At 49.0% G+C, this 69,659-nt stretch overlaps 1 protein-coding gene, 2 long non-coding RNA genes and 3 other non-coding genes across 8 annotated transcripts; 4 read left to right on the forward strand and 2 right to left on the reverse strand.

The window, feature by feature from the left end:
• Window positions 1–5,978: 5,978 nt before the first annotated feature.
• On the reverse strand, window positions 5,979–24,690 carry LOC130458294 (uncharacterized). Its single transcript, XR_008917422.1, has 2 exons — window positions 20,536–24,690; window positions 5,979–7,235 (listed from the first exon to the last, which is right to left on the reverse strand). It is a non-coding gene; the product is annotated as an uncharacterized LOC130458294 (long non-coding RNA).
• A 6-nt stretch (window positions 24,691–24,696) lies between these two features.
• LOC130458293 (uncharacterized) lies at window positions 24,697–32,714 on the forward strand. 2 transcript variants are annotated; one of them, XR_008917421.1, is made up of 2 exons: window positions 24,697–24,961; window positions 25,713–32,714. It is a non-coding gene; the product is annotated as an uncharacterized LOC130458293 (long non-coding RNA). The 2 variants fall into 2 exon arrangements; XR_008917420.1 differs by having other exon boundaries at window positions 31,046–32,714.
• MIR23A (microRNA mir-23a) lies at window positions 31,094–31,166 on the forward strand. The gene has a single exon (NR_032238.1). It is a non-coding gene; the product is annotated as a microRNA mir-23a (primary transcript).
• On the forward strand, window positions 31,263–31,348 carry MIR27A (microRNA mir-27a). The gene has a single exon (NR_032239.1). It is a non-coding gene; the product is annotated as a microRNA mir-27a (primary transcript).
• Window positions 31,412–31,484, forward strand: MIR24-2 (microRNA mir-24-2). Its single transcript, NR_032240.1, has one exon. It is a non-coding gene; the product is annotated as a microRNA mir-24-2 (primary transcript).
• A 2,448-nt stretch (window positions 32,715–35,162) lies between the features above and the next one.
• ZSWIM4 (zinc finger SWIM-type containing 4) lies at window positions 35,163–56,006 on the reverse strand. Of its 2 annotated transcripts, none has more exons than XM_007489088.3 (14): window positions 55,602–56,006; window positions 52,667–52,868; window positions 47,577–47,933; window positions 46,088–46,236; window positions 45,832–45,982; window positions 45,561–45,737; window positions 45,034–45,357; window positions 43,136–43,273; window positions 42,590–42,844; window positions 41,991–42,126; window positions 39,580–39,737; window positions 39,247–39,410; window positions 39,053–39,134; window positions 35,163–37,575 (listed from the first exon to the last, which is right to left on the reverse strand). In XM_007489088.3, the coding sequence occupies exons 1-14, from the start codon at window positions 55,749–55,751 to the stop codon at window positions 36,707–36,709; spliced, it is 3,312 nt and encodes a 1,103-aa protein (XP_007489150.1). In that variant the 5' UTR covers window positions 55,752–56,006; the 3' UTR covers window positions 35,163–36,706. The 2 variants fall into 2 exon arrangements, with proteins under 2 accessions (XP_007489150.1, XP_007489149.1); XM_007489087.3 differs by having other exon boundaries at window positions 45,034–45,360; window positions 55,602–56,005.
• Between the last annotated feature and the right edge of the window lie 13,653 nt (window positions 56,007–69,659).

The following is a 69,659-nucleotide window of genomic DNA, read 5'->3' on the forward strand; positions in this document are numbered from 1 at the left end:
AGATAATATAGGTACGGGTTTTAAAATTTTTATCACTTTGCACATGCAAAATCTATATTAGATTGCTTACTGTCTGGGATGGGGGAAGGAAAGAGGGTGAGAAGGAGAGAGAATTTGGAATTCCAAATTTAAAAAAATTAATACTAAAAATTGTTCTTACATGTAACTGGGGAAAAATAAAATATTATTTTTTAAAATTGTACCAATTATCCTCTCTATACGGATGACTTCCAGGTCTCTTTATACTGTGCTGGTCTCTTAGTTTCCATACCACAAGAGCATTCTATAGTGGAAAAAGCTTTGCCTCTGGAATCGGAGGGCCCAGGTTCAAATCTTCCCTCCCTTCCCAGAGCCTCAGTTTCCTCATCAGTAAAGATTGGAGGTGGGTGGGTTGGATTAGATCAATGTCCTCCAAGATCCCTTCCTGCTCCTATGGTTATCAATTACCTAATGGACATTTCCAAAAGATAATCTGTAGGGAGATAGGGATTTAACCTATGAATTTATTAATATAGGGAACTCCTCCATAAGGAATCTCTCATCTCTCCAACTTATAACCTTAGAGAGTTGCCCAGGGACTTGACAGGATCACATCGCTAGTATGTGTCAGAGGCAAGGCTTAAACTCAGATCTACCTGGTTCCAAGGTCAGTTCCTTCTCTACCAGGCTACAGTAGTGCTTTTTTTGGTAAGGGTGTAGTGATGAAGTAAGGGATCAATCTACAATCTATTTCAATTGTGGACACTGGGGCAAATTGAAAAGTCTTAGAAAGTCATTTCATGAAATTAAATGACACTGGTTAAAAGGTCTGTTCCAATTGGCTGGGGGGATTTTGTTCCGTTCCCTGGATATTGTATAAAAACGGAAATGGGAAAACTCAAGAAATTGGACAGTATGTAGGTTTCTAGTTGAAAACCCTGAGGAGGAATCTTTTGGGAGGGAAAGAAAAGCCTCAGCCCCAGTCCCACCAAGTCTTTCTTCCCTCCTCACTTCTTAGTCTGGAAGGGAATTTTCCAGTGTTTTCATTCTTTTCCAGGAGCTAATCCTAACTCCCTGTGTTTTTTCTACCAGGCCATAGAAGCTTCCTCACCCTGGAAGTTCCTACCTGGGACTTCTTACATTAGAAGTACTCCTATGGCTCCTTCCTTTGATTGACCACTTCTTTCCAGAACCCACACTTTAAGGAAAGCACCCTGGCCAGCCATGTCTTCATTCCTCTTCAGGCTCCACTTCTAGTTTAGAAGGTTCTAAAGGACGTTGGACTTCCTGTCTTCTGTCCTCTTATTGTTATCCTAACCACTGTCCTCAGATCTCCAGGGCTAGGAGCTCTGTTTGTATTGGGAGACTTGTGTGAAGATGGAGGCAGATTCATCATATCTAAAGGGAACTTCTTGGGGACTTTCCATTGGGAGAAAAAGACTTTGGGAAACCAAGAGCTTTGAGCTCTCCCATGTCCCATGTCTTGTCTAAGCCAGATCCCACTTTATTCTGGGTTCTCTGTGTATTCGTGGGAGAGTGTCTCACAAACATCTGGGACGAGGCTTTGTACCAACTATTCTTATGGTTCCACTTTACTAAATACCTTTCTAAAATCTACTTCAGGTTGGCTCATGAACTAAAATTGATAATCAGGAGAAAACATAGCAGAGAAACCAATGACATCAAAAAATGACCCTCGATCCCTTACAGCAGAGACCGATATCAAACTTTCATCCTACTACCACAGTGTGGCCCAGGAGCAACTAGGTAGCACAGTGGATTGAGGGCCAGGCCTAGAGTTGGGAGGGAGGACCTGAGCTCAAATCTGACCTCAGATACTTCCTAGCTGTGTGATTCTGAGCAAGCCAGTGAAGCCTATGGCCTAGTCCGTGTCCCCTTTCTGTCTTAGAATGGATATTAAGACAGAAAGTAAGAGTTAAGAAAAAACCCAAAACTGAATTGGGAAGTACTTAGCAAAATAAATAGAAATACAACAGAATGTAGATATTGTTACTCTGTGGTTTTCTAAGTCAATAGGCGGCTATTGGGGATCCCTTAGTAGATTTAGTGGCCCTTTCCCATTGGAGATCAACACCATTGCCTTAGAATATCCCCTAAGAGTCCAGAGGGAGAGATAAGTACTGGGGACCCCACTCATTAGTGAGAGTGAGGATTGGGATAAAGGATGCCCCAGAAGTAACTTTTGGCCAGTACTTTCAGACTGTTTCAAACTATTCAAGAACAAAATAGCTCGTCGTTCCCTATAGGCTCACCCCCTCTTCCTCATCTATTGCTTTCAGGCATTCCTCACCTCCTAGCTAGGCCTGTGAGCAGGGCCCCAACCTCAGTCCTGGCTGATTTCTTACTAGTCCCCAGATCCAATCAGTCGCCAAGCCCGCTAAGTCTCAGCCATTCTTTCCCTACAGCATCTCTTACTGAGGTCCCTTTGGCTCCCTCAAACACAGGCCCTTTCTAGGTTGTCACCTCTTGACCGGGTTATTGGAAGAGCCTTCAAATAGATTTCCTTGACTCGTCTTTTCTCATGAATCCCTCCCAGCTCCTACACAGGCTTGTAAACCCTTTTGTGCCTGCACCGTCCTTAGACATCTTCCTAAAGCACGCCTCCACAATCTGTCTCTAAATGAGCTTCTGGGTGAGAGTCTTCCTGGTCTGGCTCCTTCTCTGCTTCCTAGCCCCAGGAGTCTCCTTCCCCGGCCTAGCTCCTCCCATCCCTACACTCCTCCCCCATATGGAGTGCAATAATAAATAACTGGTCCATCTGGACCTGCATGTTCTTGCATCTGTGAGTCTCTGTGTGTCTGGGCTTGTGTATGTGTGCATAGAAGGGAACTTAAGATTCCTTCTCTCCAACCTTATTATCATTCTAAACAGAAGCAAAGGAAAGATGACTGAATTTGGAGTAGGAAACCTTCGACAGGAACTCGGGTAGCGCTGGATGGGAGCACCTTTTTGTCCTCCTTGGCTTTCCTTCTCTCCAGCCAAAGATCATTCTGGGATTTAGCGAGCCTGACCCTGTTAAGCACCATGCCTCCTTCCCGGAGCTGGCATCTCATTTCTCTGACCCTCAGTTTCCTCATCTATAAAATAGGGCTAATAATAGGATCCTCTTTGCAAAGTTGTCAGGGTCAAATGGGATAACGTACATAAAATATATATAGGTATAAAGAGTGGGAGACACCCCTGAGGTCTCAGTGTTTTGGAGCCTTTCTCCCAGAAGCAAACCTCCTCTCTTTCCCAGCATCCTCAGGGACATAGGTCCGGGTCCTTGAATTTCTAGGGTTCTGGTCCTTACCCTATGGAAATGGCTTTTCTGCACTGGAGGGTAGTTCACTGAACACAGTGGTAGTGATTGGCTGGAAGCTTGAGTAGCCCAAGAAAGGGAATGGGGGCCAAAGGATGCTCTGTTTTGATCCAGACATTTTCTTCGTCATTTTAAACTGAAATCCACATGCTGCATGGTGCCTCAGTTTCCCTTTAAGCTCTCTAGCTAACCGTGTCATAAGCTTTTGAGAAGCAGGGCGGGTTTGGGACTCTGGGACTATGGAAGCTGATTAGAGAGTCTCTGGATACTCCCTTCCTCTCATCCCTCCCCAGTCTTCATTTCCCACCATTGTTCCTCCATTTCTCACTCCCACAGTTTAAAAGCATTTCTATCCACTGTTGTTCCCCCAGGCTGACACTGGAGGGCAGCAGAACCCAGAGAGCTGATCCAGGGGAGGAAGAAGGGGCAGGAGTCCCTAGCCTGCACCAAGCAGCCCTTTTCTTTTATCTTCTCCTGGGGAACATCAGCCTGGTCGACTCTGCCCACCTTGACCCCAGGCCATGCGTGGCCATAGAACTAGGTCAGATTCTTCGTTTTACAGAGGAGGCAGTAAGACAATCTGTATCAAGCAGTCTCTGCTCTGACCTAGGATGTGAAGCAGCTAGAAGGGACTTTATAATGGTATCTAACATTATTTGACATATGAGGAAACTGAGGTCTGGCAAAGAGAGGTGATTTTTATCAACGGTAGGCAGAAGCAGGATTCTCACCCAAGTCCTCTGACTCCAAAACAGAGAGGCACCATTTGGTATCTCCTCAGGTCAGTTTCTGAAGAAAAGGGGGTAGCCAGACCACAACGGGAGTGGGTTGAGGAGGGGGAATAGTGGGGCCCAGGGATAGGAATATAGCATTCCTTTTTTATTTTTGAATAGTCGCCATTGGGAAGACCACCACCCCTCTAGCATCTCTTGGCCCTATTTGCTGCCTCTTGTATGAAAGTCCTGGGTTAGCCCAAGTTCCTTACGGTTTCCCATTGTCTCAACCTGTGGATGGTGGAACAGCTGCTCGTTGTGCAGAGGAAGCCCCCCTGCCTTCAGGATCTCTGCCCCACCCCAGTCTCTGCACCAGATCCCCCTAGAGGGTGAATTCTGAAGGGAAAGGCCCCCATGCCAACTTTGCAGTCAGTCAACAAGAACCTATGAAATAACCCCTATGTGCCAGGCACTGTGCACTGCCAGAAGTGGGGTTGAGGGGGCTTCTTTGCAGCCTAGAGGAGAGTGGACAGGATGCATGGATTCCCGTGCAAGGCAGGGCGTGGGAACTGTCTCCTTGCTCCTTCCTTTCCTGGTGCCTTTCCCCCCTCTCCCCCTATCTATCCAGTGACTCAGAACAGGAGACCAAGGGAAGCAGTGAGTCAGCAACTGTTCCCCAGAACTTCACCACCACTGGCTATGTCCCTGCTAGGGTTTCTGTGTGTGTGTGTGTGTGTGTGTGTGTGTGTGTGTGTGTGTGTGTGTGTGTCTTGTTCCCTGCCTGAGTCTCTCTTGCAGAGAGGCATGTGTCTTTCTCTCTAGTCCCCACCCTATCCTGAAACCCAAATGGGAGAAATAACGAATTATTTCTTGGGCTCCTATATTCTTGAATGTAAAGAATTAGGGGGCAGAGTAGACAGAGTTCTGGATCTGGAGGCAGAAAGTCCTGAGTTTGAATCTTGCCTTGTGTATTTACCAAGCTGGGTGACTCTGAGCAAATCACTTAATCTTTCTCGGGCTGTTTCCTCATCTGTAAGATGGGAATCATAGCACTTATCACAAATGGTCATGATGATTAAATGAACCAGTATATATGTAAAAGTCTTTTGTGGACCTGAAGGCAAGAGCTAAATGTTGGCTTTATTATATTTGTATTATTATAAGTATTTGGGTGTCCATATGTATGTGTGTGAATCCAGACCTGTCAGAGCTGGAAGGTAGTTTAAAGAGCCTCTATGCCAACCTAATCCATTTTACAGAAGCGAAAACTGAAGACCAGAGCAGGAAAAAGGCCTTGGCCAAGGGGGAAAAAAAAAGACTGAATTTGAACTCAAGCCTTGGACTAAAATCATAGTATTTATTACTTGAGTGATTGTGAATAGATCACTTCCCTTTCAGGGTCTCGTTTTCCCCCTCTAATAGAAGGAAGTTGGAATGGTTATCTGCCACTGAGTTCAGGCTCTGAAATCCTAATGGATTGGTGACAGAGCTGGAACTAGAATCCAGACCCACTGCTTTCATTGAAGAGAATGTTCTCTCCACTCCATAGGTTGTCTAATATAATCTCATAATTTTAAAGAAGGGGAAGTGGAAATGGAAGTCTCTCTTTATGGAAATCTGACCTTATATATAAGCTGGAGCTCAGGCACACTGACCAAACTTCCTCAAAAACATTATCATCATTCCTTCCCCTCTTCCCCTGTTCCTATCCACCTTCAATAACTAAGGAGAGGGGATCTGGGAACTGCCACTGGGTTAGGTGAGCTAACTAGGGTATCTCTTACATCATTAGTAGTGTTGGTACTTCATGCTTCTTTTCCCCTTCCCTGGTTCCCAGATCTCTATTTCCTCTCATCCCAGCATTGGGGAAATCCCTTGGGAAAAACAGAGGTTACCCCTGACTTCACTTATCTCATTGGATAAGGAAAACCAGAGATGGTACCATGTGCTCATGGGATAGATTCTTTTTTTTTAATTGAAAATTTTTATTTAATTAATTTAGAATATTTTTCCATGGTTACATGATTCATGTTCTTTCCCTCCCCCCTCCCATAGTCAATGAGCAATCCCACTGGATTTTACATGTGTCCTTGATCAAGACCTATTTCCACATTATTGATAATTGCACTAGGATGATCATTTAGAGTCTACATCCCCAACCATATCCCCATCAACCCATGTGATCAAGCAGTTGTTTTTCTTCTGTGTTTCTGCTCCCACAGTTCTTCCTCTGGATGTGGATAGCATCTTTCTCATAAGTTCCTCTGAATTGTCCTGGATCATTGCATTGCTGCTGGTAGAGAAGTCCATCACCTTCGATTGTACCACAATGTATCAGTCTCTGTGTACAATGTTCTCCTGGTTCTGCTTCTTTCACTCTACATCACTTCCTGGAGGTTGTTCCAGTTCACATGGAATTCCTCCAGTTCATTATTCCTTTTAGCACAATAGTATTCCATCACCAACATATACAACAATTTGTTCAGCCATTCCCCAATCGAAAAGCATCCCCTCATTTTCCAATTATTTGCCACCACAAAGAGTGCAGCTATGAATATTCTTGTACAAGTCTTTTACCCTTATTATCTCTTTGGGGTACAAATCCAGCAGTGCTATGGCTGGGTCGAAGGGCAGGTAGTCCTTTGGCGCCATTTGGGCATAGTTTCAAATTGCCATCCAGAGTGGTTGGATCAATTCACAACTCCACCAGCAATGCATTAATGTCCATGGGATGGATTCTTATGGCTCTCTCAGTTTTAGAAATATGTGATCATGATTTTGAAGCTGAATTGGCCATTAGAAATTATCGGGTCCAGGAGCAGCTAGATGGCTCAGTGGGTAAAGAAGAAGGTAGGGAGATGGGAGGTCTTGAGTTCAAATGTGACCTCAGACACTTCCTTGCTGTATGACCCCAGGCAAGTCACTTAACACCCATTCCCTGGCCTTACCTTAATTATACTCAGGATCAATTGTAAGACAGAAGGTAAAGTTAAAAAAAGGAAAGAAGGAAATCATTTAGGCCAATCCCCTTCTTTATAAATGGGAAAAAGAAAATGACTGACCAACTTTAGAAATGTGGTAAGAATCAAAGCTGGGATTTGGACTGTGCTCCTCTGCCTCCAAATCTGATTTACCAGTTGTCCACCGTGGAAAAGCTGGAGTGAGTCTAGAGGAGGGTAGCCAGGACAGTTGAGGGGCTGGAGAGCTGGTCATGTGGGAATCTGTGGAAGGAATTGGGGATTTTTAGTCTGGATTAGCAGAGACCCAAGAGGGGCATGAGTGCTATAGCTTCCAGCCTTTTAAGTGTCATGAAAAGGAGCCGGTCTTTGCATATATACACTTTAAGATAGACAATTGGAGCTCATCCATCACTATGTATGTCTGGGATAGACAGTAAGATTGGACAATGGGCTGTGCCCAGGGTTGCTGAAAAGGAAGAGAGCAAGCCAAACTGCCTCTGGGAAATTGCTAAGCTCCTTTAATTACCCCAAGCTTCCCATGAAAGCAAAGACCCAACTTTTAAACACCAACTTTCTATCCGTGTTGCTCTATGGCATCCAGAGAAAAACAGAAGTCTGCAAAGAACTCAGAGTTTTCAACTATCTCATGAGGGGCATTTGGAAAGATGTCTAGTGGGTGTGAGTGTGAGCAGGCTGTGACTTGTTGCCAGCAGGGAACTTCAAAGAACAAGAGTAAAAGTTATGGAGGAAGAGAATGGGCTGATCACAGGGTAGAATCTCCCAGGAAAGCCTCAAGGGGAAGACTTGGAGCAAACAGAATCAGACTACTTGGACAAAGAGTTGCCAGTCACTTCTAGGCCCTGATGGGTGAAGACCTCCAAATGAATGTGCTCCCAGATCCATTTGGTACCTGAAAGAAGAGAGACCCGATTTGTTCTGCTTAGCCTGAGAAGGCAGGACAAGAGCCTCTGGAGAAGGCTGCAAACAGGGAGACTTTCCGGTGCTGTAAAGCAAAAAATAAAACAACTCCCCACCAATTCTAATCAGCACCAAGTGTGATGGGCCCCCTCAGAGGATGGTTACCCAGCTTCCATTTGCTGGGGACACCGTCAAAGGGATCCCTGCTCACATATGGTTTGGACAACATGCCCTCTGAGCCCTACCAGCTGTGATTGTGGCACTGGGCAAATGCTGGCAGTGAATGAGACAAGATCCAGGGAATGGTGCTGAAGGAGGCATGCCTGCAAGAGGGGCTTGGGAAGCTGTGGGCACCCCCTTCCATTCTTTCCTAGGTTCAGCAATCTGGGAGTTCCTAGAGCTGGTTCTGGAGGTGGGAGGAAAATAGCCACAAGGGTATGGCAGTAGGCATGGCGTGACAGAAGCAGAGGCAGACTTCCAGAGGTCCCTTGCTCAGTCCCGCCTTTGGCCCAGGGGCCAGATGGGGAGTGACTGTGCAAAGGGAACATTTTTTTTGCCTTGGGATTGGAGCATTGCTGGAACAAGGCCCTATAGGGGCTCTTATATGTGTGGGTCCCCACTAGACCACTTGGGTTCAAAATAGTACCAGAGGTTTCTCCCCTCCCTCTTGTCTCTCCCTAGCTTAGGGATGGCCTGACTCAATTTGCCCAGTGCATGGGTCTTGGGTTATAGGACCCTCTCTGTCCCTGAGAGTGACTCAGGGCAAGCCAGACACCTCCGAGGTCTGGACTGCCCCATCCTGTAGGCGTCTCTGACCTGGCAGCCCCCCCCCCCAACACCTGTGACCTTCTCTTCCAGCCAAGCCAGGGGATGGGGCTGGGGGAGCACTTTGGGCCCTGGGGGTCTTGGCACATTCGGCCTTCAGGCTTCATGGAGACTAGAAGTGCGTGGATCTCTGCAGTGGGTGGGGCTGCAGCTGGGGTTAGGGGGAAATGGGGGCTCGAGGCCTCCTGGTCTTTTCTCAAAGAGCCTTTGTGTGAGTGACTGGAGTGGGGGGAGAAGCAGGGAACCCCGCCCTGCCGGTGACTCACTGGCACATTACTGGGTTCTGACTCATGCCACAGGCCCCCTCCCCCACCCCACCCCCTCTGGGAACCTCCTGCCAGCTCCTTCCATGGGGACACTCTGATCCTTATGGGGGGGTGCTGTTTAGAGGGGCTCTGGGTTTAGGCCAGTGACCAGCCTGCTTCCCCACTCCTCTCTTTCCCCTACAACTAGTTTCCAGATCCCCCCAACTCCTCACCTCTGTTCTGGTTTTGACAATTCCCTGAGGGTATTTTTTTGACTTTTTAATCCCTATTTGTGGCAGGACAAACTCTAATCACACTAGGCTTCCCTCTGGGCTTGTCTTCCAAGGATTTCCCCTAAAACTTTGAGGACTTTGTTCCATCCCCAGCCTGGCCTCTCCAGATCCCAGAGCCCAAAGTCTGGGTCTGTGTACAGTATGTGGGGAATGAGGCTAAAGCCCTTCTTTTCTAGCCATGGAACCATAGGCCCTAGGATGAGGAAGCTGAGAGCTAGGCAAGTGGAGAAGGGACTTTTTCAAGGTCTCAAGGATTGTTAAGGATTGTCTTATGTGGAAATCTGAACTCAGGCCCTCAGACTTGAAAGCCTGGGATCTTTCCATTGTTCTATGTTCAGCTGAATTGAGCAAAAAGCAAAATTTTAACAACAATGTCCAAAATTCTTCCTAGTATTTAAGGCTCTCAAAAGTCTTGTGCTGCCATCCTTTCCGGGCTTGTTTCCTAATATTGCCCATACAGAGAGCACTCCTTTGACCAGCAACCTTTGCTCCCGAAGCTCTGGGTTTCTTCCCCATCTTAGGGATTCCAGCCCCAAGCTTCTCAGCTAACATCTCCCAGAGAAGACTCCAGCCAAGGAAGCTGTGAGGTTTCGAGATGGTCTCATCTTTGAGATCATCCCTAAGATTACTTCTAGCTCCAAAATACTATCCAAACATACCCAACACGCTCCAACAATACCCAATTCTAGAGTGCTTTATAATTTTCCTCCTCTAATAGTCTTTTGAGTCAAGGTAGCAGAAGTATATTATTCATCCCATTTTACAGATTAGGAATCTTGGAGAGATTAAGTGACTTATCCCATTATCCCATTTCATATCCTCTCATTCTGTCTTCCTCTCCTTTGGCTCCCTTCTCTATCTCAGGTTGGCTCTGTCTATCTCTCCCTCTCCTCACCGGCAGGCCCACCTTCTTTGAGGGTTTACCCTCCTTGAGCAGATTTCCCCTTTTCCCTTTATGGGAGGATACACTGACCTCTTCATGCCTATAGGGGGTATCAGAGTAAAAGCAGCCCCACATCTGGAGTCATCTTATTTCCATTTTTACACAATCTCTTGTATTTCTCTCCTTACACTAACACTTCAATGACTACTTTAATTCAGGCCCTTATTTTTCATTTGGACTCTGAGCCTCGCAAATGGTCTTCCTGCTACCATTTTCCTTCCTCTCAAGCCCACCTTCCACATAGCTGCCAATATTTTTCTTTTCTAAGGTAGAAGTGAAATTGGATACAAAAATATCACCAGGAGAATTGGCCCAAAGGCTCTCTTCAGAGATATATGGCTGGACAAGGAGGTGGACAGGTCATATACCAGAGTGCAGTACTCATAACTGATGGACTGCTAAAGAAAGCCCTCTAAAAATACCCTGAGTAGAACCCTAAGGGGACTTTTGGGGAGAAGATTGATAAGGATGACAAAGGACAAGAAGTTGTGCATATCTACTGCTGCAGGTAGCACCCACATTGATGCAATCACAGAGCAAAAGTTTAACCATATCACTCTCCTACTCAAAAATCTTCAATGACTTCCTATTGTTGTGAATATAAGCTACAGACTCTTTGGCCTAGCATGGAAAGTCTTCTAAACTTGGTCCCAACTTACCTTTCTTAGTATATATTCTTACTCTTGAGGCACTCTGTTCTAGACAAACTGACCTCCTGGCTATTCCTGGAATTCCAGAGTCCTGTTCCTCTACTACTGGGTTTGAATATTTGAATAAATATCTGGTTCTCAGAAATTTTAACTTCCTTCAAGACTCTACTTTACAGGAAACTTTTCATGATCTTCCAAATTGTGAGTTTTCTTTATCGCAAATAACTTTGTTTACTTCTCTGTACACATGTTGTATCCCCAAGTAAATATAAGCTCCTTGAAGGCAGGCACTATTCCATTTTCTCCTTTTTATTCTCATGGCTTCAAAGAGTGCCTTCAACTAAATTCAATTCAGCATCCATTAATTAAACACCTACTGTATGCCAGATACTGTGCTAGATGCTGGCGATATATAGAGACAAAAAAGAAAAAATTCTACTCCCAAGGAGTTTACTCTCATAGAATTATTATAATACTGAGAAATTAAATTGTCCATGATCAATAACAAGTGTGCCAGAGGCAAAACTTCCTGACTTGAAGGATAGCTTATGGAGTACTGCTTCTCTCTTTGCCCATAAAAACTGAGACTATCCATCCTGAGCTTCTTTCCTAATTCTATACCTCACATCTCAACACCATGCCCTCCTCTTTTTTTTCTCTAGTCTCTGAAGAAGAGGTGGCTTTTGTCTTTGCCAAGACCATCCCCTCTACTTGTAGTCACTATTCTCCACTTTCTCTTCTCTTCCTTTCTTAACTGTCTACATTCGAAACTCATCATTCTATCCAAACTTTGTTCTTTCCAAAGTGACTAATAACCTCTAAGTTGCAAAATCCAATGGCCTTTTTTTAGTTCTCATTCCCCAAAACTCTTTTCAACTTTCCCTATCAAGGGTTCTATCCTCTTCCTAGTCACCCAGACTTGAAATTCTTCTCTATTTCTCACTCCTCATATCCAATCTGTTGCCAAGATCTGATGATCTTGCACCTTCAGAACATTGGTTGAATATTATACACCCCCTTCTCTCCTCTGACACTGCCACCATCTTGGGGGCAGTAGTCTACTGGTTGGTCTCCCTTCCAGAAGGCTCTCCTCATTCCAGTGCATTCTAGTCTACTCTGTTGTTAAAGTGATCTTCCTAAAGCACAGGTTTGATCACATGATCCCTCCTCCTTACTCAAAACTCTGGTGTCTCCCTATTACTTCTAGGATCAAACATCAAATCCTCTGGCATTCAAAGTTCTTCAGAACTTGCTTCTTCTCTCCCTTTCCAGTCTTCTTATACTTTTATACTTCTTATACTGTTCCCATCTCCCCATCCCCAATACTCTACAATCCAGTGACATTGACTTTCTTATTGGTCCTTGAACAGGGAACTTCATGCATGGAATGTTCTTCCTCCTTGTCTCTACTTCCTAGTTTCCTTCAAGTCACAGCTAAAATTCTACAGGAAGCCTTTTCCAATTTCCCCTTAATTTTAGTTCCTTCTTTCTACTGATTATTTCCAATTCAACTTGTATATAGTTTGTTTTTATATAGTTGTTTGTATGTTATCTCCCTCACTATACTATAAAGTCTCTGAGAGCAGTGATTATCTTTCTGTCTTAGCATCTTGTACATAGTGTAATAAATAGATACTGGTGTTCCTATTGATTCTCTACTGCAGCGGTTCTCAATCTCTCAATTTGCAGCAATGAGAATACATAATGCATATCAGGTATTTACATTCTGAATCATAACTGTAGCAAAATTACAGTTTTGAAGTAGCCACCAAAATAATTTTTTGGTTTGGGGTCACTGCAACATGAGGAACTGTATTGTGGGATCACAGCATTAGAAAGGTTGAGAACCACTGCTCTACTGGATGGCTAATGGATCAAGATATTGCCTACCCTCCTCCCTCAAATGCCACCAGTTTTTCCACCCTCTCCCTCTTGCCTCCCTTCCCCTCCCCCTTTTAGTCAGTCACCTTCTATGTAACTCAAGGTGAAACTATGAGGGTTAGAGAAAATTCTCTTTCTCAAGTAAAGAGGTTTATTGGGGAAAATAGGATAAGGATAGAAGATGAGGTAAGAGGGATGGGGGTTTCCCTAATCTATACAAGGAGTTAGGAGGGTATTGGAAGTATTGGCAATCAGACACTATCAGAGACAGTCAAAGAGAGATAAGAGGACAAATATTGTTTTCTTCTTTCTTCTTCAAATTCAAAATCTCAGATATACAATTAGTTCTTCATGTTCAGCCACCACCATCAGCAACACTAGCCAAAAGTTAGTTCAAAAGCTTCTCCCCCAGCTCCAGAAGCCACAAGGGTTTCTCAGCTTCAGGTCAGAAGCTAAGAGGGGTCCAGTCAGAAGCCTCTTAGCCTGGCTCAGAAGAAAGTTTCTCAGTTCAGCTGCTGTTTTTTCTCCAACTGCCTCTCCTGGGAACATTCCAATGGAATTGTCATCTTGATTGACAGATGATGTCCTTTGAAACTTTGCATTGCAGATTCTTTTACACTTAACTGTTATTCTTTGCCTCTTCCTCTGTGTGTGTGTGTGTCTTTTTCCCCTACCTTCCATTTTAGAATCAATATTGAATAGTAAGGTTTAAGTAATGAGGGTTCAGTGACTCGCCCAAGGTCATAGAGCTAAGAAGTGTCTAAGGTCAGATATGAACCCATGTGCTACTGACTCCAGGCCTGGTTCTTTAACCACTGAACTACCTAGGTGCAAAACCACCTTCCCTTTATTTTCAAAAAGGACCAATGACATTACATATGCTGTCTTGTCTTGACTTGTGCATGAATTGGATTTAAGTGAGTTGAGGTTGTACAAAACCATCAACCTCATTCTCCCTTCCAGAATCATCAGATTCCAGTGGCAAGATAAAAGTCAGGACTGGTGATGATCCAGGAATGCATCTCTGCTGTCCTATCAAGCTCTAAGCTCTCCACAAAGCCTGCTTCAGCTCACTTCATGACTGTAGAACCTGTTCTCATTTGTCCATTCCACTGAGGGAAGTGGTCACATGCTTGAGATACCTAACTCAGCTTATCAGCTGAGATGGGTTTTCTGGAGTGTGTCGGCTGAGCATGTTATATAGATCTTCTTGGAGCCTCAGGTGAGAGTTGGGTGAAAGGTGAACACCAAAGGTGGATGAGCAGCCCTGAAAAGCACTTGACAGGTCCTTATACCAGAGGTGCTAGTCCTCCCTGAACATCCCATACACTCCTGGCATTTAATAACCAACTGCTTATTGCCTGACTGACTAGATCCCATTTCTTCTAGTCTCATCTAGAACGTGATCTTTTTCATCCTGTCCCACACAAATCTTCCATCTTTATCAATAGCTTCCTTCCCTTTTGTTTACAAGCTTGCAGCCTCTCAGAGCTAAACAACCTTTACCTGACCTGCCATCAGACTATCATCCCAGTAGGATTATTTACCTTTTTCTAACCAAACTCTTTACAAAGGTGGCTACATGTCCCTTTTCCATTTCCCCATCCTCTACTCACTTTCTAACACCTTGCAGTTTGCACTCTGATCTCATTCCTAGTTGGAAATGCTTTCTCCAAGATAATAACAATAGCTAGAGTTTACATACTGCTTTAAGATTTACAAAGCACTTTACACATATTATCTAATCGAATTCTCACAATAACCCTTGGAATTAGGTGCTATTATGATACCTATTTTACAGATTAAGAAATCGAGACAGATAGGGAGTGTGTGTGATGGACTCCTTTGGCAGTCTGATGGCACCTATGGATCCCTTCTCAGAATGTTTTAAAATGCATGAAATAAAATACATAGGGTTACAAAGGAAACCAATAATATTGAAATACGGTTACCAAAATGTGCATGATGAAATATATCAGACTAGTTATTGAGTCAGGGAGGGTGGAGGAGGGTTGTGAAGGAGTAAATCTGAATTCTAAAATGTCAAAAAATGATCATCAAAAATTGTTTCTACATGTAACTGAAAAAATAAAAATTTAAAAAGAAATTAAAGTGTATGAGGGGTAGCTGGGTGACTCAGTGGATTTGAAAGTTAGGCCTGGAAACAGGCCATCCAGGGTTCAAATGTGGCCTCAGATCCTTTCTAGCTGTGTGACCCGGGGCAAGTCACTTAACCCCAATTGCCTAGTCTTTACTTCTCTTCTACCTTGCAACCGCTACATAATATTGATTCTAAGATGGAAGGTAAAGGTTTTTAGTTTTTTTTTAAAGTTCATGGACTTCAGGTTAAGATGTAAATTCAATAGCCTTTTCCCAAACCTTATTCATGTCCACTTGAGGACAATCAAGTATCCCCTTCTCCTTGGCAAATTTCTCTCCTTCCTGGGTTTTTATAACACTGACCTCTCCAGTAGTCCCATCTGCCTGATTCATCCCATTTCCTTTGCTGGGTCATCATCCATGTCCTGTCCCCTTCCTTTGGGTTCTGTCTTCTCTTCATATTTTTTCCTTCAGGACATCATCACTTAGGGTTAAAGTATTACTATATCATTTCTATGCAAAAACAGTTCTCAAATTTATAAGATCCCATAGTCCCTCATTACCAATGACCTGCTTGGCATCTCATGTGGATATCACATAAGTATCTGAAACTCAACATGTCTAAAATATCTTCACTTTTGCCCCTACTTCTCTTCTTAACCTTCCTTTGAACCATCACCCTTTGGGCTACCAGGGTTTACATAGGGGGTTAGGGTGGGGAACCAGTGTTTCACCCTCCTTCTTCCTCGATACTCAATCCAGTTAGTAGCCGAGTCTGGTTGAGTCTACCTTCACAGCATCTCTCCTGTCTGACACTTCCACCACTCTCTTTGAGGTTCCTCACTGCCTCTTTCTTGCATTATTTATAGCAAAAGCCTCTTAATTATTCTCTACCTGACTCCAATCTTTCCCATTCTTCAAACTACCATCCATACAACTGCCAAATTGATATCCCTAAAGCCTGGGTCTGCGTATGTCACTTTTTGGATCACAAAGTTGCAGTGGCTCTTCATATTTTCTCTAGGATGAAATATAAATCCCTGTTAGGCATTTAAATCTCTTCAAAATTTGGCTTCAACTTCTCTTTCCAGACTGATTTCACATCACTCCCCTTCACACGTCAAGTAGGCTCCAGCCAAAACTAGCTTACTTGCTTACTCTGTTCATGAAATTTTATTTCCCCGACTCCCTCTCTTTGTGCAGACTATTTATCTTCCATTCCTGGAATCCCTCTCTTACCCCATTTCTAACTTTCTGAATTTCATCAAAGAGGTCAAAGACAGCAAGATCCCATATCCACCAAAATAATCTTAGCAGCACTTTTCACGGTAGCAAAGAACTGGAAACAAAGTAGATACATTGGCTAAATGAATTATAATATATAAAAACAACGAAATATTATGGCATGGTTAAAAAAGATGAATATGAAGAATTCTAAGAAGCATGGGAAGACTTGTGTTAACTGATGCAAGTGAATGGAACCAGGAAAATAATATACACAATGACTAAAAACCCCCAAAATAAAATTTATATAATTATAGCGACCAAACTTGGAACTGGGGAAAATATACAAAAAGGCATTTGCCTCCCTTTTTTGCAGAGGTGGGCGGCTATGGTGTGGAACATTGCTGTCATTCTTGGTGGATGTGGTTAATTTTGCTGGTCCGCTTTTATAATCTTTTTTTATTTAACAAGTGATGATTTACCTTGAAGCGTTAGGGATAGGTTTGGAAGTGAAGATGGCATTAAGATATATCAATAAATTTACATGTATTGAATTATCTTGGACTGTGCCCTTTTCCGGGTCTCTCAGTTTCCCTGTCTGTAAAAAGAGGGAGTTAGGAGTAGATGATCTCGAGAACCCTTTCCAGCTTTAAATTCTAGGAGCGGCACTGGGAGACCAGCTTAGGGGCGGGGTTGGAGGGGGGGGTGAGGCTGGGGGCGGGGCCGAGGCCCGAGCGGGCCGCCTGCCAGACTGCTGGGCTCGCTGCCGGACCCTGAGTCACGCCGCCGTGACTCACTCGCCGCCCGCCCCGCCCCCCGCCTGCGGGCCGCCGCAGCCGCCAACAAACACCACGTTGCCATGGCAACGGGGGGCTGCGCCGCCTGCCAGCCGGACCCCGCCCAGTCCAGCCCAGCCCAGCCAGCCCGGCCCAACCCCGCCCCACCCCGCCCGGGCCGGCCCTGCGTCGGAAGCTGGGACTCTGGGACCAGACTGGGCGCGGAGCTGGCTCTCGCTCCTCTTCCAGCTGCGGCCTTCTAGACTGTCCGTATCTTAGCTTAAGACGGATACACACACATAGGAGCGCGAAAGAGAAAGGCAGACGGAGACAGAGATGGAAGGAAAGGGAGAGAGAAAGGCAGAGACAGAGCGCCCCAATTCCTGAGTCAAAAGTAGAAAGAACCACAGCTTGGGTTGGGGACAGCCCCTAAGAGGAGGAACTTGCAGGTACAAAGTGAGGGAGGGGAGAGGCTGAAGGAGAGATCTTCGGACATCGAGCGTCTGGAGACCTCGGTCTGCACTGTTAATAAGTGTGTCCTACGGAAGACCTACTATAGAAAGCAACAGCGGACAGAGGACTGCATTGGGAGTCTGGGCACTGAGGCGCCCCGCGTGACTCTTCACCCCTTTGGGCCTTGGTTTTTCCCTCTAACTTAAAAGTTGAGGGGATTGTCCGAGATGACTTCTAAGGCCCCTTTCACACCACTGATGGGCATTGCATAATAATTGGTATGTCTACAGCAGCTTAAGAATTGCTGCTCACAACAACCTACTACATTCTCAGATGAACCGGACATGTAGATAGAACCTCGAGGGCACACAGATCTAATGTCTTTTGGGCCCCCATTCTTTCAACTCCACCAAGATCCATGGTTCTGGAGTTGGAATTGGGTCCCTTGAGAGGAAGATTTTCCCCATGCCGACCCCCCCACTCCTGGGGGGCGTCAGATACACACCAGATACAATACCTAAGTGGACCTTGGGGAGGAATGGAAGAAGCAGTGGCAACAGAGGAGTGGGAAAAGAACCTTGGGGGGAGGTAGAACTCTTTTCTAGTGACCTGTGGTGTTCCCTAGGTGGCACTTCTCCTGGCTGGGCTTCTTTCTTTCCAATTACTCCCAGGACCTCAGTGAGGTGGGGGCAGAAGGGCCAAGCTAAACTCTGGCAGGAAGAAGATAGAGGAGGAAGAAGCTCTTTTTTGGAGTAAAAAATAATGTTCCCTTCATGTTGGGCCCTAGTTCACCTGCTCCCCTTCCCTCCCTGCCCCAAATCTGGCAGCTGTCACTGTGGCCTTCTGCATGGTTGCTTGACAGCAACATAGAATCATAGCTCTGACCTAGAGCTGAAATAAAAATACAGTGTTTTGCACATGGTAAGTGGTGTTGAAGAAATGTTTCTTGAAATTTATCTAGCTCAAGAGGAAGCATGGTGTAGTGAGTGGAAAGGTGGTCTCCAAACCCAGATGACCTGGACTTCTCACATAAACTGTGTAACCTCAGGCAAATCATCTAACCTCTCAGGACTCTAGGCAGTTCAGTAGAGAACATACCAGCCTGCCTTGGACTCTCCTTATCTAAGAGTTCCCTGTATCAATGAAACCATAGTTCCAGTTCCCATGTAACCCTCTTACTATACAAATGAAGAACCTAGGAGTTGTCTCTAGCCTAGGGTCACACAGGCTTTAATTAGCAGTTTTTAAACCTAGAGCTCCTAAATAGTCAACTCTTTTTTCAATGAGGTCAGGTTGTTCCTGGGTAAGGGGTGCAGATAAAAAGCTTGAATCTGTGACAGCACTACCAGTGCCTTTGAGAAAAGAGAAGAAAGGATTCTGCCCTATTCCAGGGAGCTCCCCATTAGGCTGGAGAGATGAGACTCACAGTTGAAGGAGCAATATAGGTAGTAAGTAGAGGAACAAAGAAAGAGGGTTAGAAAGGGGGAAAGATCTTTGCTGTAGTTGTAGAGATCAAGAAAGGATTTGCAAAGGGTGGTGGGACTAGAGATGGACCTTGTTGGAGAGGCAGAATCAAAGGAGGCAAGATTCCATAGAAGACCTATCACAAACTTGGGCTGAAGTACTAAGATAAGGATGAACCTGCTTTTCCACCAGGTCATAAATGCCACCAGTGACATAAATGTGTGTATAGCTCTCCTCTGAAACACAGATTGGTTGCATGGTCTCACTCAGTTAGTCCCTTTAACCTCAGTGCATCAGGCAACTATTCTCTAAGACTAAATTTACCTTGCCGTGGTAGGGGAAGTTTCTCTCTCTTATGGTTCCAAGCCCAGTGAAAACATAGGTCTGGTCCCTATATATATATCCATGTCTAGTCCATGGCATATGTACCAGCTCTTGTGCCTATCAGGAGGAAGAAGGTTTTGAGTGTTGGCTCCCACTTCCCTCCTTCAATTCTTCCATGTAGAGTGGGAGTGGGATGAAGAGTCCCAGCACTCCAGGCCAATCAATCTAAAAGAGGATCCCAGTATCCCATAATAGTCAAAATAATGAGCTAGGTCCACCCTTCCAGTCTTAGTCATCAGGGAGGAATGTGTCCAGTATGGGGTGGGTGTGGACTGGCCACATAGGTCCTTCAGTCTGGCCAGTGAGAGCCAATTACCTAGAAAGGACATTGTCGCCCTGGTGGGGTTAGTGGAAGTTAATAGAGACAAAACCTATTGCTTTCTATCCCGTTGGGTCCTGCAGGTGAAATCATCAGTCACCATGCCCTTCATTATCTCTGATATGCTCAAAGTCAGAGCAAATCATCTTTTGGGGTGTGACTTCTGGGCCTGTTCCTGGCCCACTTTTAGAATCTATTTGGTCTTTTTAGTCTCCTAGGGCTAAAACTGTTTCTTGCCTCAGGATAGGGGCTCTTTGGACAGTGGTGTCTGATGAGCAGACAGATGCTTGCCTCTTCTGGCTGAGGAATCATCTGAGGAAATTGGCCTCTGAGGTTCTCAGTTAATGATCCTGTTGCTTTCCTCAAGTGCTCCCACCCTCCTAATTATATACCTTCAAAACCTTTCCCTGAATCTAGAGAAGGGAGGAAAGGAGAGGTCCAAGAGGTAGGAGGGAAGAGGGCAGGGATAGGAAAGACAGAAAGGGAAGAGAAGAGAAGGGAGCTCAGAGCAAAAAGCTGGGAGGAGACCTTGGCTTTTGTCAGTCTCTCCTCATTCTGGTTTGGAGCAAGCTCTGTGTGTGTGACTGTGTACATTTATAGTTAGTAACTGGCTGCCTGCCCTTCTAAGCTCTCCCAGTCTCTCTGTCTCTCTCCCTCCCCCCCTTTGATCCCACATGGCCGGGTAGGCCTGGGAGCTGATGCTGTCTGGGTTGGGGGGTGGTGTGTGAGGAAGGCTGTAGTGATTTTTACCTCTCCTCTCAGCTAAACAGGAAGTGAGGGTGCTATTAGGAGCCAGATGCTTAGGAGCCAGAGGAAGCTAGGAAAAGCCACAGAGGGATCTTGGGGTGGCCAAGCTGAGCTTTTGACTAGGGAAGCAACAGTCAGGGTTGGGGGTTGGGAATAAGGATTGAAGCCCAATAAGCCCCTTTGTTCTTGTCTGAAGCCCCACCCCCAAATTTTAGACCCTCCCAAACTTATCCCTTGACTCATTCTTCCCCCCTCCCATAAAGATAGTCCCTTCCATTACCCATCTGGCCCCTGAGGACCTAAGATTGTACCCTGAAGGGACAGTGTGTCTGTACCCACATCTGTTCCTGTCTCTTCCCCAGCTCTGTTCCTATGGTCCTCTTTCTCTGTCTCTGTTTCCACCTCTGTCTCTGTCAATCAATGCCCAATGCCTTAGCAGTGTAGTTCCTCACTGGTTGGAAGAAGGGGCTGAAGTTGGATCAGGGCCCCCTCCTGGGCCCCCCAGCCTGGCCAGACTAGCCTCGCCTGCCATTGTTTACTGCTGCCTAGCTCCAAGGAAACTTAACCCGACACAGTAATTTTATTTGGGAACTTCCAGTGGTTGCTATGGCAACTCTTAGTGACATCACAGGGGCTGAGATCCTGGGGGGAGATGGGGTAGAAGACCCCAGAAGGGCCCCTAGTTAACTCTGTATGTTCCAGTCTGGGCTCAGCTCAGGATGGCAGTTGGGCCAACAGATGTGCTACCAGAAATAGTTCTGGAGGTTTTATGAATATTCACAGATTTTCCCCAACTTCCTTAACTTGGGAATTATGTTCTGGTAGCAGCCTGACTTCCCCCTTCTGATGGCCCCAGCCCATTGCAGTGGTGGTACCTTGGCAACTTTGGGGGCCCCAACTATCTGTCAATGAGTATTCTGGGTGGTGAATCAGCACCGGGCCGGATGGGTGGTATGATGTGCATGCATGACAGAGGTGGGGGGCACTGAGCCCTATTTTTTCTTGACTCACTCTCTGCCCTTGGTTAACGCCCAGCCACTGGCCTTTCCAGGGCATTCTTTGGGCCTGGCCACTGAGAATCGCACCAAAGATCCACTAGGGGCAGAGCTGGGTTGGTAGCAAATGGGGACACCATGGGACTTAAGTACCCCCTGTTTGTTCCCATACTACATTTGATTCAGGGGCCCAAATTCTGTCCCAATCCACCCAATAAAGTTTGGACTGGCAGATAGAACAATAGCTATTAGTCCAAAGAATCCTCAAGGTAAGGCAGGAAAAATTTGGAGCTCTCTGCCCCTATCCTGTGCCTCTAGTCCCCTTAGGGGGGAACAGTGCATGAGCCAGACCCTTTTCCTTGTACTCTGAGATTCCAAGCCCAGGGGTGGGGAAGCATAGGCCCAGGCATTTCCCGGATGTGGGGAGCGGCTGGGGATCCCAGAGTAGATCCATAACATGACTGGTTACCGGGACAACAGGCAGGCATGGGCCCCTTGGCATGGAGAAAACCAAGGCTGTCAAGGCAGTGGGGGTGGGCAGGCAGGCCAAGCTGGAGTGCTCAGACTGGGCCATGGGCCCACTGCTGCTGCTCAGAGTGGCGATAACCACAGTGACGTAGGTCCACCAAGCTGACTTCCTAAACCCCAGCCTGTTTGATGTCTCTGTGTGCAACGTTGCCATGGGGCCCGGCGGGTGTGTGTGTGTGTGTGTGTGTGTGTGTGTGTGTGTGTGTGTGTGTGTGTGTGTGTGAGAATGTGGTGTCTGAGTTCTGACCTGACACTCAAGGAGAGACAAGGGGATCCCTGGGGCCAAGGAGTGCACTGCTGGAGTCCCCTTTGATTTATTCAATTCTTCCTGGAGACAGGCAATATACTAAGTCTAGTGATACCTAGTGATGGCCAAAATACTGGCTGGAAGTGGGCTGGGGGTAGGACAGAGAAGCCACCTGTGGGTGGGAATGATGAAGGCAGACAGGCTGTACAGTGTCCTCCAGTGGAGATGCTACCTGGGAGGAGGCTATCCAGGCACAAAGTAGGGTCCAAGTTTGCTGTTTGTGCTCTGAGCTGCAAAATTCATGTACTGGGGGAAGGAGGAGTGAGGAAATGACAAGGGAGTCTGTTGGAACTCCAGACCCTGAAGACAAAAGGGGGATCAAGATGGGAATGAGGGGAGCAGGTGAGAGGTGGGGCAGGTATGCCCTGGGGGGGCTGGGCCCCACCCTGAGTTGGGGAATTCTGTGTCATCCTCATTCTTCCCTTAGACTTTTGGAGGCTAGAGCTGCTCCCTATCATGCCCAAACCTGTTGGGCACTGCCTACCAGGAACTACCACTCGCCCTGGGCCACCATAGCAGAGGGCACATGAGAGTTTGCATCTGGCCCCAAACCATTCAGTTTCAGGGCTCCCCCTTATAAAGGGGTACAGAGTTCAGTTTATCTGAAGAATCAAAGCTAACAGGTAGGGGAGAGGCTAGTAAACAGGATGTCAGAAGAACTCTAGAAGAAAACTTGAATCCATATACTAGGGAGAAAGGGCCAGGCAGGGGTGACCAAGGTTATCATCCTTCCCCAAAATTATAGCAGTCATACTCAAGGGCCATGATCCAAATCCCTTATTTCTTATGGCAACATAATACCCCTCCCAATACGATTCTCCATTGTTGGTTCCTATGGATTAGAGGAGGAGGGGAAGAAGAAAGGGGTCTGAACCTATCGATCATAACTCCTTTCCATTTAAATTTCTTAGACCCCACCCTACCCCCTCCATCTCCCATTGGGCTATCCCTTCTGCAAGAGCCACGTTGGGCATTGTTCCTGGATTGTGAGATGAATGAGGTAAGCTGATGGGTATGTCTTGATGGTACCTGAGAGCACCTTTTCTCTACTAAGGTGAATGCCCCACCCCCACTTAGCAATTGCCAACCCAAGTAACTTGGCTTTCCTAAAACAATGGTGTAGTTTTTCTCTCCCACTCCTCAGAGGATAGAGTATAGGGCTCTCAGAGGGCCTTCCCAACACCAACCCTGTAGCTTGGGAATATCCTACAGACTCTGGGACTGAGTGGGGAGCCAAAGATGGCTTTTATTTTACAAGGAGTCAGAATATGTAGTTGGGGGGAAAGTGAGGGAGAGACTATTGAAATAGAGAAGGAAGGGGGAATACTAGGACCAGGACCCACCATGGCTAGCGTGGTGCCATGCAAAAAAGAATTTTGTTTGGAGCCAGAAGACCTGGCCCTTTTAGTGAAACCTTACTTATACTAGGCACTAAAGTCAAACTTTGCTACCTTATGGAGACAAGGAGGTGATGCTAGATACTTGAGGGCTGAGTTGGCTGAATGGAAGTTCAGGAAAACAGGTTTGTTGAGGAGTTGAATTGCTTTGTGCACAGGCCTAGAGATGGACTACTATTTGAGAAGAAGCTTTGTTAAATTTGGAGAATCTCATCAACATGTTGACTGCAGGGGATGAATTTTGTGGGTCAAAGATCCATTTCTATCTGCATTAGACAAATGAACAAAAATCACTGAATGATTTCTGAATGAGCAATGATCAGAATCACTGAATTATTCAAGAAGGCTTTGGCCATCACTGCACTCCCCTGAGCTTTGGTTTCTTCACATGTAAGATGATAGAGTTGGGTCTAGATGGTCTAGATGGTCTAGATGGCCTCTAAGGTCTCTTCCATGTCTGGGTCTGTGGTCCCCAGCTTGTGAAATATGAGGTTGGATAAGAGGCTGAAGGCCCATTGGGACAGGCCAGTGAGGAAAGGCTCAGCTCCTACAGAATAAAAATTCCCATTACCTGTAGACATTTCCAGAATACAAGAGGCTCCTGTCTACCCAAAATGCACTGGTGACCTTTGTAGTCCTCAACCCAGGATGGGCAGTGCTTCTTTGAAGAACAAGGAAACCTGGGTCTGTCTGTCAGGGTTAAGAAAGGAGGGGCAGCCCTTAACCCTAGAATCAACCATGCCCGGATGGAGCATGGCCAAGGCAGGAGAGCCAAGGCAGTGAAAGAAACAGTCTTCGGGAAAGAGACCCAAGTGGAAAGCGCTAGAGGTATGGGGAGAGCAATGAGAGAGGGAGGAATTGGGCCAGAGAGGGCCTGGCCAACAAGTCGGGCATCGAGGTTGTCTCTGCACAGGCAGAGGGAGAGCTGGAACTGACACTTAGCCGCCGGAAGCAGGAGAAGAGAGACAAGGACAGAGTTGGTGCCAGTGGTCGGAGGAAAGAGACAGCGAAAATTCCAGGTAGTAGTACAAAGAGTGAGAGTTAGGGCAGGGGGAGGCGAGGGCACACGCAGAGCTCTACAGAGAGAAAGTTGGTGACAGTGTCGGAGTCCAATTTAGGGGCAGGTGAAGCCTGCCCAAGGTGCACGGGGAAGTCCCGAGATGGGGACAGCCGCTGAGAGCAGGCTGGAGCTGGCAACGAGGGTCCAGGATTGGGTCCCACGGCTGGGCCGTGGGCCCGAGGGGCGCGGTACCGCGGAGGCAGGAGGCGGGCTCTGCTCTGGGTCCCCAGGACGGTGGCGGCGGCCCCGCCCCTCCCGGCCCGCCTCCACCCCCTCCCTCCCGGCTCCCTCCTTCTCCCTCTCCCCGGCGGTAATGAGGAGGGAGGAGACGGCGAAGGTTTTAAAAAGGATTTCTCCTTCGAGCCGGACAGGCAGAGACTAGGGTGGGGACCCGTCGGTAGGCCTGCCCCTCGTTTGCCCCCTACCCGTCCGCCGCCTACTTTCTCCTCCCGCTCCCGGAGCTCGGAGTCTCCGCCTGGTAAGTGGAAGAGGGAGCGGCCGTCACTACTTTTCCCGGGACTGACTTCTTGGCGGGAGGAGCGGGCTCCAGGCCGGGTCGGGCCAGGCCGAGGAGGCCCGGTGGGGCAAAGGTGGGTATGAGGGCGGGCGGGGGATGGCTGCCCCGGGAAGGGTGTGGGCCCCCTGGAGGTCGGCGGGCAGGGAAAGGAAGGTCGCTAAACCCGAGGCGCCCTCGCCTGCTTTGGGCGCTCTCCCTAGCCCTCCCGCCTCCGCCCCTGGCACGGTCCTCAGTCCCAGGCTGGCACCGAGACTGCGGGGGAGGAGGGCATGGGCGCGGGCGCCTGAAGCCAAGTCTCCTCTGTCTGATTAGCGGGGTACGCGGCTTGGTCTGCCTGTCCTGGGACCCTTGCCGGGCACCTGGAGACCGAAGAGACCCCGGCGCAGTGCGCGCCCCGCAAAGAGCCGGAGGTTCTCCTGGGGGCCACCCAGGCGCGGGAAGCATTGGCCCCCTCCCCCAACCACGGCCCAAACTCCTTTCAAGTTCTTTAAGGGCCGCCCCACCCAGCCGGGACTGGTTGTGAGTAGGGGCAGGCATTGCGCAAAAGCCTTGGGGCAATATTCAGGGGGTGGGGGGGTGTGCTGTGTGAGTAGGGAGATTCCATGCTGGGTATTCCTCTGGGTTCTCCTGAGGACCCGAGGAGGGGTGGTGTCAGTGCTGTCCTAAGCATTCCCTCTCTTCCCCATTTTTAGCCGGAACTCTCTCCCAACAGGACCCCCACAACCTGGAGCGGCTTCTCTGTGCTGTAACTGTGTCTGTGTGTTTGTCTGTGTGTTTGTGTGCCGAGGCACCAGGGGCCAAGTAAGGGCTCGGGGAGTGCTGGCTCAGGTATGAGCTTGAGGGGGGTTTGTGGGGAGGTGGCAGTGCATGGTCCGCCATGGCTTAAAGCCTGACTGGGTGTCCTGGGTTTCCTGGGGTGGGAGTGGTAAAAATTCTCTGGCCATATTCAGCCAGGCCCAAGTCTTGGGTGTGGTCTACCAAAGACCACCCATCTACACCTCCCCAGTCATTTTGACCAGTCCTTTCAGCTTCTAGGGGACCAGGATTGAGAGCAATCTCCACCCCCCCAGGAGGTCTGGGGTTGAACCCAGATGGATTGTTATATAGTTGCCCTTACACCCCCACATGCCTGTGACAGCTTACAGGAGGGAACACTTCATTTCAGTGTGTTGTGTAGTGATAAGAGTGCTGGGTTTGGACTTAGGAGACCTGGATTCGAATCCCTGTTCTGACACCAGCTGTCTGACCTTGAAAAAGAATCATTTAACTCCACTGAGCTTATTTCTCCTTCTGCAAAGTGAGGATAAGAATACTTGTGCCACTGTGTCCAAGTGAAATACAGACATCTAGGGGTTTTGTCTCCTCTAAAGCCCCCAATCCGGGGGACTCTTTAGCCTGGAGAGAGGCTAAGGTGCTTGCTCCCTTCAGGGTGGCCTGCTCTCTTTCCAGGGGCCATGGATGTTCAGGGCTTAGACTGACACAAGGTCATGAAGGAAGACCCTGCCTGGTGTGTCCAGAAAGATGACTCCAGTCTGGAGCCCCAATACCAGCTTAGCCCTTGAGAAGCTGGGGGAAGGGAGAGGCTGAGGCCAAGATTTCTGTCCTTATGTGGTCCAGTTATCTTCACACAGGGAAAACTCTGATCCATGACCCCAAAGGGATCTAATCTTGGTCCCAGACTGACTGCTCACCCTGGCACATGACAAATCCATGCTTATCTAAAATAGGAGCCTGGGATGGGAGTCTGGATGGCTCCATTCACTGTGGGGGCACAGCCTTAAGCTAGTCTCCTGCTGGTGTGGGTGCTGGAGGACACTGAGGGCCAAGGGATATGGCTATGTCTATACAGATCTGTAACTCTCAGCTCTGGGTCCTGAGGCAGGGGTGGGGGCCCTCAGATTGACTTAACTCCCCTCCCACCCCTAGTTCCCAAGTCCTTAGACTTGCCCCCCCTTTGCCTGTTCTCCCAGAAGGAAAAGCAACTTTTCCTGTCTGGGCTCTGAGGCAGGGGGAGGGTGCTGGGGCACCTCTCCTTGATTTAAAGACACAGCTTTCTCCATCTCACACTGAGGATTCACATACTTAGAGTATATGGGCTTGGGATCCAGGCTTGGACCTTTCTGCTTCCCCCCTCCGATGGCCCCTGGAGGTTTGATTTGCTCCCCAGCTGCTGGGCTTTCACCACTCTCCCAAGCCCCAGTTAAGAAGCTCCTGATGTACAGGGTCAGCCCTCAGGAAACTATGCCAGGATCCTGACACATACATGACAGGGCAAGTCCTCAGGGGGTGGGGTGTACGTGGACCCAATTTCCTTTGGTACACATTTCTCTGAACACGGACACTAAGATCAACCTTAAGGGGCAACTCTGGACACCTTGGGGCCCACCCCATGCCTGTCACAACTGGAGACCAGATGTTCTGAGAGGGATACAGCTGCAATGCCCTCCTCCCCCACCCCCACCCCCCAAGCCTGTGGGCTAATTGGCTTCTGTGGTACAGGGAGTGGAGGAGGGGAGGCAGTCTACCCTTCCATCCACCCTAGGGGTAAGAGACTTTTGTAGATCTCAAAGCACATGTTAAACAAAACCACACCCCAGAGTCTTTTCTAAATGTCTTCTATAAATCTGTTGGGATAGTGAACCCTTTCCCTTTATCCCACTCTTGTTGGGGCATGCACAAAAGGATGTTGGATGGGAGAGGGGGAAGCATCCCTCTGAGTCAAATCCCATACCCTTACTCTTCACTGGTGACTTTGCTCTAGGCCATCTCTTTACACCGTGCAGGTGAGGCCATCTTGCCCCACTGGGAACTACTTACCTCTAACCCCATTCTTTTTCTGCTCTAGGGTTTCCCTTTACCCAGATTGACTTTATCCTGATGTCCAGGCTTGGCTTTGTCCTGAATTCACTGTGTAGTCTTGGGTACACCCTTGAACTTTTCTGGTCTTGAGGTTCTCTACCTGTAAAGTATAAAGCCCACAACAAGCTGATAGATGGGAAAGCCCAGGGTTCCCTCCTTTGGAGATGGTGCTTGTGGAAGCTGGGCATCCATCCTAAGTAGTAGTCATTGAGGGGAAGGCTTGGTGTCCTTGGGTCAAAGTAGAGGCTGAGGCCTCATGGATTCTTGGATCTAGGGTTAGGGGCTATCACTCTAATAACATGCCACCTTGAGTGTAGTCATTTCAGGCACTATCCTGGACAAAGATGGTGTCAGATTCCTTAGGATTCCAGACTTGGCACCGAGACTTGAAGGGTTCTCCCAGCATGTGAATGAATATTGGTGGCATTTGGGAAAACCTGCCTTTCCACATAGAATTGGCCTTGTATTTCTGGGAGTTGCAGAGGCGGTTTCCTCGTGGGAGTAGGGGTCATGAGATGAGGTCTTAAAGAATGAATTAAGGTTCTGAGGACTTTTTATAGACCTGGTTTTAAACAGTGGCTCAGGCCTGAGGAACTGCCCCACCCCAGTTTTGGATTTAAAAAGTTGCAATTCATGACTTATGCAAAAGGGTAATGAGGTATAGTTCTGGTTACTACTTTGGCTCAGGGAAATCCCCCTAAAGCTCCTGGCCTGGAAGGACAGGGAATGGAATCCTTCTATGACACTGAAGCAAATAATATGCTGGACGCCAAAATCTCTAGCTGGAGTGACAAGGAAGAGGGTGGGTTAGAGGGAGAAGTCCCTCCCACTGGGAAATCAAATTTAGGGCTGTCCTGGGATTATTTTAGCACATAGTGATTTGTTCACTTCTCCATTGGGAACTGGTTCTTTTGCCCCTCCAAGAGACATCATGGCGGTGGAGTAGAGAGTAGAGAGGATGAACTGGGGACTGTAGTTTTGCCTGGTTTTTCGATTTATACAGTAATTCAGACCCCATGGTGACTCCTCCTTCTTCCCCACTAAAGATTCTATAGTAACTGTAGCTGCCTGGGTGCAAACCAGCAGAGAGGCCCTCAGGTAAGATGGTAGTTGCCCTCTGCCTTTGACCTAGGCAGGTTTCTCGTTTGGGAGATCTATTCCGGCACTTTCTACTCTAGCATGAGCGCCTTCTCAGTGTGGCTGTCCAGGCCCCAGCTAGGGGGAGGGGGACATTGCTTCAACAGCTGTCCAGTGGGAGGGAGGTTGAGGAGAATGATTTCCAGTCAGAGGCCCCATTCTAAAGAGAATCGTATTGGTTGGGGAAATAGCCCCAGGAGGGTTTTCCTCACTGGATCTGATGTGTGGGCCCCAGCTCCTGCTTTGTGGTGTCTCTGTTGAGGATCTAAGCCCATTAGTCTGAACCATTAGTGACAGGCCTGGCCCTGTGGCCCAAGCCCAGGCAGCCAGACTGAGGCAGGGTGGAGCCAGAATGGTTTGGTATTTTCCAATCCAGCCCAGGGAGTGGGTGGAAAGTATGTGGGGACTGGGTTTGGAGGCAGTGTTGGAAGTTGCCCCTGATTCATCCTTGGGAGCCTGAGTAGGGGGAACTTTAAATGTGCCTGTGTACATATCTGCCTTGTGGTCACTCTTGGGTCTGCCTCTTCTCTTCAGACTTTCCTGGGAGTTGCATTTCAGTTGTTCCCCATTCTCGATTGGGCTTGTCACCTCTGAGCCATTCCCATAATCCTGTCTGGGGCTCCCACCTGCTTATTCATTGGGCCTGGGGCCTAAATGGAGTCCCTGGTTCCTTGACAAGTGTCCTCTTGTTATTTCACTGGACCAAGGTCATTGAGGTCTCGTGAAACAAGGTTGTAGGGGTAGGGAGCTTTGGAGGAGAAGGCTGTCTTGTCTGCTGGGACAGGGTGGGCCTTGGCCAGGTTCATGGCTGTGTGCAGGGGAAACCCCACAGGAAACGGGCTGGGCCAGATGGCCGCCCTTCCCGTTCTGTTCTGTTCCCCAGGACACCAATGTGCTGCCTCACTTCCGGAGGCAGCTTGGGGCAGGGCGGGTGCTAGGAGACAGGAGGCAGGAAGCTGGGGGGTCTCTGTTCCTAGATCATTCCTGGCTGGACTGTACTTTGCCCAGCTCCTTTAGTGCCCATCTTAGGAAAAAAGAAGTGTTCTGGGTTGTTGGTGCCTTACGGTGAAGGGTGGAGGCTACTGGATATCTTTTCCCCAAATCCTAATTTGGGAGTGACATCTTTTCCCTCCCCGTTGAATCTGTTGCTCCTTGCTCTCTGGGGCTGCTCCTTAAGGGGTGCCCTCCTGGCTTTACACATGGCTAACTAAGCCCATAGTCAAGGAGAGGATCCATTGGAGATGCTAGGAATCTCTCCAAAAGGACCAGGTTTCACCAGGGAGGGATAAGGCCCAGCAGTGGGGCCATGACAGAGGCTGGGGGCGGGGGGAGGCCTCAGTGGTTTCCTCCTCCTCTTTGGGCTTCTAGGAAACAGAGCCAGCTGGTGTGAGATCACTTCCTTACCCTGCCTGCCTGCCGCCCTATTTCTCTTCCTCTCTCCCTAGCCCTGTTTGGCCTGCTTGGCTGGAGAGAAAGGATATTCCTTCCTTCTGTTGGGGATCTCTACCTACTGGGGTTGGGAGTTGGAGTCCCAGGGGACAATGGAAGGGAAAGATGGTATCTAGGATTTGGGGACCAGAAGTCCTCCCTGGCTGCCAAGGCATGCCCCTTCTCCTGCCCAATCTTCACCAGAGGTCCGTGATTTCTCTTCTTCCCACCAGCTGCTTCTGTACATCTGAAGTGAAGCTTTATCCAGATGTATACTTCTGGAAGAATTCCTTGGCCCTGCTTTGGATCTTGGATTACTAGAGCTAGAGGGACTTCCCACCCTTCACCCACCCAAGCTTCTTCCTGGGGAAAGGACTCTATCCATACATATTTAGGCTGGCAGAGAGCATTCCCTCTGGGTTCAAGAAGGAAAAGATCATAGGATCATATTTTTGTAGTTGGAAGGGACCTTTGAAAACCTCTAGTCTAATCCTTGAATTTATAGATGAGGAAGCTGGAGTCTAAAGAGGCTGGGGAGGTGGGAGGCTGACATTGCCTGTAGTATGGGGATGGGAGTGAGTGGTTGATTCTTTTTCATTGTCTTTGTTTTCTCCTCTCTAGGTATGAGCTTCCTCAACAGTCCTGGACCCAGTACCCCTGAGCCTTGGCCGGCTGGGGTTCCTGGGGATGGGATTTGATTACTGCCACAAATCACATTGCCAGGGATTTCCAACTGACCACTGGCCCTGCTGCTGGAGCTGCCAGGTCCACTCCTACTGTGTTTGGGTGCATATTTGTGGGGCCATAGAGCCCAAAGAGTGGGCCCTCTTGCCCAGCCTGGCTTGAGGAGCAGGACTTAGCTGCCTTGTGAACAGAGTCAGCATCATATTGTGTTCACAGTGGCTAAGTTCCGCTCCCCTTGCCCCCCTACCCTTGGCCACCTTGCTCTTCATCCCGTCTGTCTGCTTCTAGGTCTCACTGGGCTCTGCCTCCTGTGCCTACTGAGCTGAAACACAGTTGCTTTGGATAAACTGGCTCAGTTCAGCAGGAACAGGAGTCTGGCCCTCTCCAGGAGACACCTGCCCTATGACCCTGAGAGCATGGGAGGCTGGAAGGGCCCCCAGGTACCGTGGTGGGAATGGAGGTGCTGCCTCAGCTACTGCAGCCATGCTGACTTTTTAGCTTTGTGTCTCTAGTGTCCAATGGTATTTGAGGACTGCCTTGGCACCTTCGTGGCTTTGCAAGGAGAGCAGAGGGACCAGGACAAGAAGACTTGGCTGGAACTAAGCGGATGCAGAGACGTACTACTGAGCCTAATGTACATTCTGTGCATAATTTCAGCAAGCTCAAGTTATATCTTCCTAATTCCTCCTCCAACTCCTCCCCTTTAAATGAGAGACATACATCCTGAGGGTTTCCCCTAAGCCACAAGGAACAGCAAAGGGCCGCCTCTTGCCTTAGTTTCTTCCTTTTTTCCATTCCAGACCCTTAGATCTAGTACCCATGTCCCTTTCCTTGCTGAGGTTTGGCAACTTACTAAAGAGGAAATGGCTTCAGACCCCTGCCCTAGAACCATTAAATGGGCTTTCAAAGTGAGGCTATCCTAAACCAAATGATCCTTTAGTTTCATGGACCGTGTGAGTCCCCCCAGAGCGGAAGCCTTGTGTGAGGTTGGAGTGCAGGAGCCCATGACTTTCTCCCCCTCCTGTTCCCTCTCCTCTAAAGAATCCCCATTAGTTTTGCCCTCTAGGGACAGAGGGGAAAGAAGAAAAACTCCTCTGTGTAGGCCGTGCCTCTGGGTAAAAGGAGCAGCTGTTACAAAAGCTTCTCTCTTCAAGTCATCTCCAAACTCACGGGAGTTAGGCTGGATTCCCGCAGGCCAACACGGGTACTTATCCCTACTGCCTTCCACTGAGGAAGTAGTTCTCCGACTGTCCCCTGCCTCAACCCTTGACACACACATCCTGCGCCTTCCTCCATCTATTCTAAGTGTGTATTTGGGACAAAGACAGGAACTCGGGCCATTCCACTACAGCGAGTGACTACCGCTACACAAACCGAGTTTAGACCGTTCTTCCTGGACTAGGGGGTCTGTGCCTCCTGAGTGAGCCATTCATCCCCTGCCAGCATCAAAGCAGGGCTGAAAATCTAGGTGGGAAAGTGAGGAATAAAGTGTACAGTGGGGTTACTTGAGGGCTTGAAGCCAACACAGAACTGGGCAGGAAAGGTGAATGATGATGTATCTGCCCATTCCAATTAAAGGCGATTCAAGCTCAGGCCTGACATCTCAGGCAGGTTTTGGTTGTGCTCTTCCTTTGAACGCTGGCTCCCTTCTACGGAGCTCGGTCTCCATAACGTCGGGTCGGGTCTTGGGAGAAGGGCTGACAGGGCTGGGATGGAGCTGCCCCGGATAAGGGGGTCGGGACTGAAGGAGCTCGGAGAGGTAAGGGGTCGAGGAACTGAGGGAAGAAGGAGGGGAGGTAGGAAGTTGGGGAAAACAGAGGGGGGTACTGAGGAGGATGAAGTAGTGAGGATATTGGGAGATGCAGAGGAGTTCGTTGTTGGGGGGATGAGGGGGGGTTAGGCGATAAGGGGATGCGAGGATCGGGCCAGACGGGCAGACAATAGAGGGGACGTTGGGGGACAGGCGATTGTGAGGATGTGGCGGGGAGGGGCTGACGATAGTGGGGCTCGGGGGACCTGCGGGGCAGAGGTTATGTGGGGGTTAATTGGGGGTTTCCGGGAGGTGGGGGTGAGGCCTGCATCACCGCCGCGGCTCGCTCGGAACAGGCGGTTCCCTGGCTCCCGGGCCCCGCCCTCGCACTAGGGGAAAACGCAGATGCCTGGGAGAACCCTACCTGCAGCCCGGCGCCCTCTTAGTTACTCGCGGACAGGCCCTGCTCTCAGTCATGACGGACAGTTTAGCTGACCAATGGCAACGCGGCCCGCGCCGCACCCTGCCCCGTCTGCGGATGTAGCGGCCGTCGCCTTTGCGGTCACGGTGTTCGCGTGCCCCCTGGCGGTTCTGTGAGAAAGGCACACAGCTAAACGCCCCCTGGCGGCCATGCAGACACACACGTGCCCCTTTCCTACGTTACCCTGCGACGCGGCACCCACTTCCCTCTGCACATCCTTCACACCCGCACTTACACAGCGCCCCCTGGAGACTACGTGCCTAAAGGCCTCATAGAGTCAATCTCTAGTTCCCCTCTGGCCTTGCCTCCTCCCTGCAGTCAGCTTGGTTGGGGGCGAGTCATAAACATGGGCTTGCTGGAAGCCCAGCCCTACACAGGGACCCCATCTTTGTTGAACCCTTCGTTCTACAGCAGGAGTCATGAGGCAAAGGGGAACCTGACTGCTGATTTCTGTCACGGATTGGGATTGGGATTGGGATTGGGATGAAGAAGCATGAGACAATCTTGCTACCACCTGCCCTGGCCAGGCCCCCATCTGGATAGTCTTCAGTTTGACAACTTGTACAGGAAAAGGCTTTGGCACCGTGCCACTTGAGCATCACTTGAAGAAATTAGAGAGGTTTGGGCCAGTGGATCTAAGGATGGGGTTTGGGGCAGAACTTGGCAGCCATCCTGTGGAAGAGATTAGGTTTAGTTTGCTTGGCCTCTAAAGACAGAACTAGGAATGAGTAGAAAGTTGCAGGAAGGCAGAAATCAGCTTGATGATAGTGGGGGAGATGCCTAATATTGAGAGCTGAAATAGGCTGCTTTGGGCATCTTCACTTGTCAGGGATGAAGGAGGGAGTAGATGACTTCAGATCATTATCTCACCCAAATGGCAGTTTAGCCGACTGTCCGCCCCATCTTCTATCCACAGCAGAGACCTAAACATGCCAGCAAGTCTTCAAACACCAGGATGCACCTGGTTCCCAGGAGCTTCACCTATCAGACTCCCAACTTTATCTAACAGTCCCTGGTGGCACTCCAGTTACTTCTTCCCCAGTCAGTACTTTAACAATCCCAGAAACCCTCTCCTCAACATCGACAGTTTGTCATGTAGCCCTTGCTTTACTATCAGTGATTTCAGAAACTCAGCTCCTATTATTAGAAAGTTTCCCTTTATATCTCTTACATCACCACACAACTTCCCCCTCCCTCTACCGCTTCTAGTTTTTACTCCCTAAAGCCAAGAACAAATCTAATTCTTATTCTTCAAATAGTTGACATTCGTCATGTCTCTCTTCCAGTCTTTCCCAGGCTAAAAAAACCCTGTTCCTTCAATGGAGCCTTCTGTGGTGCTCTCACCTTATCCTGGAATTCTTCCTAGGGTTTTAGGATTTGAAGCAGGAAGGAATTTGAGAGACCACCTATAACACTTATTTTACAGAGAAAGAAACTAAGGCCCAGAATGAGCCAGTCCCCCATCCTTCGGCCTTGATTCTCCTTGCCAACTCCAATTCCAAGGCCAGCAGTGTTCTGGCTATTACGGCAAGCTACCTCCACTGGGATGCTCCAGCTCGTCCATGTCCTTCTCCAAGGTGAATTCAGGCCTCCACATGGGAGAGGATTAGAAGGGGATGGCTGGACACCTCCTTTTACACAGATCCAAGATGGCAAGAGCTCTTTGAGTTGCCATGATTAGGGACTCACATTGAATTTGCCCTCACATCTTTTTTTAAGTTAACCGTCATATAGTTGGCACTCACCCTCCAAAAGTATGTCTATTTCCCTCTCCACTACTTGCTCTCACGTAGAAAAACAAAAACAAAAAACCAAAACCATGCTATTATTTGTGTTTGATCTTTAAAAAAAAGGAAAAATACAATAAACGGTTCAATAAATAGAAAAAAATTACAAAATTACATGATCTTTCCTCTTAATATATAAGAAAAGGTGAGGTGAGTTGGGGGCATGCGGAGGTAGGGGGTCTGGCTGTGCAGCTGCCCTGGCCCCTTCTCCTGCCACATGGACAGACAACAGATGGAGGGACTCACAAGGGGGGCAAACACAACAAAAACACGCCCCAGTTAAGGAAAACACTTGGGGGGAGGATAGGGGGAGAATGCCACATGACTGGAGCTTTTCCTTCCCGTATATATTAAGAATATGGGGTGAGGGAGGGAGTTTCCTGTCTCTCTGACATCTATCTTCCCAAAAAACGATTTAAGCAAGAGCACTTGGGCTCTGCTTGTGTTCCTGAGTTGAGGTTGTCCAGTGATGGGCAGGTTGGGGGTGGGGGGTGAGTTGTGACTAAGTTGTCTCAGTCCTCTCCAGGGATGGGAGCTGCAGCAAGGAGCCCCCTGGAAAGCCTCCCTTTCCCAAAGGCAAGATAGGGGACAATGCTCGGTGGAAGTCCCCATGGCTGGGCAGTGAGTGGGAGTGTGCTCCCCTTTCCTACCTGGGGACGCCGGGGCCCCAGGCAGAGCCAGGGGAGGTGAGGTATAAAGCCCAGGCCATGGGGCTAGGTGGAGGAGGGCATTCCTCTCCCTTACAAAGTCAACAAGAATCCTTCACTGGGCAGGGGTAGGGGTGGGTGCTTCTGGAGGGGAGGGCAAAGCCAAAGGAGAGTGGCTCTTCCTCTCGCCCCCCAGGGCCACAGACACATGGGACGGGCCCATGTTTCCACTGGGAGTGTTGGAGGTGGAGAGATCTGAGGTCTAGGCCGAGGAAGATGTGCGACGGTCTACGTTGGGGATGGGGGAAAACAGGATGCGGGTGTGTGTGGACTTCACATGCCATTCGTGGATAATTAAAGACCTCCGGCCCAGAGCGGTCGGGTCTGCTACATTTCCTTCAAGGTCTGGTTCAAAGGGGAAAGCTGGCATGCAGGGCTATCCCCACCCCAGCTAGTTCTACAGGGTCCAAGAAGCCCAGCCTCCAATCTGGGATCTGCCCTAGGTGACGACCGAGGGGTTTTAGTGGTAGCCCTTCCCCTCGGCCCCCCGGCCGTCCTGGTCAGGCCTTGGGAGGCCGGGGTATGGCTTCTCATTCTAGGGTCCTTGCCCACATGCGTGTATGCGCACATGGCGGCACCCTGGAGAGGAGGGGGGCTGTCCGAGCTGGGGAGGAGGGCAGGGCTCCGTCTCCTCACTGACTTCATGCCCAGGGACCACCCCCCATTCTCCTAATCCTTCAGAACCGCTCCAGACGGTTTCTAAGCTAATACTGAAATGCTGATTGCATGGGGAGGTGTGCAAGCCCCTGCCGTACTATAAATTAAACACTCGAAATCTTCATCCTGTGCCTGGGGCCCAGCCCGGCAAGGGAGGGGAGGGGAGAAGTGGGAAGTGGCTCGGGGGAGGAGGCTTCCCTCCAGGCGCCGAGGCCCTCAGCCAAAGCGCTCCCGGACCAGAAGCATAAGCTTTTTCTTCCCTTTGTAGGTCTGTTTGAGGTTGTCGAGGAACTGGGCAAACTGCAAGTGGCCGTCAGGGGCCAAGAGGAAGGTCTCCCGGGCTTTCCCCAGGAACTCGATGAACTCGCCGTAGTGTCGGGGGCTGATATGTGTCAGGCGAGAGTGGGTGGTGGTGACGTAGGCGGCCACAGCTGCGTCCAGCAGCTGGCAGAGGGGGGCCCGGTCTGTGGCCAGGGGCTTGGCGGCGCCAGCCCCCCGGCGGCCCCCCAGAGGGCCGAGGCCGGGAGAGCTAAGGGTCCATCGGTGCAGTATGTCGGCGAGCATGGGCGCACACTGCACGCTCTGGATGATCAGGGGGACGATGGCCGACAACTCGTTGCGGCCCAGGGAGTGGCTCAGGGAGCAGGCCCACAGCACGTCGTTGACGGCGGGGTGGCTGTCTTGGTTGAAGGCAATGCTCAGGTGGGTCAGCGCCAGCGTGGCCAGCTTGTAGGCCCGTAGCGGCAGGCCCCGGTGCTCCATGTAGCGGGCCACGGTGAAGAGGTGGGAGTGGCCCATGCCGCCCGCCGCCGCGTCCAGGACAATTTGGTAGGCCGCCTCGAAGGCCGCGTGGTTCTTCTCGCAGAGGGTCAGAGCGGGAAGGGCACAGTTCTGGGGGTCCTTCATGGCACACTGAAGGGCCAGCGTCCTGGCGCAGCCACACAGCTCCTCCCGACGGGCAAAGTCCAGGTGAAGGCGCAGGAGGGTGGCATGGGTGGTGCCCGTCACTGCTACGATCGTGGTGGCTTCGATGGGTGTGAAGAGGGAGTACCAGTTCTGCATGATATTCATCAGGGCCTGGGCACCTATTGGGAAGGCAGCACACCATGAGGAGCTGGGGCTGGGGCTGAGGGGACCAGGAAGGGTCAGGGGCTTGGGGAAAAAGTGGACTTCATGTCGAGACTCGAATTCAAAACCTGACTGCTACACAGAACCCTGGGCAAATCAATCTCTTGTTTCTCTGAGCCTTAACTCCCTCATCCGTACAATGGAGACGATAGCATCTCTGCTCCCTGACCTGCAGGGTGCTGTGGGAAATGTGCTTTGTAAACATGATAATGCTAGCTAGGGGAGAATGGCTGGTCCGGGCTCAGAGAGGGAGGAATCAGGTCAAAGCCAGTTCTGGAGCCCGGGATGGCTTCCTGTCCTGTCCTGTCCTGTCCTGCTCTGCTCCTGGTACTGAAAACACAGGGAGTCATCTAAGAGGGGCTGGAGGGCCCCACCCACACCCTCTCAGCAATAAGCCCGCTCGGGCTGCTCTCGCCAGGGGCCTGGAGTGGTTCCCACTGGCGAGGGCGGCCCGGTTAGGCTGGGGACAGAAACCAACCCCGAAACCCATGTTTCAACAGAAAGTCAATGAGCAAGTGAGGGCAGGATGAGGAAGCGACTGGGCTGCCCTGGCCTCAGCTGCCCAGGGGCTGGGGTGGGGGGAGACAGGCCTGGGCGGGCTGGAGCCCAGGGAACAGGTCTGGGCTTGACAGGCTCTTCGGGAAAAGGTAGCAGGAATGGTAGAGGCAGCAGCCTCCGGTGTGTCCTGTGCCCCTGCCCTCACGGGACACAGACAATCCTGTCTGCGAGCTCTCCCTCGGGCCCTCCATCCCCTCTCGCTTTGAGTCCCAGCAGAAGAGGAAGGAGGATAGGACGCAGAGGGAGTCAGCAAGCCATCTCCCACCTTTGGCACTGAGGGCTTTCTGGAATCTCACCTTGCCTTGCCTACCTCCACCTCCCACTCCGGCCAACACAGCAGCCCTGAGGCATCCAGTCTGATCGCCTCCCTGCCTGACCCACAGGCTGGGTTCACCCTCATCTCGGGCCTCTCCTCATGCCATTCTCCTGACTGCTTCGTTCTCCTTCCTCATTTCCACCCCTGGGAACCCCACTGATGTGCCAAGACCCAGGCGGGGTCCCACCTCCTGGGTGAAATCTCCCGTTAGCCGAGGGTCTGATGGATGAACGAGGTCTCAGCCACGGGACTCAGGGCTGGGAAGGTCCCTAGAGAGCCCCTGGGAAGCGTCCTCACTCTCTAGACGCCCCAGGTCAGACAGCTACAAAGAGCCCAGGTGGGATTCCTGCCGCCATGTCTTTTGCCTCTCTGGGCTCCCAGTGCAGCGCTCCTGTCTTCCCAAAGGAATCTTAAGCAAGAACTAGGTCTCTCCTTGTTCCCAACTAGCCCAGGGCGCCAGGTCTCTGAGGGAAGCCTCAGGAATAACTAGCTGCCTTCACCAACCAGCCTGCTCTTCAGGGTTGGCTTAGGCCAGGCAGGGGATGGGGGCCAGCCCTTACCAATCTCTGTGGCGCAGCTGACGAGCCAGCGCACCATCTCTCTGCGGCGCCACGTCACAGTGTTCAGAGTCATCCGCATCACCTGAGGCCCAGGAACAAGGGGGAGAAGAGATGGGTGAGGGTCACGACGAAGAAGGCCAACACTCCTGCGTGGAAAGCTTTGCCCACATACCCCCCCACCGCCAGCCCCTCACCTGCAGCCCCAGTTCCAGGGAGATGTTGAGCAGGGTGGTGTCTGGGGGCGCATTGGCCGGCGTGGCTGTCTTGCAGGCATCTTGGGCCAGCTTGAAGAGCAGGGCCGGAGAGTGGATGTTTTGCTGGATGGAGCCCAGAACTGTGTGCAGCCACTTAGGGTCCCCTGTGGGCAGGCATGAGTAATAGGGGCTGAGCCCTGAGGGGCCCGGGTGTACCCATGTGCCTCTAGTGGGCACGTGAGGGTTTGCTGTGCCGTGTGTAGTCTCTGCCCCGTGCCCAGCCTCTGGGCGGTTTCTCCCTAGTACCCTGAAGCCCAGACTCCTGGGCCTTACCTTTAGCGGCCGTTAGCATGGTAGAAGCCAGCTCACACTGGCGGGTCTCCAGGTGGCCAAGGATAAACCAGCGGGGAAAGCGGTTGGTCATCATAGAGTCCAGTGGATTGTGGTGGAGAAGGTCCCCAGCGGGCAGCACTGTCTCAAGCACAGGGAGCCTGGAGGGTGGGATGAGGTGGGAAATGAGGGAGCAGCGGGGGCACCTGAGGCTCAGCGACTCTGCTGGGCTCTTCATTGTAGCCTCTGGTCTCTCTGAACTGGTGGTGTGAGCTTGGCTAAGTTTTGCTGAATTGTTTACCAGAGGTGGGAATGTAACACAGGACAGGCAGGTATGTCCAAGATAACTGGAGCAGAGAGAGAGCCGCTACAGACAAGGGATCAGGGACCCCAGAGGAGGTGGTGCCTGATCTGAGCCTTGAAGGAAGCTAGAAAGAACTTCTTTTTAAAATAAAACCCTTACCTTCTGTCAATATGAATTCTAGGGCAGAAGACAGGTAAGGGCTAGGCAACTGGGGTTAAGCCACTTGCCCTGGGTTATACAGACAGGAAGGGTCTGAGGCCCCCAGGGCCTCATGACTCCAGGCCTGGTGCTCTACCCCCTGTGCTACCCAGGCCCCCCAAGCTAGAACTAAGAGGGAGTGGATTACAGGCAACCCCATTTCATGGGGGCACAGCCTGAACACCGACACGGAGAAAGGAGAGGTAGTGCTGAGTTTGAGAGACAAAAAGTATTTTGGGCCTGTGTAAGATTAAAATTAACTCCAAGCATTATATTTTATAATATTTATTAATAATCACTTGAAGTAGAGGAAATGGAAAGAACAACCTGAGTAAAGATCAGTCTTCCCACACGATCAGCCAGAGAAGAGAGCGAGGGGGTGGGGTTACAGAAACTCTATCTCCAAACCTTAAGGACGGAAGTGAGGACGAAAGTGGGATTCTGGGAAAACGGAGTCCTGGGATAAGAATTCTAATTACACACCTAGAAGGCTTGGATTTGAACCCAGATCAACTAATGCCAAGTCTGGTGAAACATGCTGGCTGGCTTTCTCCTCCCTCATCTCTCCTAGCGCTGGACACAAAGCCAGGCCTATGACAACTCAGAAAGGCTCTGTCAGCTGAGTGGATCTCAGAATGATATATTCACAGATTTACAGTTGGAACAGACATTAGAGCCCAACTTTCTCATTTACAGATGAGTGAACTGAGGCTCAGGTGAAGTGACTTGTCCAGTTTCCTGGAGCTGGTAGTCTGGGGCCAGGAGGGAGGAGGAGCCAGACCATGGAGAGCTCTCAAAGCCAGGCCGAGGAATTTAGTGAGACTACACTCACACCCAGGAAGCAAACAACAAAGGTGAAGGAGAACAGAATCTGTTGTCAGGCTGGGGGGCTGGACGACAGCCCCGAGGCATCAGCTAGGCCAAGGGCAGGCCACTTGCCTGACTGGGTGAGAGCAGCAGTGCCTCGGGGCTCTAGAGGCTTTCGGGTAGACCCAAGTCCTCTCCTTATATCAGCCCCATTAGGAAACTCAAGTGTGGCCCAATCTGGCTCCCACTCTTCCTTCAGGCTTCTTTCCCACTGTTTGCCTTGATGAGCTCAATCAATTCTCCATCCAAACTGCCTCCTATCCCTTCTCTGAACCCAGGAGACCTCCTCCTGCTGCCTTGGTGCCTCCAAACTACAAACAGAAAGGAACAGGATGGTTTCATCTGCCCGGTCTAGCACTCCCCTCCCTTCCATCTCATGGAATTCTTGGCTTCATTCAAGCTTCAGCTCTGATGTGAGGTCCATTCTCATCCCCCTACTTCCAGGGCTCTTTCCCTCCTCCAGTTACCCTGTGTTTATTTGTCCTTTTATGTGACCTTTGGGGAGGGCCTTTTGTTTTTATCTTTGTAATTGAGGGCCTTGGCAAAGAATCTTTTTTTTTTTAATTTTCTTTAATTTGTAAACCCTTACCTTCTGTCTTAGAATAAATATGTGTATTGGTTCCAAGGCAGAAGAGTGGTAAGGGCTAGGCAATGGGGGTCAAGTGACTTACCCAGGATCACACAGCTGGGAAGTGTCTGAGGCCAGATTTGAACCCAGGACCTCCCATCTTCAGGCCTGGTTTCTATCCCTTGAGCGACCTAGTTGCCCCTTGACACTAAACCTTTACATAGAGTAGGTGTTTAATGAATGCTGGTAGAGTTGAGGTTCGAGCCTAGGCATGTACAGTATCTGAACTGAATGAACTGTCAGCATCAGGGGGAACTGCTGAATGGGGGTCTGGGGGAGCCACATCCTCACCCCACCCCCTTGCAGGGCAGGTAAGGCAAGGCCATCCACTTGCCTGTGTGACCCCAGGCAACATTTTTTTGCTGCTCCCTGGCAGGAGAGGAAGGGTGATCAGAGCCGGGCCCCCAAGGTACCTACCTCATGGCACGGAGAGCGAGCCGGTAAGCCAGGTCAGGGTCGTGGGGTAGCAGGGCCGTGAAGAGGAAGCGGGCAAAGGTGTGCATGGGCACGCTCTCTCGGAACAACACTTCCCCAAAGCCACTGAAGGGTCCCCCTAACGGGAAAACATTGTTCAGCGTGGAACAGACATGGGTAGGTGACACAAGGAAATAAGATCCCCTTCTGAGACTCAGACCTTTCCTTTCTCTCTTTGGATGTTAAGGTGGACCTCATTTCCCATATTCCTCCTTGGTACTTTGAGATCTCTTGCCTGGAGAGGTTTAGGAAGAGGAATAGCCTGCCCTGAAGACATCTCCTTTACCAAACTGTTCCAGAAAGGCATCACCAATGCGGAACGTTAGCAAGGGTTGGGCAATTGGGGTTAAGAGACTTGCCCAAGGTCACGCAGCTAAGCCCTGTTGAAGAGTAGTGTATGCTTCCTGTGACTTCTGAGGGACATTTGCTGTAGGCAGGGCAGGGTGCCAAGGGCAGGACAGAGTGGGCTCCCTCCTATTTGGGGGTTGGGGATTCCTCCAGGGGTCAGTGGGCCAGGACAGCAAGGCCTCCGATGCTCTCACCCTCCAGCAGCAGGGCTGCCTGCTTGCGTAGCCCTTGTACCAGCCTCTCGTCCAGTTGCACCTCATCCAGCAGGGACAGGAGCTGCTCCTCGCTGCGGACGACCTTGTCTTGAGCATAGAGCCCCTCAGGCATGGCCCGTTGCTGCCCGAGTCCCAGCAGTGCCACCTCCAGGGCCAGGGCCAAGTAGGATTCACCAGGGTTGCCAGGGACCATCACGTGCTGGTAGGTGGATTTCCGCTTCTCAGAGGCTGGGTCTGTGCAGAAGCCAATTATTCAGCCTCCCTGTCCCTGGCCTGCCTCACTAGGGGCTCCTCTGCCTCTTCCTCACCTCCTCCCTGGGGACAGAGACCTCTCTCCAAAAGGCCTTTTCTTCCATTTCCCTTTGGGGACCCGTGTCAGGATCAGAGGGATCAAATATCCCTTGGATATTCAGTTCAGTTTTCCAGCCTCCCCCCGGCCCATATGGAAGCTGGATCCTTCCAAGACTTGACCCTGCTGTATGGCCTCCACCCTTTTAACCCCTCTTCTCTGCTTGTTCTCCTTACCTGGATAAAGCCCAAGACCTTGGTCCTCTACACGACAGGCTTCCAGGAAGGCCCTGCAAAGGCAGCTGATGGGCTCTAAGGGGTGGCCCACCCAGCCTTCCACATTGGTGATGCTGGTGGAGCCTTTTTGGAGCAGCTCTGGAGAGGAGAGAGCAGAGTGTTATCAGAAGGCCCAGCTTTCTCTCCCAGATTTCCAGGGGCCAAAATCCCCGGCCCCGTCTTTGGGCAGAAGTAACCTCCAGGACCTGCTCTCTCAATGGGTTTTCCTTCCACCCTCTGCTTCTCCCTCATTTTGCCATGACACAGATGAACCCCTTTCAACTTGATCATCCTTGTAAGTTTGTGGTGATGCTCTCTTCTCCTGGATCTTTCACCCCTCTAAACCATCCTTTTTCTGGGTTCCCTTCTTCCCCTGGCTGCTAACTGTAGATGCCAATGTAACTGGCATCTCTCTGGTAATATTCCACCCAGATCAAGTCCACTCACTGAGCTGGTATATGAGGCCCCCATAAATATAGGACCACAGATTTTAGGGGTGGAGTCAGCAAGGACTTGGGAAGATATTTGGCCCAACTTCTACTCCAATAGGAATCTGCTCTAGAACACAGCTGACCCCTTCAGTCAGGGAACACACTATTCTCCTGAGCCTGGTCATCCTGCTCAAAGGATGCTCTCCCTTACAGGAAGTAGAGGTCTGAGATCTCTGAATGGGTCAATGAAAGACGGGATAGTGGAATGGGAAGAACACAGGAGGAAAGTCTGGCTTAAGGTCTGGGCTCTGGATTGGACACTGTGTAGCTCTGGGATTATGGGCAAGTAACTTCCCTTCTCTAGTGTCCACATCTGTAAAATATGGATAATCCAAGTAACAGTAATTATTGCTGGCATTTACATAGGAGCTTTGGTGTTTGTAAAGCCCTTTTTATCCATCCTCTCCAATGACCCTCAGAATAGCCCTGTTAGTGCTGCTATTACCCCCATTCTACTGATGGGGAAACAGACTCAGAGACTTACACAATTTGAACAGCATCACACAGTGGTAAAGTGTCAGAGGCAGGATTTGAACCCACTTCCTTCCAACTCTAGGTGCCATGTTCTTTTCACCACAATCTAATGCCCCCTTTCCCACATGATAGCTCAGCAAACTGGCCTTCTTTCTATCCTTTGCACAAAACGTTCTATTGACAGTCGCCATGATGTTGCCTGGGCCATGGCGCATGCTTGGAGTGCGCTGTCTTCTTGGAATCCCTCGTTTTTCTAGAGGCCAGTGCCAGTGTGGCCCTCTACTCTTCATTCCTTGAGCTCTTAGTGCCATCCCATTAATTAGATGGTATTTCTTTTGTTAAGACCTAGATGCTATGTTTTGTCACCCCAATAGAAGAATGTAAGCTCCTTGAGCGCAAGACCCATCTGACTTGTCTTTATAACTGACACATCAGGCATATAGTGGGTGCTTAATAAGTGCTTACTGACTGATTCTGGGCTACTACAAGCTTGACAGAGGAAAGGCACTACAGGTATGCTCTGTGTTCTCATTACCCTCAATAAAAAAAGTGGGCAGTAACATAGTGTGTTGGAAAGAGCACTTGTTCTGGAGGCAGAGGGCCTGGGTTCAAAATCTTGCCTCTGTTGTTTACTAGCTTTCCTTCCCTGATGCTCAGTCTCCTCTGGAAAAGGAGGGGGTTGGGCCAGATGGCCTCGAGGTCTTTTCTGCTCTAGCATGGGTCCTAGAGTGACAATGGAAATTCACTCGGTCATAACGCTTTCTTCACCAATCTGGGGATCTGGCAGCCATGTACAGGTCTTATCCGTCTCTTCTGACCCCCAAGTACCCAGGGTTAGGGTCAACCTTGCCCCGTCCTGGGGACGAACCATCCCCTGAGCTCGGTCCTGCCCACCTTTCTTCTGCTGCTTATAGCTCTCCAGCTGATGGCGCCGCTGTAACCTCAAGGTGTGGACCACGGCACATGCCAGGCGCAGGGCTTCCCGGGGATAGCCATGGGAGCGCAGGGCATCCACACGGGCACAGGCGGTGGGGAAGGGCTCGCCTAGCCAGAGGGGGCGGCCTTGAGGGTCGAAGCTCAGCTTGTCACTCCCACTGCCACCACTAGTCTTGAGGCCTGGAGCATAGTAGTCGCTGGCCAGGATCTTCTGGAGGTGAGGGTCTCCCCAGCGTAGCTCCCCAGCTTGCAGGGCACGTCCGAACACCGTGTGGCGAGCTGCTGCTGTACGGAGAGACAGAGCAGAGATCAGCCCATGGCCAGGCTAGGAGGAGGCGCCATGATGAACTCAGAGATGCAATGTGTGTTCCAGAGTCCGAGGGCTGGAGACTTCAGGAGCTCAGATCTTAGCTCCACCCTCCACCCTGCATGGGAAAACCAGGGGTCCAGCTGGCAATAAGGTACACCATGTGGGGTGGCCCTACCTGGCCTTGGGGGAGAGCTTGACTGCAGGGATGGTCCAGAAACCCCCTCGAAGGAGTAGTTGCCTTCTTCTAGGGGGCACACGCTTAACTCGTCCCACTGTTTCAGCTGCTGGAGCCAGCCCGTCCTCTCCTCGGGTCGGCAATGGGGACTCAGCACCACACACACCCAAAGGGCTCCTGCCAGGGAAGGAAGAGAGGAGAGAGGTAAGCAAAACTGGGCAGCTGCTGGGGTGGGGGGCAGGGATGGGCCCTGAGACCCCCCAGGACTCACCTAACTCATCCCACAGCTGCCGGCATTTGTCGGTCATGCCTGCGCCCTGCTGCCGCCAAAGGGCCAGTCGGGGGTCTTCCAGGAACTGTTGTGTCATGAGGATCAGCATCCTGGCCCCGTTAGAGTCCCGCATTCGCAGCATTTCCCGCACCTGGGCCAGAAACATGTGGAGTCAGAGGCAGGGCCTGGCATCTTTCCTCCCTCCTTAGTACCCCCTTCCTGCTGCCCTGGGACCCAGCCTCCCTCCACTGGTCACCTTATTGAACATGGACTGCAGCTGTTTGCTAGCACCGTAGTAGCCACCGTTGGAGAGCAGCTGCTTGACCTGCTCCTGGATCTGCTCCTCATCCAGGTGCCAGCAGTTGGCATCTTCAATGCCGGCACCAGCTGTGGGGTCAGGAGCTCCTGGGATGGGGAGGGGGGTCGAGCTGAAGCAGCAGCAGTCACTTGGGGGCCCTGACTCAGCACCCCCAGGGATACATGCCCGTGACTCATATATACCCCCAACTCTTCCCCCACACCCAGAGAAGCCCATCTCCTCTCAGACATGCACCTAACGTCTCCTCCCCTCAGAGAGCCACACTTCTATCTATAGGCCGACCCAGAACTTCCTGACACCCCCCTCCATCAGACACCTCCATCCACGGGCCTCACAGCATCCCAGAGTCTCGTGCCATAGATACCCACTCTTCTCCCCACAGAGAGCCCCAACACTGCCTCCCTGTCAATGACAAATTTTTGAAGGCAGAAGGAACTTTAGAGGCTCTCAGCTGCCTCCTTCCTGCCCTCAATTACCCTGAGTTGACTCTGCATATATCTATGTATTACAGTATCTCACTCTACAGAATTAAGCTCCTTGAGCCTGGAGGTCTGATGTTTGTCTTGGTATTCCCTATCCCTGGCAGGTAGTAGGCACCTAAAATGCTTGGGGGCTCATTGGGCCCCCAAAGAACCTCCAATACCACACACTTGACAAGTAACCCTCCAGCTGGGGCTGCCCACTCCCTCCCAAGGATTCCCAAGCCACTTCAGGATGTTCTAATTCTTATCAAGTTTTTTTCTGATATCAAGTCTAAACTGGCCCTTGCCTCAGCTACCCAAGGCTTTGTTTTGGAGCCTGAGAGAACGTGTCTAATCCCACTTCTGTTGGACAGCTCATTAGACACTAAAACCCAGTGGCCAGGGGGTAAAGGGGTTCCCCCACTTTGCTCCAAGCCTTCTCTGTGGGCACAGCCTCCAGACCCCCCCCCCCCTCAACACTTCTGAACACTCTCCAATTGACCAATGTCTTTGCTAAGATCGGTGCTCAGAGCTGAACACCAGACAGGAGATGTGGAAGAGCCCTTTCTCAGTGCCCACTGCTAGCGCTGCCTCTATGCAGCCCACAACCAACTACATTAGCTTTTGGAGCTGCCGACTCATGTGAAGCTTGCAGTCCCCCAAGATCATGAGCTCTTTTTCAGACAAACTGATTTTTTGGACCCCAGTGTAAGACTTTACATTTATTCCTATTGAATTTCATCTTCTTTAGCTGTGGCCTGTCATCCAGCACACCAGGTCTCCCTCCATGCTCTATTGCTCAGAACACTGGCACAGAACGGCCAACACAAAAGGCCTCCACTTCTTTCCAGCTCCTCCCTTCCCCCCTAAACAGAGCTCTCTTCCCTGATGCCCCAAACACCAACCCAATGGCAGACCTAGTAACCCTGACCCAGGGTTTCTGTCCAGCCCCCCAGGCCCCTCACCATGGACACGGTTGATCTCGGAGCCCAGGAAGAGGATCTCATCTGCCAAGCGCTGGGCAGTGGGCAGCACCTCGGTGTGGTGGGCGCTGATAAGGTACTGCACAAACTTCTGCAGCTGGTCCCTGTTCATCTGGGACAAGGTTTCCGAGATGGGCAGCCGCAGCTCCACCTGGCGGGCATGGCGGATGCGGTGCAGGGACAGCGCCACCACATGGGCACAGTAGAAGAGATCACGGTTGTCGCAGCCGCAGCTCACCGAGGTGATCTTGCATCTGTCGAAGCTGATGGACACGTGGTAGAGACGCTCGGGCTCGCTGGGGCCAGCAGGCTCCGTCACATTGCCACTCAGATGGAAGCCTTGGGAGGGTGAGAGCCAATAAAGAGAGACATGACTAAGCAGGACGGGTACCCAGGCAGAGCCAGATGGTGAGCCTCGATGAAAGGAGCAAATGGAAGAGCTGGACAGACCTTAGAAGGGGGGTCCAGCTCCCTCCCTTGACAAAGGGTCAAATGGACACCCAGAGAGGGGAAAGGACTGACCCTAGGTCACCCCTCCCCAGGACACCAGACTGTCCCTTGAAGAAGCCCAGAGACATCAGCCCTCAAAGGGATCCAAGAGATGATGTAGTGAGGCCTCTTGCTTTATACTGAGGAAAAGAAGCTAAGGGTCGGGTCCTCTGAATCTAGAATCCTTCCACAGTCCCACATGCCACCATAGGCTGGGGGGAAGGCCCAGACTATAGTTCTTTCCTCTAAAACGTAATGGCTCTCTTGGTGATCAGTTAACAGTCAGTAGCCCTAGGGGCAGAGGCATGAGGGAGAAGCCCAGGGTCCTGCCTTTCTAATGCTCCAACCAAGCCTAAGGGCCCCAGAAGCCCACTGTCCCCTCCCCAGACTAGGCCCACTGTCCTGTGACACCAGGATTTACACACCTTCCCCCTCCTCCCCAGTGTAAATCTTGAAATTTCTCAGACTTGTGAATGTTAAAAATTTCCACATTGAGGAATCCTCCATTGGAACAAATTCCCTACTGGAAACATTCCCCATTTTGATGTGAGAACTCGCCAGGATCAGAAATGGGAGGACCTCTACTCCACCCGTACTTAAGACTGCTTTAGGGGAGAAAACTTGCTAAACAATGAAAGTACTTGGACCCATGCTTATGATGAGGCAAGGAGTTCTTTGAGCCATGCCTGTTTTTAGAATTGATACAATGGGATGCTAGGTACCTATAAAGGTCAGGCAGGTTTTCTCTTAATGAGATTAGTCGACTCAGCTGTGTTTTCTCTGCTTCAGACTTACTGAGATTAGTCGACTTAGCAGGAATTCAGATGGGCAGTCCTTTGGAAAACGTCTACAGTGATTGGTAGATGTAAGGACTTAGGGGAGGTGACATAGGATTAAAACCCCTATATAAGAAAAAGCGGAATCTCTTGAGGAGAAAATCCTTTTGGAGAATCTCTTATGAGGATCGCTTGGGAAGAATCTCTTGAGAGAGGCTCTGGAGAAGGGAAGCTCTTGGAGGACAATCTCTAAGGAGGTCTCACTGGAGCTCCTCTGAGGGGTCTCTGTCCCTCTGGAGGCTCTGGATAGAGGTACTTTGAAACAGTATCTGGTGAAATCAGCTGAGATGGAGCTGGCCTGGTGTCCCTAGAATCCTTGCTTAGACAGACCTTGTGGTGAGTGATAAAAGACTAACTGACTGATCTCTCTCTTAAGACTCAGGTCTAGGCCATGTTGGCTTAAGGCCCTTCATACTTATTTCCTTTTTCTCTTTCTCTCTCTTTCTTTGATTACTCATTGTATTATTAATTAAATTCTCTATAAAACCCAGTTGACTTGGGCATATTGAATAATTGGGAATATTTCCCTGGCGACCACCTTATATTTGATTTAAAACCAAGACACTGTAGTGAAACATATTTTCTGCGGTCACAATTTACTCACCCTCTCTTATATCTATCACAATTTATATCTTCCACCATTTAAACTCACTACAGTTTACAACACCAACCATTTTAAATCTCACACCAGCCCGTGGCCCAACATGATGTGGGTGGTCAGGGTGGAGGACCTCATCAAGCAGGTTTATTCTGCCTCCTGACAGCATTGTAGGCCTCATTAGGTTAAGCCAGGTCAGACTAATTAACCCTCATGGGAGGGAGGAAGGGAAGGTCCTGTCGTGGCCCGGCTACCCTGGCACAGTCCCAGTTTCCTGAGGTCACTAGGACCAGGCAAGGAATACCACTAATAAATGCTAATGACCACCAGGTCCTGGCTACCCTCATGCTGTGCTCCCCTCTCATTCCCAGATCCCCAAACGCCCAGCAAATACTCATTAAGTCCAAGGGCCCCACAGCCAGCTTGGGTGGCAGGCAGGAAGAGAGGAAGCAGCTGGTGTGGTGAGTCAAGGGCAATGAGGGGGCAGGAAGGTTGCAAGATGGTTAGGGGTGAGGTCTAGGCTGTCCCCTTTCCTTAGGGCCAGGCTCCAGCCCTGCCCATGGAGACTCCCTCCCTGACAGATCTGGAACTCTGCTACTCACCAGTCATGTGGCCTAATCTCTGGGCCTCTGTTTCTTCATCTGACAAAGCCCAACCAGATGATCTCTTCCACTTTTAAAAATTCTGGTTCTGTGCTGTGGCCCTTCCCCTTGGGGCTCAAAGATCCAGATCCTAACCGGCAAAGGCATGAGCACTTGGGGCTCGCTCTCTCTGGCCTGATCACCTTTTCAGGCTACATGAGGCTCCAGTCATGGGGGAAGGTGTGAATTATGGCTATGCAGGCCAGAAGGCACTGCTTGCTCCATGAACATGGGAGAGGGGCTGCCTTACCCCAAGCCAGGCTTTCCAACACTGAGGACCCCACCTAGTTGAGCCCCTATGCTGCTCTCTTCTACCTCATATCATCTCCCCCAGGCTGTTTTCTCATCAATAGGTAACTTCTTTTTTTAATAGTTTCTTTTTATTATGAACTTAACCAACTCAAGCATTTCAGTGTACGAAGAGAAAAGAAGACTCTATAAGAACTGGTTATATACAGTTGGTTTTTTTTTTTTTGTTAAGGAGGAAATATTTGGTTTCGTAATCTAGTAACAAAACAGCCCCGATTGTTTCCTTCTGGATACTTCTGCTCTCTTCTGGGTATTTTAAAAGTGTTTCATGGGGGCAGCTAGTGGCTTTGTGTATAGAGAATGAGACTTGGAGATGGGAGGTCCAGAGTTCAGGCTGTGGCCCTGGGCAAGTCACTTCCTCCCCACTGCCTAGTTCTTACTGCTCTTCTGCCTTGGGACTAATACAAGGTACTGAGTCTAAGTATAAAGTCAAGGATTTTAAAAAAACATTTCATGAAATATCTTTGCCTTCTTTTCTTCTTTCTTCCTATATCACTAACCACCAACTTCCCCTCCTCACAACTGGAAGTTCTCTCATATCAAGTGAGTACAAGTGAATAAGTCAACCCATGGGCCATGCCAGTCTCTCTCTGTATCTCTAGTCCATCACTTCTCTGCTAAAAGGAGAGACACATGCTTCAGCTAGATGACTTCTAAGGCCCTTTTCAGCTCTAAAATCTCTCATTTTAGAGAAATAGCTCTAAGACTTAGGCTCAGGACTCCCCATATCCCAGTCCTACCCTACTCCCAAAGGGTTAGTTCCCTCTTGGAACAAGGGAAAGACTGACACAGGCTTCAGCTCTCAGTTCCTTCATAAGCATACCTATTCCCACCCCTCTGGGATTCTGAGAAACTAAGCCTAGGCCCAGGCTCTGGAATGGGAGGAAACCACCTGGGACAGCTCCTCGGAAACAAGGGAATCTGCTTCCCCTGGCAGACCCCCCAGATGGTCTGGAGTATGCTAGAAACCAATTATCAATCTGGGGGCCAGGACACTAAGGTAGCTTCTGAGAGGCCCATGTCCTGAGCCCTGTATGCCATGTCAGTCTGAAGTATCCAAAAGCTGAAGGAAAGGACAAGGGGCAGTTGGTTGGACACATCCCTTTTCTGAGGTTAGGGGCTCACCAACCCCTCATTTTCTTTTCTTTTTAAAGTCTTTACCTTTAGTCTTAGAATTGATACTAAGTATTGGGTCCAAGATAGAAGAGGAGCAAGGGAAAGGGAGTGGGGGTTAAGTGACTGGCCAGGGACACACAGCTAGTATCTGGGGCTAGACTTGAACCCAGGACCTCCTATCTCAGGCCTACCTCTCACTGAGCCCCCTACCTGCTCCATAACCTCTTTTCCCATCTATTTTCTAGGAATTAATTGCTTAAACCAGATTCTTAGGAGGGAGGGTAAGTGCTTGGGAGCAGGAGTGTTGGAAAAGGCTTTCTAAGTTCTTATAGGCACTTTGCTCTTCCCCAGTGGGGCTCTAAATGAGACATCTCTACCCCCTAATTCCCCTTGCCTTTATCTATAGTTCCCTAAGCACTCTACAAAAGTGCATTAGCTCCAGGAACTCTAGAGTCAACTTGGGTTTTTGTAGGGTGTGGGGAGAGATAAAACACTTGACCTATTAGCCAGTGACATGGCTGTATTTCTTGGGCTGCTTCATCTCCCTTTAGGCTAAGAGGGTAACAGTACCTGATAAGGATAAGACTGAGGGGATTTAGGAGGCAGCTACATGGCTCTCAGTGGATAGATAGTCAGGCCTAAAGATAGGAGGTCCTGGGTTCAAATTTAGCCTCAAACCCTTCTTAGCTATGTGATCCTGGGCAAGTCACTCAACCCCAATTATCTAGCCCTTAATGCTCTTTCGCCTCAGAACTAATACACAATATTAATTCTAAAAAAGAAGGTAAGGGTTTTTAAAAAGACTGAGTGGATTTATAACTGAAAGATTTGTCAGAAATCATCCAATCACCTTCTTTCACAGATATGGAAACTGAGGCCCAGAAAGGGACAGAAACTTGCATAAGGGTATATGTGGAGTAATTAACCAAATTGGGATTGCAGGCCAGGCTCCAAATCCCAGTGTTTTTTACATTCTATTTTCTTCAAAGTCAACTCCCCCAACTCTTCACCTGGTTCTGAAGTTCCCTTTTGGGTGGCCAAGGATGAGAAGGTCTCCCCCCACCCTAAGCTCTTGCCACTCACCCACTTGAAGTACTCTGTCCACAGCTCCAGTCTGCAGGAGGTGCAGCCCACGATTGAAGGGCACTCGAGAGTCATGCTCGCCTTCGGGTGGCTGGTAGCCAAGGGAAGAGTACATACATATCTCCCTCTCGCTTCGGGGAAAAGACCAGAAAACGATTCGCTTCTGTACAGGCTCAGGCACCCGGGAGAACCGCTCTTCCACCTATGGGTATGGCATGGAGGAGAGGGGAAGAGAGTATAACAATGAATTCAAGAGCACAGTATAGGGGCTGGAAGGGAAAGGCCACTGGACTTGGGAGGCAGATCTGCCTTGGAATCTTGGCTCTACTCCTTACTGCTTGTATTTACCTTAGGCAAGTTACTTCCCTTATCTGTAGAGAGAGGGGCAGTCTTTAAAGCTTCTTCTAGCTCTCAGTCCTACGATTTGTCCTTCCACCCCTGTCCAGGAACTCTCAGGTCTAGAATTGACATCTTGACCTACGCTATCCCTGCCACATTTCCTTTTGCTCTGAATACAAGGCAGAAACAAGCAGCCCCAGAAGCTGCCCCCGGCCCCTCTGGCTGTGCCAAGGCTAGAGCAATGCAGAGAAAAACAGAACACCTGCCCTCCTCTTCATTGTCTCTTTCCCTAAGCTTTCTCCTTAAATCCATTAGCAGGTGATTTCTCTAAAATGTTCCAAGACTGCCCATAACTCACATGCATGAAAGCAGAGAGCATTCTCAGCAGAAGTCAATCATGCTCTCTCTCCCTCTCTCTCTCTCTCTCTCTCTCTCCCTGTCTGTCCCTCTCCCTTTCCCTGTCTCTCTCCCTGTCTCTCTCCCTGTCTCTCTCTCTCTCTCTCTCTCTCTCTCTCTCTCTCTCTCTCCCTGTCTCTCTCTCTCTCTCTCTCTCTCTCTCTCTCTCTCTCTCTCTCTCTCTCTCTCTCTCACACACACACACACACACACACACACACACACACACACAGGACTGAGTTACTGCACAGATGCAGAGGCATGTGGATAGATGAAAGGGTCAGGGCCATTGTGGATAGATGCTCCCAAACAGGGAGGAGCAGGCACCAAGTGCAGATACACATACGCATGGGATGGTGCGTACATCTGTGCAGGTCACACACACAAGGGACATGGGGTCATCACACAGATGTACATGGGATACACGGGAGGGGCTTAACACAGATGCACATGCACACAGGACAGGGAGAACCCTTGCATGAGAGATACAGGATGCCATTGTACGGATGCATGAACAGAAGAGGTCACATGCACAAGGGCCCCATATGGGATGAGAAGGAGGGGCTGGGGTTGTAGGAGGGTCATAGTGAAGGGCTCAGGCATTCACACCACTTTTGTCTGTTTTCTCCAGAAGATAAGGCAAAAGATCTGTGGCCCTGGCTGGGGTGTGTGTGTGTGTTCTGTCCCCCCTCCGCCCACGATGAGCAAAGGGAAGCTGTCTATAACCTTCAAAGGCCAACTGGGTGTAGAATTGGTGATGGGGCCAGAGCCAGGGCTGCCTTCGCTGGCTGAAGGGGATGGACTAGATGACTAACTAGGTATTTTCCAGGGCTGTGATTCAGAACCTGTACTCAGACACATAAAGCCGCCAGGAAGGCTAGGCTATTTAACTCTTGAGCAGCCCAGAAAGCAAAACAAACAGCTGCTAAGTTGGACAAAGGTAGCAGAACAGATTGAGGGGCTCTTTTCTCACGGGGTGGGTGGGGGTGGGTGGGCTGCCCAGCCCCTCCCCTCCTTTCCCCTCCCCCAAGGTCCTGTCCTGAACTCAAGAGCAAGAAAGGCCCCTCTCCAGGGGGTGGGCGGAGCAGAAGCAGGAAAGGCAGGCCAAAGATGGGGCAGGAAAGGAACTGGGCTGGGTCAGGGCCTGTGATGGCAGGAGTGTCCTGCCCTGGCTGGCCCCATGAATAGGTCCCTCCATACTGCCTAAGGAAGAGATAGGATGGAGAAGAAAGAACCTCAGAGTCACTCAGGAGACCTGGTTCAAATGCTAGCTCTGCCTCTGACTAAACATAGGGCTGGGGCAGGGGGGAGGGGGGGTCCTTTTCTTCTCTGGGTCTGTGTTTCCTCCTCTAGAAAAGGAGGGGGTCAGATCGAATGACCTTTTTTCTGCTTTATGAATTGTAACCCTTAGTCAAGGCTCCACTGAACTTGCCCATCATTGATCTAACAGCCTCCAGGGGGTGGCCCCTGAGAGTCCCTGACTCATTTTCTCAGGTTTGATGATGGCCTACCTCCCAGTGCACCTGCCATAGGTAAACAGTCCAGGATTAGCAGCATCCACCCGGCAGCCCTTCCCCCAACATTCCCTCCCCCCTAACTCTGCAATCAGTTGGTCAGCAGGAAAGCTCTAGCTCCATCCCTGGCTGGTAGAGGGGAGCAAAGGCAGGGATGGAAAGAACTGAGGGTCCAGGAACTCTGGGCTAGAGTTGGTGGGGGGTGGGGGAGATCACAATTTGGGTATTTATTTGGCAAATGCCCTCTGGGTATTGAAGAGAATAGAGAAGACTAGGAGTTTGGACTAGGACAGAACTCGGGGAGTTACTCCCCCTCCCCCGTTTTAAAAGCAAGGAAACTGAGGCTTAGAGAGAGGAAGGGACTTGCTCAAGGTCACACCGGGAGCAAGAGTGAGAGCCTGCACTTGATCTCTGTCCCCCGAAGCACTCTGGTCGTGGCTTCCACACCTAGGTTTGGGGTTTTTGGAAGGTGGTGAGAGGGTCCTTGGGCTGGCTGGGGCTGGACCACGGGCTCCCGGGCAGGGGTGGATGGGCTCAGGATGCTCAGGGAGGGGAAGGGAGAGGCGGGGCTGGGGAGGGGCTCGGCTCAGGATGCTCCGAGGGGGGGAGGGAGTGCCAGCTCTTCTCAGGGTCCGGGAGATGGGGGGGGTGTACATCCCCCAGGCCCAGGGCCCCTGAGGCCTCACCTGCTCGAAGGCCCAGGTCTCGGCCACTCGCTTGGCGCTGAGGTCCAGCAATGTCTCGACCCGGCTCCGGCCGCCGCGTCCGGCCCCGGCCTCTCGCTCCTCCGACCCCCCCGGGCAGCCCCGGCTCCGCTTGGCAGCCGGAGGGTCCATCGGGCTGGGCCAGGGCCGGGGCCGGGGCCTGTGCGGGGGCCCCAATCCCCGGCCTTTCCTGGCTGCGCCGCCCGAAGCCCCCCACCCCTCCCCGAGCCGCTCTTGCTGCGCTGTGCCGGGGAAGCACGCTCGGCCACTGGCCCGACACCCCGCGGGCCCCGGTCCCGCGTCGCTGTCCGCCTGGTCCTGGCCCCGAGCCCCGGCACGGGCCCGGCCGATGCGGCCCCTTTAAGACTCGCCACAACAATGAAGCTTCCTCGGCGGCCGCTTTATCCTCCGCCGTCGCCCCGCCCCCGCCGCCGGTCCCCATTGGGGCCCCCCCACTTCACTCTCTCGCCTCCGCCATTGGTCCCCGCCCCCCGGTTCCGGGCCTCCGAACCTCATTCGCCAACCTCCCTGCCACTCGGCTCTGGGTCACCCAGCCCTGGCCCGAGGCTAGCGGCAATGTCAATCACTGACCGCCACCGACCAATCAGATGCAGAGAGTCCTGGAGGCCCTGGCCATATGTGGAGTTGCGGGGCGGGCACCGGGTTCATTCACAACATTCCGCCCCCCTCCCCCACTACCTCTTTTTCCACACACCCCCTCACGCCCCCTCCCCGCCCAAGCAGACACTAGGATTTGGCTGCGCTGACCCGCAGCGGAGTTCGCACCTGGAACAGGGTTGTGTGGGTGTAGGGCACCCTGCTGGGTAGAGCCTACAACTCGGCTTTGTTTATTGTAGACTGCTTCCGGCCAATGGGGAAGGGGGAAAAAAATCCCAACAAAAAACACGTTCACTATTAGCTCCAGGTTCCTACTTTATTCAGAACTCTCTCCGCCGAGCACATAGAACATTGGTTCTATCCTTTGGGTTTAGCATCCCCAGATCACAGATTTAGTCCTCTAATCCAAACCCTTGTTTTCCAGATGAGAAAACAGAGGCTCTGAGAGATCCAGGGCCTTGGCCAGCGCTTCTAGACCTTAGTTCCACTTCTCCCTTTATTCCTCCAAGCAACAAAACCCCTAACATTTCCCTCCAAAGGGAGACTCCTTTGTGCAGCAGTCCCCTCCCCTCCCCCTACAGTGGAAGGTTCCTCACCGCTCTAAGGATTTCCATTTGTACTCACTCATTGAAAGGACACCATCAGGACCCTTTACTTCTATGGTCAGTGCCCACCCCCACCCAGACATCCTGTTTAGTTAATAGAATCTCTCTCTCTCTCTCTCTCTCTCTCTCTCTCTCTCTCTCTCTCTCTCTCTCTCTCTCTCTCTCTCTCTCTCTCTCTCTCTCACACACACACACACACACACAGAGCTGCCTGCCTCCTCCGATGGGCAGAGACTCCCCCAATACCAGGCATCAGGGAGCAGTGCCTCAGTAAGGGTTAACAGAGGACGCCCAAGATGGTATTTCAATTTCAAGCCAGTGGCTGAAACATCAAATGGCCTTTTTTTTTCCTTTCATAAATGGACTATGTGGAAGACAGATTTCCCCTTCCCCCAAGGCCCAGCATGTGCAACAACTTCAGGGGAATGGAAGCCACATTTATTCCTGACTCCTCTGATCTCACTGTCTCGGCATTCTGTGATCCTGACCCCAAACAGATGTGTTTTTCTCTATCTACTCAGAAAGAGTGACACCCTCCAAAGGACCTAGATTCACACATTTAAGACATAAAAGGGATCTCCCCTATCTTTGCCACTTCCCCTCATCCCCCAAACCCTGGCCTCCCCCTGAGGACTTCCAGTGTCCCCCTCCCAGCATTGTTTACTCTGTTTTACTCACACTGAGACCTCAGGAAACCAGCCAGGTCAGTTTCACTTCCTGGTTCTGAGGCACCGGGGCAGAATCTCTCTGCATGCCCTCCTGTTCGGGTCTTTCATTTCAAGATTTCAAGGGTTTTTGTTGTTGTTGTTGTTTGTTTTGCTTTTAAACAGGTTCATTAGCATAGTCTTGCTGCTCTGCCAGGAAAACTGGGTATTCCAGATGGGGGGAAAGGAGGAAAGGAAATGGCCTGGCCAGGAACCCTTTTCTCAGGGCCAGTTTTAAACACCAGAGAATATTCTTCCCTAAGGAAGAATGGGCTGCATCTGAATCCTGCCATCCTTTGTCTCTGTCTCAGGCTCAGACCAAAAAACTCTAAGCTACCTAGCAGGGCAGGAGAGAGAAAAGACAGGGATGTTGACTTGTTTTCTCAATTCCTGCTCTCCTTTAGAGGAGTGCCCTTGCCATTTCCTCCCCCCCAACCCCAGTAGGCTCACTCCCATCCCCATACCCTCTCACTTGACAACTTCTGTCCATCTTGTCTCCACATCTCCCCAAACTCTGCTTTCTCCTACTTACATGATCAATACTCTCATCACCTCACCTGGTAAAGTGAGAACAATGTTAGAGTGGATATGGCAATGAACTTGGAATCAGAAAGATCTAGGTTCAAATTCTTACATCAGTTCAGTTCAGACCCAGGCAGGGCAAGTTACTTAACCTTTCTGTGCCTCTATTTCCCCATCTGTAAAATGACAGTGCTGTCCTTGATGGCCTCCAAAATCCCTTCCAGCTTTAAATCTATGACCCTCCATATAGTAGAATAGCCTCCTAATTGGTCTCCATGCCTGCAAACATGTTTCTTCCCTCTACAGTCCAATCTCCCCACAGCTGCCAAATCAATAGTCAATCCTAAAGTATAATCTGCTCAGAAATCTCTGGTGACTCTTTAACTGCCTCTGGGATTCAATACAAAATCCTCAGCCTGCCCTTTAAAGCCCTTCACAACTGGGCTTCCACTTACCTTTCCAGACTTTTCACATTACTCTCCTTCACAAACTTGACATTCCAGGCAAACTGGACTGCCAGCTATTCTCTGAATTTGACATTCCATCTCCTATCTCTAGGTCTTTGTAACTCCTCTCTCATGCCAAGAAGGTACTGCCTGGTCACTTAGTTTCCTTCAAGGGGTTGAGGCTCAGGGATCACCTCTTTTTGAAAGTCACTTCTGATTATATCAGTTTAGTGTTCTTTCTTTCTTCAAATTATTTTATATTTACTTATCTATGCAAATGTATCCCCCAACAGAAAAGGAGGACCTTGAAGTTAGAGTTATTTTTGTCCTAGTTTCCCCAGGGTCTAGGACATAGTAAGTGCTTAAAAAGTTGGTGGAATTGAATTGAATGAGGGTGTTGTATACTCAGATGGGAAAATTCACCCAGTGAGATGAATGGAATGGCCCTGGCACTCCTTTCTGGGAAACCCCCTGGGAAGCACTCATGATGACATGGTAGGCCCAACCCTAGTTGTCAGGCAAAGCATCTGGAAGCCCTGGAGTTGCTCAAGAACTAAAAGCAAGTTCCTTAATCACAATGGGTCTGGGCCACCAAAGGTGACTGTCAAGCAGAGACAGACTGGCCCTTCCTTCTGAAGATTGGGAGGAGGTGGGATCAGACTTCAAGAAGAGGACGGATGACCATTTATCAGGTATGCTCTAGTTGGGTTCATTTCCAGGCACCGGTTGGACTAGGGAGATCCTAAGGTTCCTTTAGAACTCTAAAAAAACTGCTTCCTTCCAGTTCTAATCCTTTGATTCCCTTGACTCATGTTCCAGCAGCCTGTTTCTCAAAGATGGGATTCGCCCCCTGCTGGCCACTAACAACCTGGCCTTTACTTCTGGAGGAGACTGCTCTAAGGGAGACAGACTCTTAAGAACTGAAAACCACTCATTTCCTAGAGCTTCAAAACTGGGATACCCTTAGAGATCACGTGGTCCTCTCCTACATTTTTATACAAGGGGAATTAAGGACAACTGAGATGGGTTTCGCCCAAGATTATACAAGAAGATGGTGACAGCAGTACATGACAAACTTGCCCAGGGCCCAGATAAAAATTGGGGGGGGGGCTTTCTAGGGAAATAAATCTCAGCACATCTGGTCAGAGAGGCAGAGATTCTGACAGCTGATGGGCTTTCCTCCTCTCAAGTGATGGCCACAGCAGGTGCAAGGGCAGCTGGGAAGCTGAACATCCCCATTCACCCCCCCCCCTTCCTGCAGATGGGTTTCCCCACCCCAGCTGTTTGTACTGAGTGATACTCTCCCCAGTGTTTTGTCTTCAAGGAGTCAAGTCAGCATAGGATAGTGGAATGAGCAAGGGGATTTGGAGTCTAGAGAGCTGGTTTTAGGTCTCTGCTCTGTCACTTACCATATGACTCTGGAGGAGCCCAAGTTTCCTCATCCATTCGAGTCGACTTCAATATTCATTAAACACCTTGGTGTAAGGCACCAGGCTGGATGCTAGGGCTACAAAGACCAAAGCAGAAACAATTGCTGCCTTAGAGAGAGGATATGACATAATATATTTTTTCAGTACAAAGTAATTTGAGGAGAAAGAGTAATAACAAGGGGGGGAGGGTGAAGGGAAGAGAGATTAGGGAAAACTCCTGGGAGGATGTGGCTGAGCTGAGCATTAAGACTCTGAAAGGCACGGAGGACAACAGAGAGCATTCCTAGGAGAGGGGTCAGCTGGTAGGAATGGAATGATAGTCCAGGGAACAGCCAGTAATCCAGTTTGACTGAAACTTAAATGTGTGAAGGGGAATCATATGAAAAGAGTCTGGAAAGGCAGCTGAGGAATAAGATTGTCAAAGGGCTTAAATGCCAGGCTGCATTTTTATTCTATTCTGGAGACAACTAGGAATCTCTGAAGGTTTTGAGGAGGGGAGTAACTTGGTCAGGCGTGTGCCTTAGGAAGGTTATTCTGGCAGCTGTTCAAAGGACAGAATGGAGAGGGGAGAGAGTGGAAGAACGGAGACCAATTAGTAGGCTAATAAAATAGTCCAAGGAAGAGGTTATTAGCACCTGAACTATTTACAGTAGTAGTTCTGTGACTACAGAGAAATGAAGATGGATCTGAGAGATGCAAGAGAAGAGAGTTGGCAACTGACTGGAGGGGAGAGGCAGAGAGAAGAGGCAAGAATGACAGCAAGATTATGCATTGAAGTGTCTTCAATGAAGTGGGGAAGTTTAGAGGTGCTTTGTGAAGAAGAGAGGAAGAGAAGTTCTGTTTTTGCCATTTTAAATTTGAGATGCTGACGGAACATTCAGTTTCTGAATTGTAAAAAAGGGGTTGCCTGCTTCATAGGGTTCAGTGCATAGAGATAGTTTTTAGTTTGATATAAGCAAAAAACTAAAATGACAGTGATAACCTCATCCATAGATGGACTAAACTGTCCATCATGGGAGGTCTTCAAGCCCCAGGTCGAACTTGGATATTGCAGAAGGGATTCTTGGACAGATTTGAGTTAGACTGATACCTCTCAGGGAGGTAGGTGAGGTTCTTCCCAGCCTCAGGGTTCTGTGATATCATTTAGAGTTGAGAATTTAGTCTAACTCCAGGGATATTATAGATAAAGAGCTGAGGATTCTCTAGCTCCATGTCCAGTCTTCTCAGATCTTTCAATCAATCTGTATAGGGTCAGATTTCTATTTCCTTCCCTATCCTGGGAATTTCTTTGATGTGTCATTATCCTTACTAAAAGGTGCCACTCCAAACTGAATACAATGCTTTAGAATAAAGTAGCATTGTAAATCAAGACATATCCAAGTGTGGAAATCCAGAGTTTGTAGATCAATGGAGGTGAGGCAGCTAGCAAAGTGGATAGAGCTAAGCCTAGAATATTATTGTGGTCAGAGAATATCCTACAGGTTACCTGTAGGAAAAGGAGAGGAAGAGTTTAGTAAACTTCACCAACCTGGCACAGAGGGATGATGCATATGATAAGGAGGGAGGACTTATTCAGACTCTGCTGAGGCTCTCTTTATACCTCAGGAAGAGTAGTACTAATTTCTTTACTTACTGATTCTTTCATCTTTTAAAAGGTGAAGGAACAAACCACTGAAGGAAACTTCTATTCTGACCCAGATTTTCAAGACCAAAAGAGAAATGGTTGTTGGGGTATATGTGATGAGAAGTCACTATTCTACCTTAGAATTTTCTGTGGCAGACAGGAAGGCCACAAGATATTTAACCTTTTCAGGAAAAGAGATTCCAAAGTATTCAGAGAAAAGATAGGCAGGAATGCTTACTCTGAGGTTCTACATGGGAAGTTAGGCCATAAGGGATGGGAAACTCTGAAGATACAAGAATGAAACAATTCTAATGAGAAATAAAAGGGGGAGGGGGGCAATAGCCCCCAAAAATTTATGTGGATATACAAAAGAACTTATTAATCCAAATTAAATTTTTAAACGAGTCTTTCAAAGGATGGAAATAAAGGCAGGCAATAGAAAATAAAATTTTATAAAAGTGTGGCAGAATCATCATGAAGGTCTAAACCTCTAAATGAATTGAGAAAAAGCTAAAGACAATCAAAGGGAATTGGGGGGCTACTATGTAGGAAAAAGGAGGGTCAAAGAAGGGTCAGGACCATTACTTGGTATTGATGAGAAGATAACAGAAAATGGAGAGAAGGAAGAACTTCTCCAGTCTTATTTTACTTGTTTTTTCTGCCAAGAAAAAAAAAACAACCTGAAAAAAAGAAAACAAGTGACCAGTCGGGAGTTGATATCTAGGATCTTGACTGTATCTGCTGTCTTTGACACTACACACCACCCTATTGTCCTGGATGTTCTCTTTGGGTTTCCAGAACCTTACACTCTCCTGGTTCTCCTTGCTATCTCCTTTATTGGTTCATATCACATATCAAATTGTTGCTGTTCCCAAGGTTCTGTCCCAGACCCTAATCTCTACTCTCTCTGTGATGTTTCCCTTGATGACCTCTTTACCTCCAGGGGTTTAATTATCATCTCTATTCAGATAACTGAAAGATTTATAAATCCAACCCCAGTCTTACCCTTGAGTTTCAATCCGACATCACATTTACCTACTGGATGGGCTGGAGACAAGTCAAACTTAACACATCCAAAAACAAAAGTGAGGGTTAAGTGACTTGCCCAGGATCACACAGCTGGGAAGTATCTGAGGCCACATTTGAACCTAGGACCTTCGGTCTATAGGCCTGGCTCTCAATCTACTGAACTATCTAGCTGCCCTGCCTGCATATATTTTAAAATTCAGACAATACATAAAATTATAAAGGAAACCAATTATATTGAAAGTTATAAAAAAAAAAACAAATCAAATTCATAGACCCCAGGTTAAAAATCTCTGTCCCATGCCTAGAATAGATCTCCTCATCTTTGCCTCATAGAATCCTTATCTCCCTTCAGGACATAGTTTAGGGGGGTTAGTTAGGAGGCTCAGTGGATTGAAAGGCAGGTTTAGAGTTGGGAGGTCCTAGGTTCAAATCTAGCCTCAGATACTTCCTAGCTATGTGACCCCAGGCCAAGCCACCTAGCCCCAACTGCCTAGACCTTGCTGTTTTTCTGCCTTAGAACTAATACACGATATTGATTCTAAGACAGAAGATAAGGATTATTAAAAAAAAAAAAGCCAGTTGACAGACTGTCTTCACATGAAACCTTTCCTGATTCTCCAAATGTTGGTGCCCTCCTTCCTTATCAGTGGATATTGAACTATCTGGTACTTATTCTCTTTTATGTGTATTACATATGTACTTGTTCACATTCAGTGTGACCTATGTAAACTCCTTGATAGTAGCTGGGATTATTTCATTCTTTGCAACTGTATTCACATGGCCTGGCACACAGTAAAACCTTTAATAAGTGTTTGTTGATTGAGGCAAGAAAGTACCTTGGTCTCATAGCCTTGGCCAGACTGTCACACAGGGGACTGTTAGAACTAGCAGAGGTGAGAAGTGAGTCACAGGCAGTGATCTCTGAAAGATCATGGCGAATGGAAGAGTTCCTATAGGTTTGGAGAAGGGCAAATGTCTTGATTTTCCAAAATGTTAAGGGAATAGAGTCTGTAAACTACATATCAATGAGTTTGACTTTGATTACTGGTAAGATTCTTGCTGGGAGCCATCAGGCTATGACGCCTTGACAGAGTCACATGTGGTAGCTGAGGAGACCACAGAGTGGTCCTTGGTGAGATGTGATTGCCCACTCTATCCCCTTTCATCAAGCCCCTTACCTATGAATTGACATGATTATTATTCCCCCTAATCTCAAAAGAAATAATGCAAGAGCAAAACACCTGTAAATCTTGAAATCTCTCAGACTTGTGAATGTTAAAAATTTCCCCATCGGGGAATTCTTAATTGGAACAAATTCCCTACTGAGAAACATTCCCCATTTTGATGTGAGAACTCGCCAGGATCAGAAATGGGAGGACCTCTACTCCAACCATACTTAAGACTGCTTTAGGGGAGAAAACTCCTTGCTATGGGAGGACCCCTACTCTACCCATACTTAAGACTGCTTTAGGAGAGAAAACTCCTTGCTAAACAATGAAAGTACTTGGACCCATGCTTATAATAAGGTAAGGAGTTCTTTAAGCCAGGCCTGTTTTTAGAATTGATACAATGGGATGCTAGGTACCTAAAAGGGTCGGGCAAGTTTTCTCTTGATGAGATTAGTTGACTCAGTTGTGTTTTCTCTCATTCAGACTTACTGAGGAGATTGGTCGACTTAGCAGGAATTTAGATGGGCAGTCCTTTGGAAAGCATCTACAGTGATTGGTAGATGTAGGGACTTAGGGGAGGTGACATGGGAGAAAAACCCCTATATAAGAAAAAGCAGAATCTCTTGAGGGGATATATCCTTTTGGAGAAATCCTTTTGGAGGATCTCTGATGAGGATTGCTTGGGAAGAATCTCTTGAAAGAGGCTCTGGAGAAGGGAAGCTCTTGGAGGACAATCTCTAAGGAGGTCTCGCTGGTGAAGTCAGCTGAGATGGAGCTGGCCTGGTGTCACTAGAATCCTTGTTTAGGCAGACCTTGTGGTGAGTGTTAAAAGACTGTCTGACTGATTCTCTCTCTTAAGACTCAGGTCTAGGCCATATTGGCTTGAGGCCCTTCATAATTATTCCTTTCCTACTCTTTCTCTCTTTCTCTAATTCCTCATTATATTATTAATTAAAAATCTCTATAAAACCCAGTTGACTTGGGTATTTGAATAATTGGGAATATTTCCCTGGCGATCACCTTATATTTGATTTAAAAACCAAGACACTGTAGTGAAACATATTTTCTGCGGTCAAATTTACTCACCCTCTCTTATATCTATCACAATTTATATCTTCCACTATTTTAATCACTACAGTTTAAGGGCTTCACTATTTTAAATCTCACACACCTGTACCCTAATTCTCTAAAACATCACCAAAAGATCAGACCCTTAAACCCAATCCCAAAAGACTATCATGGGTTAACTTTTACTTAGGTACATAATTCCCAGCAAAACCGCAGCTACAAGCCAAGCCCAAAACTTTCCCACTCACAGAAACCTATTTTCGTGAAGCCAGCACACAAATCAATCATAAAGGCCCATACAATACATACAGGTACACTAAGCTTCAATATGCCTCAGTGACTCAATGACACAAATCAGTAACTCAGAAATTCCCTAGTAAGAACCCTGAGAAATGACCAGTCTAATATTAAATTTGAATTGTGTTCCCAGTACCCCTCAACCTCAATGATATGATTCTTGAATTGTCTTTTAAGAGCTGTTGATTAATTATTCAATTTTATTAAAAGCAATCAGTAATTTTCCTTCATTTTTTGTAAGCTCAAAACTTCTCACAGGGTAATGAGAAAATTAAGCCACCTGTAACAAAATCATTTATCTTGATTACTGTCTGTAATCACAAAACAAAAATATAGAATGCTAATCAAGTGATTTGTTAAAAGTTAATGTATCACTTTTCCAATTATCTCTCTTTGAACATGTGTGTTAGGTAATGTATTTGAGTGCCAAGAAAATGGGTGTAAAAATAAAAACCAGGCATGGGGATGGTGGAGCAGCTATCAGATGCAAAGCAGTCCCATGGCTGTAATGATTACGCTGTCTTCCGTTTGTTATTTTTTTGACTGATCATTTGCCACCTGTCAGGAACCCCTGGAGTCCGCAGTGAGGCTAAACCCCACCCGTGGCATATTCTGGCACATTTTCTTAAAGAGATGGTTCTTGAACACCTTGAAAAGAAATGGGTGATCCTAAACAACTCATCTCTTTTGATAGATTTATCAAACCAGGGAAATGCAGGAAATAGCTTAGTTTATCTCCATTTTAGCAAAGTACAGGGCCAAGTCTTATATGCTATCCTTGTGGGAGAAAGAGTTGGGCTAAGCAGTACATCCAGTACAGTTGAATGGATTCAAAACTGGCTTAATGACCAGATCTATAAAGGAGTCATTAATAGGCTGATGTCAACCTGGAAAGAGGCCACTAGTACAAGTGCTCCAGGGAGCTGGGCTTGGCCCTTTACTATTTAACCTTTTACAATTTTCAGTGATTTAGAAAAGCCACGGGTGGCATACTTATTAAATTGGTAGCTGACAGAAAGGAGGAGGGGACAGTTAATAGACTGGATGACAGTCAGAATTCAAGAAGCTCTGGATAGGCTAGAACAATGGGCTGAATCTGACAGGGTGAAATTTAAGAAGGGTGAACATCTAGTCTTACCCTTGTGTTCAAAAAAATCAACTTCGCAAATACATGTTGGGGGAGATATGGTTAGGTATCAGTTCATCTGGAAAAAAAAAAGCTAGGGGTCCTCAGGGCTCACAGATTCTATATGCTAGTAAAGGGATATGACAGACAAGAAAATTTAAGATAAACTTTTGACTTCCCCCCAATTTTTTGGATTATTAACAACTACTTGAGTTGCAACAAGAAGCAAAATTTCCAGGACTAGAGGTGACAGTCTTGTGGAAGCTTGCCTTGGCCACAGCACTAATCTGAGAGTACTATTCTATAGTTCTAGGCACTGTATTTTAAGAACATGGAGAGGAGGAGGGCAATCAGGATGGAGAAGAATCCTGGGACCTTCAGGAATCCTCCTATGGCATGGTTATATCTAGCCTGGAGACAAGATTCAAGGAGAACGTGAGAGCTGTCTTTCACTCCCTACGGGACTGCTGTTTCTAAGGAGTTATGACTTGTTCTGGTTGGCCCTACAGCAAACACCCTAAGAACAATGTGAAGAGGCTGCACAGGGGAAGATGTAGGGTAGAAGTAAAGAAATCTTAACAATCTGAGCTATCTGAGAGTGGAGCATGCCACCTTCAAAAGAAGATTTCCATCCCTAAAGGTCTTTGGCAAGACCAGATGGCCACTTTTCACATAGTGGAGAGGAAGGTTTCTGGTTCAGGTATGTGTAGATCGCTTAATCAAAACACATTTTACTAAGTACTTATTATTTGCAAGGCACTGGCAATAAAAAAAGGCATGACAGTCCTTCTCTTAAGGAACTTTCCTTGTATTGGAAGAGACAACCTGCAAACGACTATGTACAAACGAAAAATGGAAACTAATTAACCAAGGGAAAACAAAAGAATTAAGGGGAATAAGGAAAAGCTTCTTATAGAGGATAGGATTTTAGCTGGAATATGAATGAAGCCAGGAGGCAGAGATGAGGAAGGAGAGAAAAGTCAGTGAAAATGCCTGGAATTGGGAAATAGTGTCCTTTCCAAACCTGAAATTCTGTGACCTGTCCTCTTACTAGGTCAGAGGATAAGAGGATTTTCACCTCCCAAATACCTGACATTAAATCTGGCACATGGTAAATACTTAATAAACACTTACTGTGGGTCAGATTAGTGGATAGAGAGCTAGGCTTGAAGACAGGAGGTCCTGGATTAAAATCTGAACTCACATATACTTCCTAGCTATGTGACCCTGGGCAAGTCACTTAACCCCCATTGTCTAGCCCTTATTGCTCTTCTGTCTTAGAATCAATACTTAGTAAAAAAAAAAAAAGCAGTGACAGTTAACACCACCTAAATTTTTTCTGTTCATTTGTTTGGCTTTCATTACCCAATGGATCAGTTATCCATGGAGTTTTCTTGGCAAGGATACTGGAATGGTTTGCCATTTCCTTTTCCAGTGGATACTTTTTGTTGGGCAATCAGAGGTTAAGTGACTTACCCAGGGTCACACAGCTAGGAGGTGTTTGTGATTGGATTTGAACTGGGTCTTCTTGTCTCTAGGTCCAATATTATTATTACTACTGAGCAACAGCTGCCTCTAAAAAAAGCCTCCTAAATCGGACACAGGTATTTTTTGAGCTGCTTCAGCATTATTAATGATGCAAGTGAAACTTCTGGTCCACTAACACCTCCAGGTCTCTTTCAAATGAACTTTATCTAGTCCCATTTCCCTCATCCTATACCTATGCAGTTCATTTATTGAACTTATGTGTAAGGCTGTTTGTTCATATTGACCTATTAATAATCTGACTCATCTAACAGGTAGGCTAGCCCTTTCCAGCTTTGTATCATCTCTAAATATAATAAGCACGCAACCTATGTCTTCATCTTAGTCATTAATAGAAATGTTCAATAGAACCCTCAGGAACTCCCTCAATAATAAATCACTGACATTTATATGGAGCTTTTCTTAGCATACCTATGAGTATTATCATCTCCATTTTGTAACTGAAGAAACTGAGGCCCAAAGTTTAAATGACTTCCCCAAGGTTAAACAAGTAGTATGAGTTGGGACTTGAACCTGGGTTTCTTCTGACTTCAAGTCCTGGGCTCTAACCCAACATAGTACATTGACTGATTTATCATTATTTTTGGGGCGTAGCTGACCAGTTTGGGAATCCATGGGAAAATATAATCTCTCAAGCTCCAGAAAACAGGCCCCAAGTCCTTTTCTTCTGCAGGAAATACTGAAAGTCATTTCAAAAGCTCCTTCTATGTGGTGGGAAGCCGGCCACTCAGAGGGGAAAGGAAGCCAGGAATCCAGTTCTTCAATGAATAATAACCAGATGATGCCTACCCCTTCTCTTCCCCCTCCAGTTTTCCTATACCTTATACCCTTCCATAATCTCTGATCCGGGGACATAAACTTCAGGCTGTTCCTTAAACAAGCCATTTCCACATCCTAGCTCCAGGCATATTCCCTAGCTGTCCTTCATTCCTGGAATGCTCTCCCCTCACTGTCTCTACCTCCCAGCTTCCAAGCCTCAGCTAAAATCTCATCTCCTATGAGAGCCTTTCCCAGCTCCTAATTCTAGTGCCTTCCCTCTGTGGTGATCTCCATTTATCCTATCTATAGCTTGTTTGTATATAGTTGTCTACATGTTGTCTTCCCAAGTAACCTGTGAGCTCTTGACAGCAGGGACCAGCTTCTTCTTTGGGAATAAGCTCTCAGCACAGTGCCTGGCACATAGCAGGCACTTAATGTTTGATAAATATGGTCATGCAACTAGTAAATCTATTGTTTTTCATTCTTTTCCTCCACATATTGCTGAAACATGAATCTGACCCCTGCCCTTACTCAAGAATCTTCAGTGATTCCCTAATGCCTTGCTTGCTATTTAAGACTTGTCACTTTAGGTAGCCTAAAGCTACCTTCCCAGACTTGACTTTTTATTACTCCTTTATGTTTCAAACCGGCTTACATGCTCTTTCTTCACCTTCTCTGCTTTTGCTGCAGGCTGTCTGTTGTGAATTTTAAAACTATTCCACCCTAATCAGACCATTCTTTAGAAGATCAGATTTAGCTATTTCCTGTTCAATAACAATGGAGATACTTGGAATAACAGAATCAAGTCTTGGAAACCCACATTCTCCATCCTACTCAGTTTAACAAGATTAGGAAGGTCTGCATTAAACTCAAGATTTAATTATCTGAGAAAATGGTCTTCAACAGACATGTGCAAAAAAAGGACAGACCTCTGCACTGTCATAAGTCAAGCTTGAGCCACCATTGGCACATGTGAGATGCAGGAAGTGAGGTAGAGAACAGCCTCTGGAGTTCTCGGGACTTCCTGTGGAGAGGGCTAGAGGGCAGTTGGATCCTGGAGCTCGAGCTTGGAGGAGGTCCCGCAGACAGCTTTCCTTC

The sequence above is a fragment of the Monodelphis domestica genome, chromosome 3, assembly GCF_027887165.1.
Source record: "Monodelphis domestica isolate mMonDom1 chromosome 3, mMonDom1.pri, whole genome shotgun sequence".
NCBI lineage: Eukaryota > Metazoa > Chordata > Mammalia > Didelphimorphia > Didelphidae > Monodelphis > Monodelphis domestica.

Coding starts and splice junctions, on each gene's coding strand:
- ZSWIM4 (XM_007489087.3), bottom strand. CDS start 55,751: ATGGACCCTCCGGCTGCCAAGCGGAGCCGGGGCTGCCCGGGGGGGTCG. Junction 45,738..45,831: donor GCAGCTGTGGGATGAGTTAG/GTGAGTCCTGGG, acceptor CTTCCCTGGCAG/GAGCCCTTTGGGTGTGTGTG. Junction 45,361..45,560: donor AAGCTCTCCCCCAAGGCCAG/GTAGGGCCACCC, acceptor CTCTCCGTACAG/CAGCAGCTCGCCACACGGTG.